Source organism: Polypterus senegalus, chromosome 10, assembly GCF_016835505.1.
Source record: "Polypterus senegalus isolate Bchr_013 chromosome 10, ASM1683550v1, whole genome shotgun sequence".
Lineage (NCBI taxonomy): Eukaryota > Metazoa > Chordata > Cladistia > Polypteriformes > Polypteridae > Polypterus > Polypterus senegalus.
Window position 1 is genome coordinate 13498965 of NC_053163.1, and position 72089 is coordinate 13571053.

General features: G+C 39.3%; 1 protein-coding gene across 1 annotated transcript; it reads right to left on the reverse strand.

Annotated features, from left to right (window-relative positions):
- Positions 1-8493: 8493 nt before the first annotated feature.
- LOC120536774 (natural cytotoxicity triggering receptor 3 ligand 1-like) lies at positions 8494-32607 on the reverse strand. The gene is made up of 6 exons (XM_039765252.1): positions 32521-32607; positions 30054-30395; positions 28391-28690; positions 25051-25152; positions 22862-22899; positions 8494-9098 (listed from the first exon to the last, which is right to left on the reverse strand). The coding sequence occupies exons 1-6, from the start codon at positions 32561-32563 to the stop codon at positions 8910-8912; spliced, it is 1014 nt and encodes a 337-aa protein (XP_039621186.1). The 5' UTR covers positions 32564-32607; the 3' UTR covers positions 8494-8909.
- Positions 32608-72089: the final 39482 nt, after the last annotated feature.

Below are 72089 nucleotides of genomic sequence, written 5' to 3' on the forward strand. Positions count from 1 at the left end.
TGTACGTATTACTGTTTTACTGATATTGATATACTGTGTGAACGCTGGCCCTGGCACAGACAGACGGACAGTATATTTTCACCCACACACCGTTTATTTACAATAATATTATTTACAAATTGCTCACGTGCACCCCCAGTGCCTTCTTGCACCGATTTCCCCAATGTCCAGGCCCACAGTCTCTTGTGCCTTCCTGGCCACCTCCCGTCCTCTCTCCAGCTCTGTTTGCTTCCTCCCGACATCCACCAATGACTGGAGGGAGGCGGCCCCTTTTATGGGAACCCGGATGGGCTCCAGCTGCTTTCCGGCACTTAACGGTGGCCACACCCCTGTGTGGCGGAAGTGCCGGCTGCGCACCCGGAAGCCATCCGTGTCTCCCGGTCGTCTTCCCCCCGGCACTTCCTGGTGTGGCGGAAATGCCGGGCTCCCGGGATAAACAGGCACTGGGGCGCCGCCTGGCGGTGGCCACGGTCCCTACAGGGCTGGGCTTCAAAGCCCCTACCGGAGGCCCCTGCATAACCGGGACGGATGCCCCCACTCGGTCTGGAGGAGGCACACGCCCTCCTCTGGTCCTCTAAGCGTCCGCCGGGCTCCAGCCCCGGCCGAGGACCACACGGGACAAACCGGCATCGGGGCGCCGCCTGGCGGTGACCACGGGCCCCTACAGGGTAGGCTTCCATGCCCTCGACCCGTGGTCCCCAACAGAACCAGGACAGACGCCCCCTCACGGTCTGGAGGAGGCACAAGCCCTCCTCACGTCCTCCTGGGAGCCCGGCCGGGACCACAACTGATATAAACAATTGACTACTATATGTGTGTGTAAGCAAGAATATTTAAAGTAGGGTGATAACAATTGCTAACAAAATGTGTTTTTATTATTTCCTACAAGCAACCTTTAGCAAAACAGACTGTTCTATGTCTATGTCTAAAATTTAAATATGCCAACATAGAACAAATCTTGCAAAAAAAGGAAGCACTGAAACAAGTGTAAAAATATTAGAGTAAAAGGGCACAGGGAGGTAAAAAAAAACTATATAAGCAGCCTGAAGAAGGAGAAGTGAGAGACTTTCTGACTTTCAAGCAGAAAGCTCCATGCTCATTATTCACCTGTTTATTAATTTTGTAAATAAACTAACATTGATTAATATACACTCCTGTCTTCCTCTGCATCTTTATTCCACATACCTCTTGTCATTATAAGTGGTGGTCCTCCTAGGCGAACGCGGCTGTAGGCATAACAGCTACACAAACGTGTTCAGCGCCACGATAAACTGGGGACCGATAGGCTGATGCTGGTACCTCACTTTTGTTTTCGATATCCATCTCCAGATCTCTTGCATCAAACTCGAGAGTCCAAAAAGTCAGAGTCTGATTCAGCGATAATGCGTAAAATGTCCATGGAGTATTTTGCTTTTCACATTTGCTTTAGTCTTGCCAGATGTTAGATTTTAGAGGCTGTTTTGCTCTTCACTACTCACGCACATGCTGGGAAATCAAGGTCAAATCAACAAAGCTACGTAACCTTCCTTCAAGCAAAGAGAGTCAAACTAAAACATAAGGGTGAGTTTTGTCGCAGTTTACAGCCGATTACCATCCTCTACCTCTGAATTTCAACTAAAGTCAACATCACCCCTGAAAGAGTTTTAATGAACAAATGGGAAGTCCATCACAGGGCACAAATCTAGCCCACACCAACACTGGTTCATCCTGGGAACATTTTAGAGTCCCCAGTCCGTAAACCCTATAGAAAAATCAAGACAGATTCAGAATAAAACGTTCAGGCAAAACATATACAGTACTGGGATTAGCAAACCATACATTAGCTCATAAATAGAAGATGGATAAGCTTCATGAATACAAATCAGATCAACAGTAACAACTGGGGTGCATTGAGTTTCATGGTCAACTGTGCCATTTTGCTGCAAAACCTAATACTGCATTGTTATCCTAAGTCCAAGGGGCATTGACCGATTGATTGATCATGACTTTAGCCAGTGTGTATTTGCCATATTTTTTCACAACAGTGGAGTTCAGATTTCCAAAAGTTTTTTTTTTTCTTTCAAAGCTCTTTTCTAGTCTTGGTACACCTCCTGATCGTGTATATCTTTTACCCTTATCAGTTTACTCCTTTCCCTTTGGTTAACCCAAGTCATGTTGTCCATTTCAAACTTATAATGAACGTGTAAATTTTGTTGTATATTCAGGGATTGTTTGCTCATTACACTCTGTGTTTACCTGAGTAAACCTTTTTGGGTTTCTTAGTGTGGAGTGTATGGGGACATGGCGGAGGATAGGACTAGGTATGGGCTGCTGGGCTGAATAATACAGAGTGCTGAATTCCACAAAGCAAATGCAATATATAGTGGTAGCCTTAGTGCAAAAGTGATATGGTTGCCTTCTGTATGTAAGAACATTAAAATATTCTGTCTAGGAAAGAGTGAGTTATCTACCTGGAGAGGCTGATTGTATTTCTAATGTTTCAGTAGATCTAGCTGATAGTGGCATTAGACGGTGTCCTTATCAGACATACAGATCCTTCAATTATTTCACTAAGTGTATGTTGATCGTTCATTTATGCATTCATCTTCTTTTGCTTTTGCAATTATTTCTGGTAATTAAACAAAGAGTAAATAATTAAAAGCTCATAAACTGTGAAGAAAAAAAGTGTGAAATATTTTAATAAATATTTAAATAAGCATGTGTACAAAGTTATATCAAAATACTCTTTGCTTTAGTTTACTGCATTCTACTGCTCTACCAAGAAAGAAAGAAAGAAAGAAAGAAAGAAAGAAAGAAAGAAAAGTGTAAAATAAACAAATAACTTTAATAGAAACCAAACTAGGAGGACAGAGCCAAAACAGTTTAAATGTGGTTTGTGTGGTTCATGCAAGCTGGAGGATGTTGTTAATTGACCCAAGAACAGAGACAGCTGGTTGGAAACTTTGGTTTCTTTGAGTTAATTTAGAGCTCTACTTACTATAGGCTATTTTTTTTAGTGTGGAATAAAGATACATCTTCAAATAAAGACAAATCTACACTAAAGCACACATTTCTAAATTCTGTACATTTCTTTATAAAATGTGGATATTTATAAAACGTTTTTGAAGTGTACTGTGTGAACATATTCTTATAAATTAATCTGTAGAGACACATTAAATATTGTGGTTAAAACATTTACTTTCAACAAATATTCTTCTTTAAAAAGTCTTGTTTCAATTTTCTGAGAGGGCACCAGTAAATTTCACGACCCTCTTACACATACATAAGCACTCACACTCATGCTGTAACCAATTTGGAATTTCCAGTTGATCTCACATATGTCAATTTTGATATCATTCATTGGATATCTCATGTATTTATAAGGTGATACTCCTTTATATAAGGCAACTCCTGAAAACTTATGAGTTCATTAAATAAAGCTGTATAGCAGTAAACCATAATACTATTTAATTTATATCAATTTGGCATACCTCATATACACTATGAAATAAAAAAAATCTAATACTTTAGCATAAAATAAGATTTTATTAACATAAAAGTATAATATGTTTGTATTGTGGAAATTTAACAACAAAGATGAATTAATTGAATTAATTCAATAGAAGGGTGGCACGGTGGCGCAGTGGTAGCGCTGCTGCCTCGCAGTAAGGAGACTCTGGTTCGCTTCCCGGGTCCTCCCTGCGTGGAGTTTGCATGTTCTCCCCGTGTCTGCGTGGGTTTCCTCTTGGCGCTCCGGTTTCCTCCCACAATCCATAGACATGCAGATTAGGTGGATTGGCGATTCTAAATTGGCCCTAGTGTGTGCTTGGTGTGTTTGTGTGTGTCCCGCGGTGGGTTGGCACCTGCCCAGGATTGGTTCCTGCCTTGTGCCCTGTGTTGGCTGGGATTGGCTCCAGCAGACCCCCGTGACCCTATTCGGATTCAGCGGGTTAGAAAATGGATGGATGGATAATTCAATAGAACCATCCATATGCAGGTTCCAGAAAGAACCAGACCTGTAACAGGCTGCATAAATAGATGGTAACAGATTTGTGAAACACCAGTTGGGTTCTTGATTTCAAAAACACTCTTGCTGTATATAATAACACTAATTTCAGGTTTTCTTAGTATGTTAGTGATCTGCCTACCATATGTTAAAGAGATTTCAAGGTTTTTTTTTCTGCATATTATGCTTTTCAAAGCACAAAGAGCCAACTTCACATGCAAATAACACTTATATATAGTATATAATTTCTAGATAGATAGATAGATACTTTATTAATCCCAAGGGGAAATTCATAGATAGATAGATAGATAGATAGATAGATAGATAGATAGATAGATAGATAGATAGATAGATAGATAGATACTTTATTAATCCCAAGGGGAAATTCATAGATAGATAGATAGATAGATAGATAGATAGATAGATAGATAGATAGATAGATAGATAGATAGATATTTTATTAATCCCAAGGGGAAATTCATAGATAGATAGATAGATAGATAGATAGATAGATAGATAGATAGATAGATAGATAGATAGATAGATACTTTATTAATCCCAAGGGAAATTCATAGATAGATAGATAGATAGATAGATAGATAGATAGATAGATAGATAGATAGATAGATAGATAGATAGATAGATAGATAGATAGATAGATCGTTTGCACGTCAATATGCTTGTGCTTACCCTGAGTAGGGTGTCTAGTCCACGGTGTGCTCCTGCCTTACGAGTGATGCTACGAATGGCCTACAGAGTACTCTGCTTTAAATCCATTATAAAAGACATATGTTAAACAGACAGATTCTATCTATCTATTTATGTGGGTATGTATTTATGTATTTTCTTTCTATGCGCTGCAGGTAAAAGCTGATGCCGAAGTAGGGCGGAACCATAGAAGTTAACGTGAAGGAAGAGGAATCAATGTGTAGTGCGGGGATTTCAGCACAAGCTAAAGTGTATATAATGTCATAGCTTAAAGCCGGCCTTTCCATTATATTTTTGACTGGTGAGTTAACTTAAACTGTTTAAAAAATGGTTCATCGGATTGACTTTTGATACCCGTCTGTCATTTGTTAATCCAAGCTTAATTTGTGCGAAGCTAAAATGTCGAAATGGCTGCGCTCTTAAAAATACTGTGATCATAATTTCTTTCTTTCTTTCTTTCTTTCTTTCTTTCTTTCTTTCTTTCTTTCTTTCTTTTGCCATTGAGCTGCGTAATTCTTTCTTTCTTTCTTTCTTTTGCCATTGAGCTGCGAAATTACTTTCTACCAAAATGAATATACAAGTAGGCTGTATAAAAATCGAGAATGTGTATGGTTTGTTAATAAATTCAAACCTTATTGTGCATTGCTATATTTAATTATCTTAATTCTAAACCTCGTAATGAATTTTGAAATAAATTTAAAATTTACTTTATCTGTAAAAAAAATCTCTTTATAATATTAACTTCTGAAATGCTTGTTACAACTCCTGTTGAACTCCATAGTCGTCCGAAAGTCTTTGGATTCAGGCATCGTAACACCATGGAACTGCTAGGGCACCTTAAATTAATTTTGTCGAGTTTAAAATGAAAGCGCCTTATAAGCAGTCATATTCGTGCTTATCATTAAAAAACATTTTAATTAAGATTTCATAGCTGTTTACTTCAGAGATAGAGAGAGAGGGAAGTTATATTTCGCCGATTTTGACAGTTCACTGACCGTATAAGCGACACTGATACTAGTGGTTGTTAATCAGAATTGGAAGAAAATCAGATTTGTCGTATATTCAGATAGTGTTAAATATTCTTATAAATGTAAATATATTTAATGTAATATAAACAATAAAATTATGTTACATTCTTTTGCTTGCTTAGCCTTACTGCATCACCTTTCGTGATTATAAACTAATAATAATAATGCATCTGTTATTAAGTCCCCATCGATGTACACATTATTGAATGGTTACTGAACAATTACTGAATACTTACACATGAAAAACAGAAAAAAAGATCAACTCAATTTTAAAGTTTACTAAGCTTATTTAAATTTATTTGATTATTATCGCAGCCGCACGTTAACCTTACAGCCCAGAAAGCTCTAGTTTTAGTTTTATCTTCTCCTCTGTTCTCCCGCATCCCCTCGCCCAGCTTATCACAATAGAAAGCATCACTGTTAAGTTAAATCTAACTGCGACCTCAAACCACAATTAAATTCAAATATTAAAGTTGCAAATGTGTGATTAATTAAATTAACAGTTATGCGTATATGGTGCTTTGACTGTCAGTGTATTGCAAGCCCTGGTATGACCGCCTAAATGAGTAAGTCCTCGTTCCTAAAATATCTCATGATAATGTAAAAAGAAAAGGACAGGACGCCTGCTTTACCTTTTAGCAGACGGAATATAAATATCCTATTTTAAGACAACGTTTTCCTACTTACTTTAAAATATATATTTTAAGTCGTTCTTTGTCTTTCTTTTACTTCTTTGGTGTATGTTCTTGTCTCTACTGAGAAATAGTTTTTCTTATTTCTTTTCTTTCTTTTTTCTTTAATACTCGCTTAGAACCTATTCTCACTACCGCTTTTATACTGTATGTTGCACAAATTGTGAGTGTTGTACTGGTTTTGTGTGTTTACTATGCCGGATGCATCGACATAACATCATGCTGATTTTACAAACGCACCCCGCCGTATAGCTTCCCATGTGACTCTACTGGACCGGTTGTTCCCTTACCTTATTGGGCTGGCGAATTTCCATTGGTCATCTGTTCCAGATTTTAGGTGCCTAACAGCAGAAGGCCGCCTCACCGCTTCTTTTAAGTTTAGCTCATGGAATTCTAAGCAGAGACTCATTTGAAGATCTAAGGTTACGATTTGAAGTGTAAGTTGACAGATCGTGATGTGATCGGATTCTGCAGCACCTGCATTCTGCACTCGTTACAATCGATTGATATCTTTTTTTGGTGGCCCTGAGAGGATTGCATTACAGTAATCAAATCGACTAAAAACAAAAGCGTGACCTAATTTTTCATCATCTTGCAAAGTTATAAGGGGTCTAACCTTTGCTATATTTCTTAAGTGAAAAAATGCTGTAATCTGATAGTTACTATCGGACTGGTGCACTAAAACCCTAAAAGCCCAAGAAGACACCTTGTGTTCATTGTGATCGTATGATAATTGTAATAACTCTCAAAAGTGACCCCGCAAAGCTCTTGACAAGTTTTATATTATTGAACTTTTATTTGGAATCAAACACTAACGTGAAAACCCCGAGCAAATACCTTCCGGGTTGTCCTTCTTTTTTCTCTCGCCCAGGCCCCCTCTCACTTCCCTCTTTGGCTGCCCCACACCATACACTATAAACGATACAACTTAAACCTTACAACATTAACCATATCATTAAGCCTTTGAGATGTAATTTGTTTCCATTATGAATATTGCACTTGTAGCTCCGCCGGGACACTACACTACATTATAAACCACCATGATTTATAATTATGTGAGGGGGATGCAATGCATAAAAACGGGACTTTCCTGGAAAAGGATGGACATCTGGTCGCCATATGTAGAAAAGGGATAACAAATATTCTGGAAGAATAGGTGTCTATAGTGATCAGTACTCGATACGAAATATAATTTAAGTTATTACATATAGCCCTCTGTTTTATAGTGAATTTAGCGCTGAATTAATTTTTGAAAATATATTTAAAAATAATTTAAAAGTACTAAAAAGAAAAGAGAAAATGCTACAAAACAAAACATGAAAACCATCTAATAGAGCGAACAGGTGAAATCAAGTGATTTAAAAGATAACTGTTCTCTCTGGGGAAAAATATAGCAGAATGTTACGTTAAATCGCCATATTTAAATCAATCCCTTGCAAAGTCTGAAGCGACACTCATAAGCTTTGCTGGTGATGATTAGGATGAGTTCCGTCACTCCAAATACAGTACATTAAAAAAAAGAAGTAAAAAACAAAATTGTGATAACAAACTTTTTGATGAAACAACTACAAAATCTGAGAATGTTCCAATTTTCAAGCCACCTAACCAAGTTTCTGAATGTGTGCACCTGAATGTTTGCCATGAATACTTTTTCTTATTTGTTATGTTTGATTTATTTATTTGTTTTCTTGTTCCTAGAATTTGCTCTGCAGCCCACCTTTAACTTTCCCCGATTTACAGTATTTTGTTCCGGACTTTGAAGTGATGGATGGCCTAGGATGGGATGGCCTAGGATGTCCCCTTTTTTCTCTTTTTGAGTGCACAATTTGGGTTGAAGTGATGTTAATGTATTATTACTGCTTTATCAAATTTTAATTTTTTATGTAAAAAATTGTACTAAAAAGAAACATTTGTAGGAGAATACTGTTCTAACGTTTGCTAAATTCTATGATGCTCTTATTGAAATTGTATTCAGTGTATTTTAAAAATAAAAGGAATAATATTTGTGTGTATTGTGTTGGAAGGGTTATTTTAATAAAACAAGCACCCTTTAATATTTTCATGCTTGTAAAATGAAATAAGTTAATTAAGATTTTATTTTCATGCCATATTTGTTTACATGTATATTATGTATTTATAACAAATTTCTGCCAGATATATCAGAACAATCTTTTTGAACATCATCTCAGAATGATGAAGATACAAGGATTTTTTTTTTTTTTTTGCTATTTATACTTTTTCTTAAGTGTAAATTTCAAGTGCCATGTCCATAATCTCATTTTGTGACAGAAGGATCAAAAAAAATCTGCAAGCTCTCCAAAGTTTTATTCCCCTATTTGATACACATAATGTTCGAATTAAACCTCTTCCTGCTCACATTTTCAGCCAGGTCTTTTACTGATTATTTTCTAACTGCTGTAGACCTTAAACTCTATGAAATTTCAGCTTTGCCTCAGAACAGTTTTTAAGAATACAGGTCAGCAGAGCTCAACTGAATTACGTCCCCAGGATGTGGCTGAAATTTAACGTGGCATAGTTCATCGTGTTCTCGTTCGCGTTTGACTCCTGCTGCTTCCTCTTGACAGACGGGGACTGCTGTGCCTTTTGCTTACAAAATCTTTGTTTCTTCTTATCTTGCTTTGTTTCTTTCGTGCGTCGAACTGAAGTGTACCAAACCTCATCATCCTTCAAAAAACAAACAAACAAGAAAATACTGTACATATAAGAAAGAAAACGATAAAACTGTGGTGTCCATTATAAGCAGCTATTAACATTCTGTATTATGTAAAAAAAAAACATTATAAACCTTTGTAATATGATATAAAATAATGAAATACAACAATAACATTACAAAATAATCGTATTATGAGGAACGTTCAAAAGGTTTCCTCACTTTTTAAACTCTATTAAGAATTTCCATCCATCCATTTTGTAACCCACTGAATCCGACAGGGGTCACGGGGTATGCTGGAGCCAAACCTAGCCAACACAGGAACCAACCCCGGGAAGGGTGCCAGCCCACCACATGGCACACACACACATACCAAGCACACACGGGACAATTTAGGCTCGCCAATCCACCTAACCTGCATGTCTTTGGATTGTGGGAGGAAACCCACGCAGACACGGGGAGAACATGCAAACTCCACGCAGGGAGTACCCGGGAAGCGAACCCGGGTCTACTTACTGAGAGGCAGCAGGGCTACCAGTGTTCCAGCGTGCCGCCCTATCTATTAAGAATATCAAAAACAAATTACATCACTTTTCTACACAGTCACCTTCCTTTACGATGCAATTTTCCCAGCGTCGTACAAACTTTTTAATGCCCAATTTCTACTCCTCCCGACTTTACCGTTTCCAACAAAAATGTAAAAGTGCGGAAACTTTTTGAACGTCCCTCACATTTTAAATGGAATTGAAATAACATCATTGATTGTATGTTAAAAGGTGATAAATTATGGATGTGGCAATAGGTATTTTATACACTATATATTGTTCAAAACCCTCTTTTTAAATCAGTCACATACTGTAACACCCATATAGACAGACTCAGAGTCAAGGGGACATTACAAATTTTGCCCTTAACAGATTTTTTTTTCTTTTTCTTTCTTTTTTTTGCCACATTATATGTCGTCAGCCGTTAAAAGCACATAACAGTCCTAAAATGGCACTTTACTGGATTGTGTAGTTCCTATTAGAAACATAGCGTGAGAAACAACCATTTCATTCTGGGAACTGAAGCATTAAATTGCTTCCATAGGCTTTGAGTAACAGATGGACAAAACCGACATCTTGAGTTTAGCCTGTGTTGTTGTATGCAGCAGGAGTCCCTCTTTTTATTTTTAGTTCAGCTTGCTCTTTATTTAGGTCATGTTTTGTATTTTTCGATTTAGCGTATAAGAGCTCTGCTTTATGATTGATCAGTTCTTACTGTTCTCCCTTCAAAACACCTTGTCATTCTGATCAAAGTCTTTATTGTTTCTTTTGTTTTGAAATGAGTAGAATATAAGTCAATTAAAGGTCAATGGAGAATAAAATAAATAAATTCAACTCTTGTCAACAGTAAAGTTTTACTATATGTATGTTATAAAATGATATCTAAACTAGGAATGCAAAAAGGTCAAAAATAGTTTTCAACTTCGCTGCTGAAACAGTATGTTGTGTTAAATAAAACCAAAAAATAAATAAATAATAATAATAATCAAACAATTGGCTAACTAAAGAAGCAAACAATTGAAGTAATAAGAAACTAACTAGGAAACAAAAGGAAGAAATACATTAAGAAATATGCTTTATTGATATAAAAATTAAAAGAAATTGAATAGGGCGGCACGGTGGCGCAGTGGTAGTGCTGCTGCCTCGCAGTTAGAAGACCCGGGTTAGTTTGCATGTTCTCCCCGTGTCTGCGTGGGTTTCCTCCGGGCACTCCGGTTTCGTCCCACAATCCAAAAACATGCAGGTTAGGTGGATTGGCGATTCTAAATTGGCCCTAGTGTGTGCTTGGTGTGTGGGTGTGTTTGTGTGTGTCCTGCGGTGGGTTGGCACCCTGCCCTGGATTGGTTCCTGCCTTGTGCCCTGTGTTGGCTGGGATTGGCTCCAGCGGACCCCCGTGACCCTGTATTCGGATTCAGCGGGTTAGAAAATGGATGGATGGATGGATGAAAACTGAATAATAAACTCATACAAAAAATAATAAAAAATCGGGAGTGGTCTCCCCTAAACCTTTTCATCAGATATGGGGATGGATATTTGAGGAGTAAACCACAACACAATGATTGCATTTTTATTTTATGTACATTAAGGAACCATCAACAACAAATCTAATCAAAGTAATAATATATTGAACATTTTTTATAAAAGTAAAGTTGAATAAAACGGACTCTGCAACTGCATGAATAAAAGGTAAAGTACCACTTCCGGTTAGCGGAAATAGCCCAAAGTTGATAGAAATCTACGTTTTGTGCCCAATACTTGGATGCAAAATTTGGTTGACCTAAGTGACAGTGTACTCAAGGTATCGTGTTTTTCACACACACACACGCACACGCACAATTCCAAATATGGTATTTTCGGATTTAGGAAGGTCTAAAACGTCGACATTCATCAAAATCTCGAAATGAAATTTTTGGACGATTGCAACACTTTCCCTGTACGTCGTATACGAGAAAGTAAAAAAGGAGGCTGAAGATAGGACATTAAAGAACGTTAACAAGTTAAGAAAATCAACCCCCCAAAATAATCAATAAATCCAAAAATGTCTAAAAACCCAATGTCTAAAGTCAAAATGACAGATTACTAAGATTCATAAGTACTAGGGTGTTGTACCGTGTTAGCCATTATGCATGTAGTGAAAAGCCAAGCAAAATGACACCTTTTATTGGCTAACTAAAAAGGTTACAATATGCAAGCTTTCGAAGGCAACTCAGGCCACTACTTCAGGCAGCTTGCACATTGTAATCTTTTAGGTTAGCCAATAAAAGGTGTCATTTTGCTTGGCTTTTCACTAAGATTCATAAGTAAGCAAAAAAGACCACAAGAGGGAGCCAAAGAATCAATCAGCTAATGCAAGCTAAAGTACATGACGTGACATATTGTAGTTCAGGGTAGGAGGACAGGGTGAAACTAGAAACGTACAATAAAAAGAAAATAAGAGAACAATAAGGGAGTAGGGAAAATGAAACAAAGAAGGAAAAATGTAACGAGGTGAGGCACTGTTGTGATCCCAACAATTTAAATTAGATTAGATTAGATAAACTGTATTAATCCCCAAGGGCAAATTCAGATGCATACAGCAGCAGAAACATAAAAAAAACAAGGAAACGGACTCAATCAGTCAATCAATCAATCAACCATGCATCAAGAAGAGACTGTGGACGACTTGGTAGAGGCTCTGGCCTCTTGGAAGCCATCGTCCCAGGATTCTGATTATGAGGGCATGGTCTGCATGGCTATCTCCTCAGCGCCCGTCAGGCTCCCCAGAGTATCATCAGCAGGGACAAAAAAGTCAGGTCCAGTACGGTTCTCCAGGAGACTGTCCAGCCAATACATATCATCAGGAGCGGGTAACTGAGGTTCGGGTCAATAGATCTGGTCATTCGAGGGCATCAGAAGATCCGGCCAAGATGGTGGGTCTGAAGGTGAGTTGTTAGGAGCAGAGTACCCGGAGTTAGGTACGATGTCGTCGGGCCAAAACAGGTCGTTGACTGCCGCTGTCTGTTCCGTAGACCAGCAGACCTGATCAGGTACGTAGCCGGCAGGGTGCTGGTTGTTACCCGCCCAAAACACATCGTTGTCTGTCAGCATCTGGTCTGCCGCAGAGTAGCCGGGCTGTAGGTTAGGGTCGACCACATCATCGGGAGTAGAGTAGGCAGTGTTGGTTTGAAGGTTAGCCGGCCAAAACAGGTAGTCAGCGGCGGACGTATGTTCCATACCCCCGGAGCTTGGTTCTTCGGAGCGCATCAAAATGTTGAGGACTTCTGCCACCTCAGAGGCCGAGAGAACAGGGAGACGACCGGCCCAGCTAGCACCAGCTTCGGAAGGGTAGTTAGTTGAAGACATCTCGATAGGGTTTTAGGTTAATGTAGACTATGGATAAGACCTCTGTATTTATCTCCACTCACTTAGGGGGCGGTTGACTCCCAGTTTTCTTCCTCCTCCTCCGAGCATGAATTATTCAACATGCTAAACTCCTCCTCCAATTTTCTTTTAATTCTTTTCATTTGGTCGGATAGTTTTCCTTGATAAATAGCTTCATCAATATTTGGCATAAGAGCTTTAAAAAAACTCCAGTCTTTTATAGAAAAATTAATTTCACTCACTCGATCCTTTATCACATTTTCTTTATCTTCCTCTTCGTGACCGGCCTCGCTATATTCGGGTAGGATAGGCTCCTTCTTGGAAACGGCGATCGTGAGCTGGCCCTCTGCATTTCTTTTTACCTCTACCCGGCACAAAGCACAGTTAGAATCGTACCAGACAGAGCTGAAGCGTGGTTCCCGTAACTCCCGTAAGGCCCTGTTGGCTTTCAGTTTCTTAGGAGCGTTCACAAGACCGTCCATTCTGTTTGCTTTTGTGTGTCGTAGCGTTTCACTAAGTGACTAGAATTTTATACAAGAACTCTTTCGTTTCCTCCCACAGTCGGGGTTGGGAAGGGGTGGGGCGAAAAGCCACTCCCTAACCCTATAGGCGGATAGAGAGATAAAGGCGTAACTCGGGGGCGTGAGTATTGTTAATGGGGAGTGATAAGTGTCCGGTTTATTTAAAGACCCACCCTAAAAGGCGGGGTTTAGAGATGATCAAGTATGACGGTGGTCCAACCCCCCAGGGGCGGGGTATAGTTCATATGTTTATATTTTCATATTTTCATAAATCGTATTTTCATATTTCATATTTCATATTTTTCATATTTCATATTTTCATATTTCATAAATCATATTTGGGGCGGGGCTTAATATCATCCATCTATTTGGGGGCGGGGCTTAAAGTCATCAATCAAATTCACACCTCTTTTGACACTTGCTATCTATATGTACTACTTATGTTTTAAAACAAGTCAGAAAACACACACATGGCATAACAGTTGGGGTGGCCTGGGATTTGGTTAACTGTTTTGGAAGACATTGTTTAGGTAATTTTCTTGAGAAACTGGCACTGATGTGTGTGTTCCCCATGTGATGGGCTGCCATCCTGTCCAGGTGTTGTTCCTATTGTGCTCAATGATTGCAGGGATGGACTCCAGCTGCCCCATAAACATGCTGTGAGTAAGTGGATGAAAACTTGGAGCAATTTTAATGTGTTATTTACTTAAGTAATATTTTGTCACAGTGATATATATGAAGTATGAAGAAGGTTTGCTCAGATCCCCGAGTTCCTTTTTGATAAAGCTGCACATTCACGCATAAGCCATGTGGTCCCGCTTGACTCTGCTGACGTTTTCATTGCTCACGTTGACTACAAAGGGTTTTGCCAACAGGAGCAGATATCTGACATGTAAAAGAGGAAAATACTGAATAGAAAATCTACAAAAGCTAAAGATGAAATCGTAAACTAATCTATAACTTCATGCAAAATGTTTCTCTGTTTGTGTTAAGAATAGGTGTCATGCAGGAGGAAGTTGCTTATCATAAGATGGATCTAATTATCGTATTAATTTATTATTAACAACAAAATTGAAGAGCTGAGTTGCAAAATCAGCTAAGTACAGGAGACAACTTTTTGTGAAAAGGAGAAAAATTATTTTTAAGTATTTGAAATTATATTTTTAAAATTCTTTTTGCAGAATGTTGGTTGTTACATTACTGAAGGTCAATTGCTGGACATCTCAGAAATCTGAATACTTTACATTTTTGTAAAAAACAGAAAAAAAACGTACTTAGATTTTGACGCTAAATCAATGCTATTCCATAAACCTATAAGTAGAAAATTTCTTCAAAAGTGCTCTGGATCTTGAAATAGTTTTATTATATGACAAAAGAAATACAGAACTTTTAGCCTCTAAACTATTTAGCATGAATTCCTGTTAAGCATTGTTTAAGTAGTAAATTAAACAAGTTATAAGCAATCTCTAGAATGTCAATATTCAACATCGTCTTCATCATATATTTTGGTATCACTGTCTGCCATTGGTTTAGTGTTTTTATTGGCTGTTTCAATGATTGGGAGGTAGAACTCTTTAACTTTTTCTGATTGCGGATTGTCCATATTGACTCCCATTTTGCTAAGCAACATTTCAACATCCTTTGCTTTTGCTGGGTTAACACAACAATTCAGTGGAAGTGGGTCAGCTGACAAGCTTTTTATTTTGCTGCCACGTTTCACAATAGTGTGACTGCAAAAGTTGGCCGAATACGTGGTCTTAATGTTTATGTTGCTTCTTGTTATATCCGCCACTCGAACTTTTGCCAAGTGAAATGGGAGCTTCTTTTGCAGACTTGTAGTTAAGCACCTGCCAGTCTTTTCCTAAAACTCTGAGTGTGGCATATTGAGATGATCGGCTGGTGTACTTAGCAGCTTTTGGAACTAAGCTGGTTATGTATTTAACAGGTTTTGGAACTCACATCAAAATTTATAGCACTATATTTTGGTACTTAGCAGGTTTTGAAGCCCACTTCAATACCAAGCACATCACCGGCCCTTTGATGAGTCACAAACATGCTTCACCTAAAGTTCGCCAAAAAATGTACTTAGCAGGTTTTGGAACTCACCTCTTCAGTTATTAACAATACATTAGCTTTTACCTTAAAAAATAGAAAAAAGTCTCTTTATTACTTTAATTTTAGTAATGTAGTGCATTCATAGCCAGCCTTTGAACTACGCCCAAGTTCAGCAAGGAAAATTTCAAGTATCACATGTCGGGAACAAGTGCCTTACACTCCTCTAAAGTAGTGGCATCATTAGAAGGGGCTCCCCTGATTTCAGGCCTTCAGCCCCCGATCATTGAGCGCTCCCCCACCCTATCCCATGATCTCAGGCATGAGTGCCCCTTCTCATGCTCTTTGTTCTGATATGCAAGAACAAGTCATGTGAAAACCCCATGGGGGACAACCCCAAACTTGCCTCTTTGACTGTGCGACAACCCCTTAACTTTTCTTAACAGAAAGAGGACTAAGCCCCTAATAACCACTAAAGGTGATGATGCCCCATGAAAATGAATTTAGATAGGGAGATTCTGCTTCACTTCAGTATACTGTATGAGGAAGAAACAAAAGCGATGGTCAGGGAGGTGCGTATGAAATTGTTCATATTCTGTTTTTGGAATCTGATAACATACCACATGAGAGGCAAGTGATTAAAACCAAAAGAAGTGGGAGGTAGATGTTAAAAGTGATAAACCAGTGTTGTATTACAACGCAATTACTCTGTAAATGTATTGTTTATTGCAAAAGTTATTCGTGATGCAATTTTCATAAAACCCAACGGGTTATCTGGAACATTCTCATGAAAGACTTTCCCCTGCAAAAGGACCAATGAATTTAATCCATGAAAAAATAAGATTCATTTTAATTGAATCTGAAGTGACATGCAAATTATGAAGCTTCTCTCTCTGAATTCTCCCTACTTCATGTGACAGTGAATATTGTTCGTAACAGGGTGTATGTTACACACCCATCTGTTCCTGTCGCAGTTTGCTTTCAGGGCTTGAATTGGGTCCGGATACACTGTTATGGTGTACCGGCTTCATTCCATTTTTCATACTAGCACCTTCCACTATGACCAGCATAATGTACGAATATCATCCCAACTGAAAGTTCTAAATAAAACACCCAATGGCTGCTCCACCTTCCCCACTTTCTGAAATAATGGTCATGCAGTGTTGTAACTCCAAGGGGGTAACCCCCCCACCACCCAGCCACCTCTCCAAATTGTAACTCTATATACGGTATATATAGTGGTGTGAAAACTATTTGCCCCTTCCTGATTTCTTATTCTTTTGCATGTTTGTCACACAAAATGTTTCTGATTATCAAACACATTTATCCATTAGTCAAATATAACACAAGTAAACACAAAATGCAGTTTTTAAATGATGGTTTTATTATAAACCTACATGGCCCTGTGTGAAAAAGTAATTGCCCCTTGTTAAAAATAACCTAACTGTGGTGTATCACACCTGAGTTCAATTTCCGTAACCACCCCCAGGCCTGATTACTGCCACACCTGTACGTAGACACAGAGACGTAGACCAAAAGCACCTCAGAAGCTAGACATCATGCCAAGATCCAAAGAAATTCAGGAACAAATGAGAACAGAAGTCATTGAGATCTATCAGTCTGGTAAAGGTTATAAAGCCATTTCTAAAGCTTTGGGACTCCAGCAAACCACAGTGAGAGCCATTATCCACAAATGGCAAAAACATGGAACAATGGTGAACCTTCCCAGGAGTGGCCGGCCGACCAAAATTACCCCAAGAGCGCAGAGACGACTCATCCGAGAGGTCACAAAAGACCCCAGGACAACGTCTAAAGAACTGCAGGCCTCACTTGCCTCAATTAAGGTCAGTGTTCACGACTCCACCATAAGAAAGAGACTGGGCAAAACGGCCTGCATGGCAGATTTCCAAGACGCAAACCACTGTTAAGCAAAAAGAACATTAGGGCTCGTCTCAATTTTGCTAAGAAACATCTCAATGATTGCCAAGACTTTTGGGAAAATACCTTGTGGACTGATGAGACAAAAGTTGAACTTTTGGAAGGCAAATGTCCGTTACATCTGGCGTAAAAGGAACACAGCATTTCAGAGAAAGAACATCATACAAACAGTAAAATATGGTGGTGGTAGTGTGATGGTCTGGGGTTGTTTTGCTGCTTCAGGACCTGGAAGGCTTGCTGTGATAGATGGAACCATGAATTCTACTGTCTACCAAAAATCCTGAAGGAGAATGTCCGCCATCTGTTCGTCAACTCAAGCTGAAGCGATCTTGGGTGCTGCAACAGGACAATGACCCAAAACACACCAGCAAATCCACCTCTGAATGGCTGAAGAAAAACAAAATGAAGACTTTGGAGTGGCCTAGTCAAAGTCCTGACCTGAATCCAATTGAGATGCTATGGCGTGACCTTAAAAAGGCGGTTCATGCTAGAAAACCCTCAAATAAAGCTGAATTACAACAATTCTGCAAAGATGAGTGGGCCAAAATTCCTCCAGAGTGCTGTAAAAGACTCATTGCAAGTTATCACAAACGCTTGATTGCAGTTATTGCTGCTAAGGGTGGCCCAACCAGTTACTGTATTAGGTTCAAGGGCAATTACTTTTCACACAGGACCAATGTAGGTTTGGATTTTTTTCTCCTAAATAATAAAACCATCATTTAAAAACTGCATTTTGTGTTTACTTGTGTTATATTTGACTAATGGTTAAATGTGTTTGATGATCAGAAACATTTTGTGTGACAAACATGCAAAAGAATAAGAAATCAGGAAGGGGCAAATAGTTTTCACACCACTGTATGTCAATTGTGTATCATTGCGCTAGAAACTCCAAAATGGACCTAAAAAAAACCTCACCTCTCGATTAAGAAATCACGTAAAATTTGCAACGCAACAAAGCAGACCAAGAAGCCGACCAAAGCAGAGATTACCAGCATTTATTTTTTTCTCTTTCAGGCACTGGCTGCTTTCTCATCAGTCTAAGAACCCAAACCATCCCCTCGCCTCAAAATGCAAAAAGCAAGTTACCAGAAGATCGACAAAGGAACAAACACTTAGACTGCAAAATGTTTGAGTATTCTATTGTGATGTGTAAAAAATTGAGGAAATATTTCAAAGAGAAATCAAATTTTGAAATGTGTTTCATGGAGTTTCTGAAATATGCACTCCCTTTACAAATTCATTAGTGAATGTTTATGCTCTGATCTTTTTAATTATTATTAGTATGGCAAACAGGAAACCGTTATGTTTGCAGGTGATGCTAGGGTGTGATTTGATAATGTGCTAAACTGCGGTCTCTTGACCCAGATATGCACTCCCTCACGAAAAGGAGCATTTACTTCTAGACAAGGAGTGTTTATGTTACCATTCAATTTGGACAAGATGCTCCAAAAATGATTTCACTGGGATCTGATATTGTGATGTATTTGCTTTTAGGCCTATTTGAGCATTAGCCATTGCTGAAACATGCAATTTTACTCATTTAATGTAATTGTTCTTGATACTAATAATGAGATTAAAGACTCTTTTTAAAATATTACAAACACCAAATAAAGCAGAAAGAGGAATAAGGTAAAATAAATGTTCTTTATGTTAAATATAAGAGGCTACTATCAAACAAACTTTTAATGTGACATATAATTTAACAATATTAGGTGGAAAAAGCTGCATTTTCTAATCACTGGGAAGGACTGTAGCAATAATTAGAAGCAATGATGAAGTAATTAAACAATTTTCAAACATCCACAGTAAACTCAAACAAAAATTAAACTATTAAACTACTAACAGGCCTGAATCTAATTATGCAGCAGAAAAATTGCCTGGTATTACCATTTAAATGGAAGTTTGGTGATGGGGGTCAAAAATTTAGTATTGAGTTAAGTTCTGATTCTGATTCTACGATGTTCAAAACGTGCATAAAAGTTAATTTTAGCATGGCGTCTCTGTTACTGGTGTGTGTGTATCTGTGGAAAATAAAAATTGTTTTTCATGTCTTAAAATTACAATTTCTGTTTGGGAAGTTATACGTTTTTGTATGGTGTAGATCTCTGGGATAACTAGACCCTAGCAAAGATACACAAGTTTAGAACAAAAAGTTTCCGAGATATCCGTTCTGAACACTGAGACCTATGTACAGTACAACAATCACCTCCAAAAAGAGTGACATATTTTCTTCTAACAAATTCAATCATATTTGTCTTGTTACAGTCTGCTCTGTTAGGTCAGGATTGATTTTCAAAATTTTGCACAAATAGTTTTTGAGATAAAGTGTAATTTACATGGGATTACTGTATGGACCATTCCATACTAAATTTTAAGTGTCTCTTTATCTGGAGTCACTAGAATGTCAAGCGTCCTTTGTATATAAAATATTCATACAAGAAACACATGACATTGTAGTTGATACAAAATGGTGAGTGTAAAATGTGAACACTGAAGGACAAAATATACAGAAGTAGTCAACGCGTTAATAAAAGTTAAAATATACAGTGAAAGAAAATGTACATATTATAAGATACTGACTAAACAAGAAGAGTTCCAAAAGTTCGTTCACATAGCTGGAAACTCATCTTGATGACCAACATCAACTCAGAGAAATGTCCCCAAGTGGTTTGCTCGGTTTCAGACATCTACACAAAGAAGTGTTTGGCTGAAGTATTCCAAAATCTCAAGGCCGATTGGTTCCTTACCACAACAATGCTCCTGTGCATCGATCCACCAAGAGCACCCACTTCATTGATGTCTCTGGGATTAACTTTTTGGATGCCCCACCTTACCATCTGACCTGGGGCCTCATGTATAAACGGTGCGTACGCACAGAAATATTGCACAAGAACGTTTCCACATTCAAATTGCGACGTATAAAACCTAAACTTGGCATAAAGCCATGCACATTTCCATGGTACCTCATACCGTGTCATACGCAAGTTCTCCGCTTGGTTTCGCAGACTGGTGTCACCCAGCATCAAAGCATTGCTACTGTACCTGAGTGGTTTATCTTTCTTTTTCAGATCCACATCCCTGACACGGCTTTATAAATAGACTGAAATTAACCGCATATTGCTTATTAGTTTAATGCATCTAGTGGCGTAGCTGGGGGTGGGGGGGGGACCATTCCATACTGAAATAAAAACTCTAGCTACGCCTCTGAATGCATCTGATTGTAATTAACCTGTAACAATATAATGGTCCATGGAATGGCCAAACTATTCCAAATACCATAGCTGATGTTATTCTCATTGCTCTTTTACTTCTTTCAGCTGATCCCGTTAGGGGTTGCCACAGAGGAACATCTTTTTCCATATTACTCTCACTGCACCACTCGGAGAAGCTGATCAGAAAGAAAATTATTGGTATACAGCATCAAGCACACACTGCCTCAGCCATGCTTCCTATTTGAACAGCTTCTCACATGGCAAACACTTCAAACCTTTCCTGTACAAACCTCGCAGTTCAGAAAGAGTTTCATCCCAAGAGCTCTAAACGCACTCAATCAGTCCATCAAGTGCTCCTTGTAGAACTGTTTGGACTTATTAGTACAATCACCTCACTGTAAACTTGCACTACAGTTATAATATTGCAGTACCAGAGCCACTTTATAAAGCGCGTATTTACATATGATGATGATATCATTTTAAAGATGAAATGCAGCAAATATGTTTATTATATTATACAGATAAAACTTTAACTTCATTTAAATAATCTATATTGTTAATAATTAAAGGACACGGTGTCGCTACGCTAGCAAGAATCTGGCGCTCCATTCACGGATTGTTCCTGCCTCACACTGTATGCTTCACTGGGACTAGCATGAAGGATAGAATAATTAAACACGTACTACAAAGATATTTCAATTTTCCTTAAAAGTTTTGAAGAATCAGCGTTATAAGCTTACAGATGGCTTAACGTCTATTACAGAACTGATTGTGTGGCGATTGGGTATTTGGAAAAAGAAAAGGAAGGACAGGAATTGGGGGTTAGTACGTTTGAAAGAGACAGTACTGCTGCAATAAATTCATCGAAGGTCACACACAATCACTACACCACTGTGTTCCCATGTTTGATGACATGCTTTAACTCCTATCATCATTAAAATTATATCAAGTATACATCTCAGTATTTTAATTATTCAGAGAGCTGTAATATTATGAATGTAATGGATTCGGTGTCCTGTTGGAGGAAGACAAAACTCGGAAGCACGTAGTGATTCACACACATAGAGCACATAGAAGATCAAATACAAAACAAAGCATTTAACGTGCTACTTCAGTAACAAAATGATTTGAGAAACTAGTAAATTAAACGATTTTAAGATGAAGTTTATGATGTTCTACTTTAATGATAAAATAAACTACATGATTAAAGTGGAAATGTCGAGATTAAAGTTGACATTTCGTGCTTTTTCCCCACTGAGTGCATATTTTTTTTCTCTGTACCCTAATGAGCTTTCATATGAAACTCAGATGGTGGGCTACGACTCTGCTTTTCACGGTGACTTTAATATGTGACCACTTCTTTTTTATTTCGGGCACTATGCGACTTTGTGAACTTGAGCTTTTGAGTTTCTCCAACACGTTATGTCACTCGATCAACTTCCTTTTGTTGATTATACCACTGTTTAAACCAACAAATAGTACGTTTTTCCTTGCCTTCACTTGGTATTCACTGAAATTCTATTTTACCCCGTGCCATTGTCTTTTCACAGAACGCTGAGCTTAAGGGCTATTTATATTGATTTGCATATCCAAAGAGGCATAATTCTGGGAGGAGTTTGGGTGGGACAGAAGGCGCGTGCACGAGCGTTACTTTTTCGCGCTGACTGGGATTTATGTAGTGGAAGAACATGGAAGTTGGCGAACACACTGATTTATGCATCTGGATTTTTCTGAGCGTAAGCACATTTCGGCTTTTGTGCTTACGTCATGTTATAGTGCGACTTTTGTGCACGGCGTTATGCATGAGGCCCCTGGTCTGTTGCGATTTCTGGCTCTTCCCCAAACTCAAGGGAAAATTGTGTGAGAAATTCTATGGGGAACGATGAAGACCTGATCAATAAAGTGAACAAAGAGCTATCAAAGCTGAAAAAAGATTATTTTCGTGGGTGTTTTGAAAAATGGATCCACAGATTGAAAAGTGCAGTGAGGTTGGCAGCAATTATGTGGAGAAATGAAGAATGAGCAAGGTTTCTGGGGAAAAAAAGAAGTTTTAGGGTTATCTTTAAAATTATTATTAAGGTAAATGGACTTTTGGAACTCTCCTTGTATATACAATATATCATATATGTTTGTGATTAACATTACCCACCTCTCCAAATTTCACATCAGCACAATGTATGGGCACATCTGCAAGCAAAAAAAAAAATGTGATGGTTGATTATCAAGATTTCAACACTTATATTCAGAAACATGGAGAAAAGTTAATTTTAGCATGGCATCTCTGATTGTGGTGTGTGTGTGCGTGTGTGTGTATCTGTGGAAAATCAAAATTGTTTTCCATGTCTTAAAATTACAATTTCTGTTGGGAAATTATACTTTTTCGTGTGGTGTAAACCTCTGGGATAACTAGACCCTAGCAAAGATACAAAAGTTCTGAACAAAACGTTTTCGAGATATCAGCTTTGAACACAGAGACCGATGTACAACAATAACCTTCAAAAGCAGTGACATATCTTGTTCTAACAAATTCAATCATATTTGTCTTGTTACAGTCTGTTCTGTTAAATGTGAAGCAAAAAATAATGTAATGGTTCATTATCAAGATTTCAACTCTTATATTCAGAAACTTCAGTGACTCAAATTTGAAACAAGTAGATGTTAAAAAAGAAATACAGAATTAAAGCAATCTGCATCACTCTGTTGTATTGTTTATTGGAAAATGATGTACTTTTTTCCTAAAATCCAATGGGTTATTTGGAAAGTTATGAAATACTTTTCATTCACTAAAGAATTGAAGAATCAAATCCATTAAACTGAGGAATAAGCGGACTTTCATCAATGCCATATGAAATTTGTTTAGATATGTTTCTATTCTTTTATTTTATTTAACTTCTTCTAAGTATTCTGAGCTACAGAAGTCAAATCAATTAATTAACCAGGGTCAGTGAAATTTACAGAAATCATGTTACTGCATGTGTCTGACTGCCATTACTGTGATCTTTGCATGATGCTTATGTTAGGAATCTGTATTTCAGACATTTACTGTCTCTTTATTTTGAACAATTTTTTTTTCTAGCCCGGGAATCTGATTCTGCAATCAGAAAGTGATGTTTACTGTCATTTTTGTAATTTTATTGGGATAATTTCTGCCACTGTTTTGGGTGCCACAATTTGGTCTCCAGTGTTAAGACAGCTGCCCTTGTGGTTACTCAGAGGATAATACATAATTGATGACAACAAAAGATTGTGGAAAGAAGTATTTCCTGTCCAAATTTCAACCCAAAAAATGTCCTTTTTGACTCAAAACTGTTTTTCAGTAGTTTTTCTGGCTTTGACTGATGCCTAGTTTTGAATTTAATTCTCGTCTTTTATTTTTGGGTTTGGTTGAATATGAATTGATTTCCCTCTTTTTCATTTCTGACAAGGTCTTTTTCCTGGGCACCACCAATAAATATTTCTTTCTGGTGTGCCTGGCATAAAAAATGTGTTGGCCTTAACAGGACTTTGACATTATAGAGGGTGAAACTGCCACTTTTGCCAATTACGTTGTTGGTGTATGTTTTTATTTTTTGGTTAGTGATACAAATTATATAAACTTGTCCAAGCAAGAGCTTCACAATGTATTTCTAAATCACCAGCAGTCAATTTAATTGACTTTCACACTTGCTGGCAACCTGAATAAAAGAAGCAAAATCCGGAAACTGGTATGCTTGAAGTAGGTTTCTGTTTTAATAAGTGGTACATTGGCCATTGACCTAAATCAAAGTTGCTGTGGTGTAGGTTTTCAGAAATGCTCACATACTGTGGTTACATTTTCCCTTCTTTCAAATATCATCAAATGGGTATAATTGAAGCAAAGACAAGATGTTTCAAATTTTTTCTCAACCCACTTTATTTAATACGTAATCACCTTAAGCACTGAGGATCTTAGCCCAGTGGTGAGTTGCAGAGAGTTGTCTCTTATCCCAGCTTAATGATATCCTTAATGTCAATTAATTATTTAATCATTTAGTTAGAATGAAATATATGAAAATGTATGTTCAATAGGCTTTTGAAAATATAACCGCTTAACTATGTTAGGTGAAGCCATAAATAATGGAAAAGACACACAGTATATACTGCAGACAATTGCAAGGAATCCTTAATTAATTTCTAATTTTTATTTAGCAGCTTTTGACACATACTAAATGTTCGATATTTTGCAACAAGAAAACCACAATAATTGATACCTTAATAATTAATAGACCCATGTCAAATATATACATGTGGGTTTCTTTCCAAAGTGTGCTTTACTGCCTTGTGCTTACAGGGCGAGTGCTATGTAGGCGGGTGACTCACCTCTTTCTCGATGAGGCCTGTACATTTTCAACAACAGAAACACACAAGTCAGAAAGGGAATAGCGAGGAGAAGGAGCAGGTACCAGTGCCAGTCTCTTGTCCCTGAAACAATAATTAAAAAAAAACAATATTTTCTAAATGCTATGTGGAACAAGCCCCGGACACAGACAGATGGACAATGTTTTAGCACCCAACACACACATTTTATTTACAATAATATTTACAAGTCCGTTCACAACCCAATGCCTCTGCACCAATCCCCCAAAGTCCAGGCCTCTCTCTCCAGTGCCTCTCTTCTTCAGGCCGCCTCCACTCCTCTCCAGCAAGACTCTTGTCCACTTCCACCCAACTCCAGTCATTGTCTGAAGGGAGGCGGCTCCTTTTATGCATGCCCAGGTGGGCTCCAGGTGCTTCCCGACACTCCCCCGCCAACACTCCCCTGTGCCGGCTGCGCACCCGGAAGCACTCCAGGTGTCCCCAATCTTCTTCCCTCCAGCACTTCCGGGTGTGGCGGAAGTGCTGAGGTTCCGGGCACTTCAGGCACCGGGGCGCTCCCTGGTGGTGACCATGGGCCCCTACAGGGTTGGGCTTCCAAACCCTCCACCTGTGGTCCTCAACGCAACCAGGGCGGTCACCCCCTTGTGATCTGGAGGAGGCGCAATCCTCCGATCCTCTCGGTTGTCCCAGCTGGATACCACCTCCAGCGGCATGTCACAGCTATTTTAGCATGTTATGACAGTTTCACTGCTATGTGTTTATGAACAAAAGTACAAAGAGCTTCATGCTGGCAAACTGAATGCCAGTTATAAACAAACCGTGGGAGACACTGTCCTATAGGAAGCAACCTCTAAAAAGGATTTAGGGGTTTTAAGGAATCTTTTAAGGAATGTGCAGAAGCAATTAAAAAGACAAATGTTCGGTTAAATTGTAAAAACTGCTGAATATAAATTAAGGGAGATTATGCTCAGACTATATAAAGCACTAATGAGGCCACATCTGGAGTATTGTGTGCAGTTTTGGTCACCACGCTGCAAGAAATGCATAGCATAACTTGAAGGTGTGCAGAGGAGAGCAACCAAGGGCACCCCAGGACTTAAGGCCATGCCGTACTTTGAAGTATTTAGAGAATTAAACCTCCTTAGTCACGAGCAGAGGAGACTCTGTGGAGGCCTAATCCAAGCTGTCAAAATTATCAAAGGTATGGATGATTTTTCTGTTTTTGACATTGCCAATAAAAATAACTTTAGTGTCAGTTTAATGAAACGAAAAGCCTAATAAGAAGGTGTTTTTGGAGAGATTTAAAGGATTTTGAGGGAAAGAAAGCAAAGAATATTTCACTCTAAAGACTCATTCACATTTCTTTTTTTCGGCTTTTGCGTAATGCAGGGAATCATCTGCATACCCATTGTAGATGCCACATGGGTATCCATGCCAGAAGATGGGATCAAACCTGGAAGGAAAGAAGATGTCACTGGGGCATTTTCTTCCCCAGCATGCTAGATGGCAGCAGCCTTGGATATCGGTCCACAGTGGGAAGCCAAAAGGGCATGCTGGGAGATGTAGTCCGGCAGAGCAGCGCTGCTGGGGTCACTGAGTGCAGTGAGTGGGTGCTACAGGGAAACAAGCCCCCTGTTATAATGGATTTCTGTGTGACCCAGAAGTATTTCAATCGGGCAATCGCCCTGACACCAGAAGTACTCCCGGGACAACACTGCCTTATCTGGGTGAGTCACAGCTTTGAAGGAAAGAAGGCAACATTCAACTGGAGTAGGGCAGTACGGTGGTAAGAGTATAGTGGACAGAGGAGCTGTGATTTGTAGAGAGACACAACCCATAATTGTGATTTTGCAACTTTGTGGAGGAATTTTTTTGTAATAAACACACCATTAGTGAACCCTGGACTGTGCTTGTGTGTTCGTGTTGGAGTTTGGGGTTTGCTGACACCCGGTTTCCATCCATCCATATTATCCAACCCGCTTCATCCTAACTACAGGGTCACAGGGATCTGCTGGAGCCAATCCCAGTCAACACAGGGCGCAAGGCAGGAAACAAACCCCGGGAAGAGCGCCAACCCACTGCAGGACACACACACACACACCAAGCACACACTAGGGAAATGTAGGATCACCAATCCACCTTACCTGCATGTCTTTGGACTGTGGGAGGAACCCAGTTTCCATCACACTATAAAATCAAATCAGTTTATGTTGTATATTTTCCACATGAAGACATTCCAAAGCACGCCATCATAACATAACTGGGTTTCCTCCACATATACAGTAAGCCTCCATCATGCACCCATCATTTACCTTACAACCTCCCTATCATGTTTTATTGTTTTCTGCAGATGAGAGCTCACACACCGCCAAGCTCTGAGTGTCATTTCTGTCTACAAAGCATCTTTAGGAATACGAGAGCCAAAATTAAAATAATATTTGGCAACATGGATGTCCTCTTACCAGACACATCACAACACATGTCTAACGGCTCAACAAAATGTCTACACAAGATGATTTTATTCTTCTAGAGATCCATTTATCCATTATCCAACTCGCTATATCCTAATACAGGGACACGGGGGATTTGTCAAAATACTAACCAATGGGCAAATGCATGGAGAAAGAATTTTTTCAAGAAAGCTTCTAGACAGGAAATAAATGCCTTTGTTCTGGCGTCAATGGCACAAGTTTTTTGTTGTTCGAATTTGTGGGTGGTAGGAAACAGTGGGTTTCACTGGAAATTCAGTTTCACAGGAGTCATTTTGCTCATCACTGTCCATGACATTATAATAGTCTTGTTTAAAAAAGACGGTGATATGTCTGTCATAGAATCCAAACTTTAAATTATTACAAGAGCCTAGTGCTTGAGCGAGCAAGAAGGAAATGATTGTGGTTTTCACCTTTTAGTTTCAACTTCTTCAAGATCTGATAATCATTCAAAGCTACTGTGCTGCTTTAACCTTCTTTAATGACTTCAGTGATTCTTCTGGACCACTTTAGGCCCTTTTCACCCTACGACTGATTTTGTCCAACCGGATATGCTTCCTTTTATATTCAAACACCAGAAAAGGCAAGAAACATTCTGCACATATCCTGCATCTTATGTTTCCATAGGAGTCTTTGAAAAGGGATTTTCATTTATAAAGCCGTTTGCTTTTCTATACAATGAAGTGTTAAATAAGAAAGTGTCCCATTATATTCATTATTCTTACTAACGTATTGTTGTAATTGCATAATTTTATTCTACTGATATATTAGTCTGTTAACAAATATTGCAAATATTGTTATTACATATTAATTTACATATACATTTTAAATTATTTTTAATGCCATTCACTGACCTTCTCGCATGATGTTCTTCCTCAGTGGCCGTGTCAGAGAGCTGTGGTTCACAACACACCCAATTTCATCTCCGGGACTCCACAGAGAGGCCTTGACTAGCAAAGTGGAGCTGATGTTGTAGGTGCCGTCCTGAAGGAGTGTGGGATCACCTCGCAGGATGGAGTGGTTAACTTCATGGAAGGTGTGGTCCCAGGACAGGGTGATGCTGGGAGGATAGAAACCCACAGCACTGCAGGTTAGGTGGAGGTTGCTGGGGTCGTCACTTGAAGTCTGGTAATGGAGAGTCAGCTTGGGGACGGCTGTGACATGGAAGTAAATGGAAAAATGAACGGCTAGTTTCTTACTGAACAAGAATATTTACAATTGTTTTATATTTAACATCAGAAATCACTAAATCAAGCAATTTTGAACATTTTAGAGGGGAAAATACAGTTAGACTAAAGTGAAGAGGATGCATTGTTGCAGCCCAAACATTAGTTCCCTGCTCCACCACCAACCCAAATTGAAGTTAGTTAATGAATTAATTTGTTGGAAGATAGGTTTGCCTCAAAACGTTGTGATAGAACTCTAGGTGCACTCTTCAATATAAAGGTGCCAGAGTGGTTCTTCAAAGCAATGCCATCAGGGAACCATTTTCAGGTCCCAAAATACCCATCCACATGAAGGTTCTAGAAAGAACCTTCAGTTATTTAGTTCCATAACATGCTCCATAACCATGAATAGATGGTAACAGATTTGTGAAAAACCAACAAGTTCTGCTAGTGTCCTGCTAAGTAGCCTACCATATACGAGGGACATTCAAAAAGTTTCACTTTTATATTTTCGTTGAAAACGGTGAAGGCGGGAGTAGTAATTGGGCATTAAAAAGTTCATACGACGCTGGGAAAAATTGCAAACAAAGGTGACTATGTATAAAAATGATGGAATTTGTTTTTGAAATTCTTAATTAACAGAGTTTAAAAGAAAGTGTGGAAACTTTTTGAACATCTCCTGTATTAAAGATTTCAGGTCTTATTCCACATATTAGTAAGTTTTTTAAAGCATGAAGATCCAACTTCATGAGCAAAGAACCCTCCCTAGAATGAAAAGGAATGGAGCTACGAGGAACCACAAAACATAATAAAGAACCATATAGTGCCGTTAAAGAACCAGCATTTTTAAGAGTGTATTTATGAACATCAACGCTGTTGTGGTTACAGCTGGTGGCTCAAACCCCCAGCCTAGTCACTGCACATGTGGAGTCTTCATGTTCTCAGTGTGTGTGTTTGTCCCACAATGGACTGGCACATCAAATTCTGACAGGTTATTCCACCCCTCAGCCCTGGATCAGATAAGTGATTACAGATAATGGATTGATGGACTATATATGTCAGATATATTTGTGTGGTGCCAGCTACACTAAATCATTGAATGGTCGTCATGGTACCCCATGCAGTTATTTATTAGAAATGGATGAAGTCAGTTCAAAGATGCATGGATACAAGGAATTTTCATTGAAGGGCATATTTTCTTTTATATAATAGAATGCGCAATTCGTACACTGCAAAACACAAACAAAAAATAGTTGCTTGGACTTGTGCAGTTCACAAAAATACATATGTACATATTACTCAAACATATAGGACGCAGAAGATATCTTAAATATTTTCAGTTGTTCCTTACCTTGCACTTCCAGTTGTGAACCCTCACATAGAGACTCCTTTTTAATGTGTACACATATCAGAGAACAATTGAAGTAACCAGAATCTGTAATCTTCACATCGGTGATGACCAGAGAGCTGACCTGCCCCTCATTATTGATTGAAAACCGTCCTCCATTCTCGATGTCCTTTCCCACAGTTTCACTGTCATTTTCAAAAATGGGTATGTGGCGCCAAAAAAACAAGATAGTTTTGCAGTCTTTCTCTTTCTTCAAGCGACACTGGAATTCAACTCTCTGTCCAATCAGTCGAACGGTTGATTTGGGGGTGAGGATGACATCATTTGCCAGACTCAGGAAAAAACCTGCAAGAAATGAATTGACAGAGAGAAATTAAACACAAGAAGCGAGTGTGCATACTGTTTGAGAAATGTTAATGCAGGTGTATAGGAGAACAACATCTTTAATTAAGAAAAATAAAATTAAACTTTAATAAAAAGTTTGACAGTCTGCATAATTCGGGAGGCATGCCACCTGCACTTCAGAGCAGGTCATCCATCTGAAGCGACGCATGTTTGGGCCTGGCAAGGACTTGGATGGGAGTACACTTGGGTTGCTCCTGGGCCTGGAAGAGGTGTTGGTGAGGCCATCATGACGCGCTTACCTTCTGGTCTGTGAGTGTTGACCACAGTACTGTGCTGAGGACTTGAACTGGCGAGAAAAGAGCTACATAAAATGAAAATGATTATTAAGTTCTGATGTAACTGTTAATGATTCAATCCTGCTTTGTGGACAAACATTTTAGGATTTACACACGGCCACTGTACTCCTGAACATGAGTGGGGCGAATGGTAATGAAAGAAAAATTCATAATGTTTAATTGTAAGGTAACAAAACATTTTCAAACTTGTCTAATACAATGCAGAGACATGGGAAGTCAGAGTATTTCCTCACATTATAGACAGAGATCAGGCATCCAAGGATTTCTTAAAATTCAAAAATGAAAAAAAAAAAAACATAAAATCAAATTCACTTCACAATGAACAGTCCAAAACTTCTTTAGTAGCAGTCAGACATTTACTAATATTGTTATTAATTAGCTGAGTATGCTGAACTATTGCTAAATATTTGGTCACATACAATATCATTGGGTGGCAACTTAAATTAAGTATCCTTTCTTTCTACATCTCTTTCCATTTCTGATTAGAAGAGGAGATATCATCATCCCTTATAATAAGGTCAAAATCCTTTAGGTCTTGTGTTCTGCCAATGGTAACGTTTCGTACAACAAGAGGTAAGCTCTTTGATTATACCTGTCTTAGACTATAATATATATAAACTATTGAATTCCGTGACTGTATTGTACACTCATCATCAATGATATCATGATATCACAATTTCAAATTCAATTTCTGTTCGCTATATATATATATATATATATATATATATATATATATATATATATATATATATATATACACATATATATATATATCTATATATATATATATATATATATATATATACACATATACACACACACACATGCATAGTTTTCTTATTCAGTAAGTGAGTATGTAAATGAGTAACTGAGGTTGTGTTTGTGTGTATTAATGTGTCCGAGGATGGACTGGTACCTAATTTGTTGTGGTACTCGGATTTCTCGGTTCTCAAAGTCATTTCATCTCATTTTTGGAAGCCACTTTTACTGAGGGTCGCAAAAGCAGAAGGCCAAGCAGGGCTTCCATTCCAGCTCTTATTGGGGAATCACGTTCCCAAGCTGGCCTAGTGATTTCTTCTTCTTCTTCTTCATATCATTATTATTGTTAACACCGTAATCACAAACTCCATATAAAAAAAAAATGTAAAAACAGGCTTTGTCTCTTCTCCCATTAGCAAATCATTGTATTCAAATATTTATTTCTTCACGTTAAGGTCTAATTAACTGCTTCATTGTCTGTGTCATTTCATAAGATGTGTGAAAATGTATTTACTTATTTATCTGAATTGTGAATTGAAGATAAAAATATATATTTTTCACTAAAGTAAAATTAAAATTGTTTAAGTTTTGCATATTTGTTCACTCAAAATTCAGCGGGTATAGATTCGTGCCTGCAATTTCGAAGCCCCATCTCCCCCAAAACATACGCTTGAAGTATTCTGAACAGGTTAAAATGTCTAACAATAAGTTCAAAGATAAATTTCACACAGTTAAATAAAACTTGAATATTTTTGGATTGCTTTGAATCATTTAAATTTATTTCAGTACGAGGTTTATAATGAGTAAAATAATATAAAAATAATTGAAACAATGATTTCAATGAACTAGAAATATAAATAAATAATTATTGTCACGGTTTGTTTTAAAAAGAATCATTTCTGCTGGAGAACTTCTCGCGGAACGTCACGCTGGTAATTTTATTTTTCTTTTTTTTTTTTTTTGCACGATTTTGTCGATAAACATTCTCCAAACGATTTAAAGTTACTCACCAGTCAGAGAAATGGCGTACAGTCCTGCTGTTAGCCACGACATTCTTTACAGTTCAGCTCGTCTCGAAATCCCCCCGCAGTTCTCTGATGTTTTCACTTCCTTTTATCTTCGATAAATCCGCCCCACTTCAGCATCAGCTGGCACCTTCAGAGCACAAAAAGTAGCTGAGCAAATGACAAACGAAATATAATTAAACAGTAAAAGTGGTCTGTTTATGGAAAATAAAGAATTAAATAAATAAATAAATAAATAAATAAATAAATAAATAAATAAATAAATAGGCTTTAGAATAACGGTGAGCTGGTGAAGCAAACCTCCATAGCAAAATTTGATTTCTACTGTGATATTGACGTGTAAAATCGCGCTCTTCAATATTATGAATTCTTTCTAATTACAATTTGCTTTTTCAGTACAGACCAACTTGTTAGAAATTACCGCGTCTCAGAAAAAGGAGTAGTAAGTTACAATGCATAATGGCAATGTTTCAATTAGCACCCTTAGAATTTCTTTCTTTATTCAGTTATAGACTTTTTAAAATAATGTATATTGTTTATTTGTGTATTCCTTTCTTCTCAGTTTGTTGCTCTAGCTTTATTCTGTATTTATTATTAATCATTACAAGGGTAAATTCATACTAAAAAGCAGAAAGTAAGTTTTCAAAATACATTAATTTTTCCATACATATTGATACTTATTGATAAAAAAATATGTTATTCAATTTACACTACCTTTCTGTGTTAGTCCAGAATGTGGATTATTGTTAACTTGCATTATTATAATGGAATATTTCACTGTTAAACATAATACTATGTAGTCACTGAAAAATAAATAATAATAATAACAATGATAGATAGATAGATAGATAGATAGATAGATAGATAGATAGATAGATAGATAGATAGATTATTATTAATGTTACTGTAGTAGGCAGGATACGATAGATAGATAGATAGATCATTATTAATGTTACTGTAGTAGGCACGATACGATAGATAGATAGATAGATAGATAGATAGATAGATAGATCTATTCTTCAAATTAAATTGTAAATGAAACTATTTGGAAGTCACTTACATTGTATCACATTGAATTAGTATAGCTGATGTATTATGCTTGGTAAAATAACATTTTTTATAATTCTTAATTTTTATTGCAATCTTTATGTTGAACAGACTCCAACAGCTCCATACATTTCAAAAAGTTACATAAAGATTAATTTTTATAAATACGAGTACAATAATATATGCCTATATACACCTTTTCTCCTCCAATGTGACAAAACGTATCAAAAAGCATTCAGTTTAAGTTAACTGGCAATTCAGAAATGGCCTCCACATGAGTGTGGGTATTGTTGTGCATGTTAGTGGGCATTATAAAGAACTGGTGCCCTGTCTGGGGTGCCAAGTATCACCAGAATAGATAATGAATTAAAGTAAGTAGGCTTTGGAATTGTATCATACATACATACATACATACATACATACATACATACATACATACATACATACATACACACTTTACACACTTTTCTGTTTTTTCCTACTAGCTGGCTGAAGCAAACTTTAAAACAAGAATATCTGAGGAAGCTACATGACCTCTCCAGAATATTTAACGTGTTCATGCATCATTTATTGGTAAATGTTTATCTAATACAAAAAAAAAAAAATCATATTTTTTATTTTATTAAAAACATTACAAAAGTGTGGTTTAATGTTGGTTTGCTTTTATTTACAAAAATAATTTAAATTTGGTCTAATAGAAATATGATATGTAGATCTACAATATCAAGAAGTGACCACAATCTTCAACCAAGACTGCCTGTGATGGTTGCTTGATCAAAAACATCTACACTTGCATCAACCACATCAACCTCTGTCTAGCTGTTTTAGCTCCATCTTTTTAAACTGATTTAAACTCCATCCATCCATCAATTATTCAACCCGCTATATCCTAACATAGGGTCGTGGGGGTCTGCTGGAGTCAATCCCTGCCAACAGAGGGTGCAAGGCAGAAACAAATCCCTGGGCAGTGTGCCAGCCCACCGCAGGGCACACACACACACAAACCAGGGACAATTTAGGACCTAACCTGCATGTCTTTGACTGTGGGAGGAAACCGGAGCACGCGGAGGAAACCCACGCAGACATAGGGAGAACATGAAAGCTCCACGCAGGGAGGACCCGGGAAATGAACCCAGGTCTCCTAACTGTGAGGCAACAGCGCTACCCACTGCACCACCGTGCTGCCCTACTGATTTAAACTGATGTCAAAAATTACCAGCGGGTGAATATCTCATTCTTCAGGGTGGAGCTCACCTTGCTGGCACGGGCATCTGTCAGTGCAAATAGCTTAACCCACTTAGAGAAATAATCCACTACCACCATCAGGACAGTCTTTCATGAGCTGGTCATCGGGAATGGCCCCATCAAATCGACCCTCAAAGTCTCTCCTGATCCAAATGTGATTGTCGATTTTAACATCACTGATGGTTTTCCAGGTGGGTTCTTCAGCTGTTGACATATGTGTCAGTTCTTCACATGGCGGCAAACATCTGTCTGGACCGATGGCCACCATGCCACCTCCAGAATCTTCAGGAGGGTTTTCGTCCAGCCAAGATGACTACCTAAAGGGCTGTTGTGGAAAAACTTCAAAAACTCGGGGATGAGCTTCTCCGGGACCACAAGATGTTGCTGTATAGTACAGATCTATAAAGAACTCCCTGGAGGTCCACAAAATGTACCCGGTCGGTGCGCTGGTTATCCAGCTTCTTCCGAATATTTTGGCAGAACGGGCTGGATGCTTGTGCTTGGGCCAGATCATAGAACGTACTAGGTAGTGATGGAAATACCTTCTTTGCTTCTGCCAAGCACAACATCCCCAAGTACTCTGATGCCGTAGACAGAGCGTCGGGCACGATGTTGCTATAGCCCTTCTGGTACATCACCTTGAAGGTGAAATTCTGGAGGCGCAGCCCCCACCTGGTCAGTCGGGAAGATGTCTTCGGGTGATTAAACACCCAGGTCAGAGCATGATGGTCTGTGTACACTTCAAAATCAACCCCTTCACGAAAGTGCTTCCATTTTTCCATGGCCCACACTACCACCAGGCACTCCTTTTCTGCTGTTCTGCAGTAATTTAGCTCAACGCCATGCAGCGCTCGCAAAGCATATGCGATGACGCTCTCTTCCTTGTCCTTCTTTTGGATGGGCACGGCCCGAGCCCCAGGTTGCTGGCGTCAGTGTGTACTTGAAAAGTGAGCCATGGATCGGGTTGAGCCAGGACGGGTGGCTTCTGTAGATGTTCTTTCAGTTGCTTGATGGTGCCCTGGCATTCTTTAGTCCATTTCCATGAGACATCCTTCTTTCTTAGCTGGTTTAAGTGAGCCACTATGTCAGCCAGCCGAGGAATGTATTTATGGTACCACCCCACTAACCCCAAGAAACGCTGCAAAGATTTTAAGTCTGTGGGTGTGGGGTAGTCTTGGATGGCCGAAATCTTTTCTGAGTCTACAGTGACCCCCTCTGCCGACATGATACGCCCAAGGAAATGGATTTGGGGTTGAATGAAGGCACACTTTTTTGTGTTCAGGGTGAGGTGTGCTCGCTGGAGACTATGAATGATGGTATTCAGGTCCTGGAGATGCTGTTCTATTGAAGGGGAGTAAATATATAGTAATACATCATCAATGTACACAAAGCAGATCTTTCCTACTAACCCCCTCAGCACTTGTTTCACAAGCCATTGGAAAGTGGCACCAGCATTCTTTAGGCCAAATGGTATGGTTTTAAATTGGAACAAGCCCTCCGGGGTGATTACGGCCGTCTTCTTTTTACTCCCTCATCCATTGGCACCTGCCAATAGCCACTGCGGAGGTGCAGTGTACTAAAACAGCCACTCGAGTGACTAGTGACTCGAGTATTTCATGAACCAGGGCATGGGATATGCGTCCAGGTTTGTCTTCTCGTTCACATTCCTATAGTCCACGCAGAAACGAAAGGTGTCATCTGTTTTCTTCACTAGGACTACAAGGGATGCCCAGGAGGAGAAAGATGGTTCAATTATTCCCTCGGCAAGCATTTTGTCTAGATGTTGTTTAATAATATCCCTCTTCAGTGGAGAAACTTGATACACCCGGTGTCTAACAGGGATTTCGTCGGAGGTATGAATCACGTGGTAACCCCTGTGTGACTCCCAATTTATCTGTCCATACCCCGACCACTTCTTCAGGACCGCCTGATATCTTTGGGTTGTTCCTCCACTGGGGCAGCCGCTGAGGTTTGATTTTCACTCCTCACTGCTGCATTAAAATTGATGTGCTTTAGACTTAAGTCTTCTCTAGGATTATGGATAAACTCGCATACCCCTTCCCCTGGCAACGTATACCCCCCTGGGACAGAGATGAACAGTCATCTTCATAGCTATTAAGGAATCCAACCCAAGGAGTAACGGGATGGACAGGTGCCGGTCATCCAGGACATAGGTCTCCATTTCCCAGGTGGTGGACAGCACACTGTACCTCAGGGGAACTCTACCCAAAGCCTTGTGTTCACTCCCATCTGCCAACAAGAATCGGACAGATGGGGCAGGTGATATTTTGTCTGACGGTCGGCAAATCTTCCTCCAAACGTTATGTCGTATGAGGGTACGATGGTTTACTGTGTCAACCACCGCATCCACAAGCCACCCACGCAGCGACACTGGGATGACAAGGAGGGATGACCTGCATAATTGTGAGATCGGCCTCCGACCGGCCAGGTTTGGCTCGCTGGAGTCTTAGGGACTGGGTTTCTCTCGTACTGGATTGTATTTTACTCCAGTATGCCTTGGAGTTACCCCAGTCCCATTCCACTTGTGAGACGACCTTAATCAGATCTTCAACCGACCCCACAACCCCTCTGAGACACCCAGCTAGCCGTAGGTTGCAGGCATTAAAGATACGGCGGACCACCTCTTCTTCGGACATGGCTGGCTGCCACTTTAAACACAAAGCCCTATATTCATAGGCAAAGTCCCGGATGGATTGTGCTGGAAGTTGCACCATGGATCGCAGCTTGTCTTCAAGTTTGATCTCATAATCCTCAGGAAGGAAAGCTGTGAGAAAAGCTTGTCAAAAGGATCCCTAGTCCGTGATGTTTATCTTTGAGGTCAGCCACCAGCTGCACACTGGCCCAGAAAGGGAGGCTCCTATCACTCCTATCACAAAAGTTCTTCAGCTGTCAAAGGAGTGACAGCCAAAAATGCCTCCCCTTCCATAAAATTGAGGACATCGTCTGTAGTATATTGAGCCCCCAACTTGGGAAAGGCCAGGCATACCCCAGGGGTGACGGGACGGGTAACATATATAGTGCCTTGAGACCCCCGAGGCATCGAGTGGATAGGTGACTGATGGTATGTCTGGAGACTCCTTCTGACTTCCCCCTGAAGGGATTCTTGCCAGCGTCGATCCCGCCTCTGAAGGCACAGTGCGATCTCTTGCCCCAGGAGTTTAAGTTGTTCATTTATATATTCTTTCATTTCCTCCTGGGAGCTGCTGATGCGGGCCCGTAAGGCATCCTCGCGTTCTAATGCGCTTTCAGCTACCTCACTGACCTTCTTATTCACACGAACGAGTTGCTGTGCCAGATCTTTCCACGGAGGCGAAACATCTTCCTGGCCATCCTCTTCAGGTCCATGGTGGTTTTCAAGGTACAGCGACTGTAAAGAATCCACCACCTCCTGCACCGCTGAACATGCTCTGACCATGAAGTGCCGAGCCCTAGCTACTCCTTCCTCATACTGGGGTGAAGCAATGGTGTCGTCCTGCTCAGTATGCATAAAAGACATGGTGGAAAACGGGAAAAATTTTAAAGGCAGACTGCGATGGTGTTTTAAAAGATTCCTCAGAGAGGCCAACCCCTTACCCAGCCGGCAGCTACACTTCCAAGACCTATGGCCTGGATAAATTACTGAGATTCCATCCATCCATCCATCCATTATCCAACCCGCTATATCCTAACTACAGGGTCATGGGGGTCTGCTGTATTCGTGCAAGGCAGGAAGCAAACCCCAGGCAGGCTGCCAGCCCACCACAGAAATTACTGAGATTGAATCTTATATATCAAGCCGTACCAAAAACAAATTAAATTTTCCCCTCAATCGACGGTTTACACAAGCAGGCAAAAACAGATATGTAAAAATAGGTGGTTAATTATATTAAATGGCAAACAAAATACTACTGCACATTTTACACGTAGGAAAAAAATAAATATATATATATATCCCACCACCAAAGCAACAACGTGACACCACCATATATACACAACAAACCCTCCCTTGCCCCTGTAACATATAACACACAACAACGAATAACGACAATGAATGAAATACGGAATGAATGATCGTGAACTTGAGTCCGAGTATATTACTGTCCTGAATGTGGATGATTGGTCAACAGATATGTGATACATTTGTATTTCCCGGATCAAATGGAACAACCTCACCATGAATCCTCGGCTTGTGGTGGATGATGTAGTCCGACTCTGGGGTCTCTGGCGATGAGGGAATTGAAGCAAGACCGGAGGAATGAAAAACAAACCGGTTACCAAAATCGTGATGTGAAAAACAGCAGGTAAAGATGGTTCGTGGTTGTAAAAATGAAAATCTCTGTTTTTCTCCTCTCCTCTCTCCTCTTCTTTGTTCCCTCCTGATTGTTTAAATAGTTAAGAGCCGGATGTAACTGATTGTGATTGAAAACAGGTGCTTTCCGTCTTGGGGCTGTGGTCTCTTTCCATCACCCGTCCACCCTGTGTTTACTGGGACGACATTCATTGACGCACACATAATCAGCAAACGGGACGATGGAAATAAAACGCACTTAGTACTAACATTAACAACACTATTACTATGTAGCCCCGCTACATTGTCTTCATTGGCACCGGAACTGGAAGTGACGTCATCATTGCTGCCTTAAACGTGCGAGATTTCCTATGAATCGTCTGCAGATGAACTACCATTATTCAGGCCCTTTAGCTGCCTCCCAATCACATGTGTGTGACAGGTTGTATCAGGCAACCTGGCATGAAGAAAAATATACTTAAATGTCTTTTGCATTTTCATGCCTATAAGTTGTGATGCTACAACGAATGAAGCATAACTTAGCCTTGTATGAGTGTGTGTGCACTGTAATTGGCTGGCGTCCTGTCCTGTTTTCCTCCCTAGGCTGCCATTATAGGCTCCAGCCTCATATGTTGGAACACCATCAAGTCACATCTAACCAACTAAGCAAATTACATCTAAACTGTATCTTCCATGACCCCTAGTGGCAAGGAAATGATTTCTAATGTGCCCTGGACGTGAGTACTTATTGTCTGCTCAAATGCACACTTCAACAACTGACAAGAAGATGGAACTGGCAGAAGACCACTGTGTAGAGAATGTAAAGACTCAAACCCATGACATCAGGATTACAATAAGACACTGGTGCTCTTCGAAAAGGTAATCATCTCCATCCTACTGTCTAGCACACAGACCTACTCAAGTTTACATTGAGTACCAGTCCACCTGACAGTGTTTCTTGAATTTAGACTGTGAGTAGAAATCAATCCAGGTTACCAAAGGAAACCCACCCACTTATGCACTGCAAGAACATACAATATTCATTTAGAAGACCCTCATTTGAGAAATAAACCCAGGGTCCTATTAGTGGTTTACTTTGACTATGGACTGTAGAAATAGGATGGCCACCCACACCCAGGCTATCTTCGGCCTATTGTATTTTGTGTTGTTATATTTTATATAATCTATGGAGTGAGACTGGTACCACAAGATAGTGGCAGGGTGATGTCTGTTGGAGAAGCCAAAAAATTAAACTTTGCTCATATGACAATACATATGAACAGCACAGATTACACCACCTTACATCTATACTAATAAAAGGCAAAGCCCTCACCCACTCACTCACTCACTCACTCACTCACTCACTCACTTACTCACTCACTCATCACTAATTCTCCAACTTCCCGTGTAGGTAGAAGGCTGAAATTTGGCAGGCTCATTCCTTACAGCTTACTTACAAATGTTAAGGAGGTTTCATTTCGAAATTCTACATGTAACGGTCGACAACGTCCGCCATGTTGAACTTTTTTATTTATGGTCCCATCTTCACGAAATTTGGTAGGCGGCTTCTCTGAGCTAACCGAAACCGATGTAAATACTTATTTCAGTGGTATGACGCCACTGTTGGCCGCCATATTGAACTTTCCAACGTCACTAATTCTCCAACTTCCTGTGTAGGTAGAAGGCTGAAATTTGGAAGGCTCATTCCTTACAGCTTACTTACAAAAGTTAAACAGGTTTCATTTCGAAATTTTATGCGTAACGGTCATAACTGTCGACAACATCCGCCATGTTGAACTTTCTTATTTATGGCCCCATCTTCACGAAATCTGGTAGGGGGCTTCCCTGCGCTAGCCGAAACCGATGTACGTACTTATTTCGGTGGTATGGCGCCACTGTCGGCCGCCATATTGAACTTTCCAACGTCACTAATTCTCCAACTTCCCGTGTAGGTAGAAGGCTGAAATTTGGCAGGCTCATTCCTTACAGCTTACTTACAAAAGTTCAGCAGGTTTCATTTTGAAATTCTACACGTAACTGTCAACACGGTCGACAATGTCCGTCCTGTTGAACTTTCTTATTTATGGCCCCATCTTCACAAAATTTGGTAGCTGGCTTCTCTGCGCTAAGCGAAACCACCGTACGTACTTATTTAAGTGGTATGACGCCACTGTCAGCCACCATATTGAACTTTCCAACAGTCTTTGTTACTTATGGGCCCATCTTCAAGAAATTTGGTACACGGGTTCCCAACGCTAACTGAATCCTACTTATGTACATATATACGTCCATAGCCTGCAGCTCGGTCACTGTGTGAGGCGGCGTTGGGGCCCCCATCCCAACGCTTCCCACGTTGTTGGCTGCCTGTCTATATAAGGCTGTCCATCGCTCCGGTCTCTACATTCCCTTCCTTGCTTCGCCACGGGATTTACGTCTCCCTGCTGATATCTACAGCCTTTTTATTTAGTCCATGGTTTCTCCGCTGTTTTATTGTTTGTTTATTACAATTATAGTTATTGTGTAGGTATTTTAGACTTACTTTACATTGATCAGATACCCATTTCCTTTATTGTTCCAATCGTACCCCCATTAACATGTCTATCGAGGTGGTCACCATTGATCAAAGAACTGTCACTTAACGAGTGGTTTCCATGCCCGGAGATGGCACCTGCCTTTTCCATTCTCTTTGTTACATATTGCACGGCCATATCAGGCTCACTCTTGATATCCGAAGGAACATTGTGTCTTATGTATTGAATGACTGGGACAGGTTCAAGGTGTGGACTGATGACGGTACAGGAAATAATTATACTACACAGTAACACTAGAAGAGTGAAATGCTTAAGCCCTTCACCTATGGTTCTGCATGTGAGTTGATGGCTGCCGCTGAATTGTTCTGTTGTCACTTTCAAGTGTACCAAAATGGCCAAATATTTTACACCTTTCAACAACCGCCAAGGCCTCTTAAACATCTTAGATTCACAGGTGACGATTTGAGTAGTGGACACTTTGATGTTTATGAATGTTTAAACTCTCAAAAGCTGGATATGAAGTTATCGATGAAACTGTTGTGTGCTTACAACGCTTGACAGATGCCGAATGTCACTTCAACACAAGTCCTACAAATACTGTCGTCATTGAAACAAACCATGAAACTCAAACCGATTATGACAGCAGCAATCCAAGCTGTGAGATTTGAGACAAGATTACTGTTCACATGGCCAACTGTACGTTGCATGCTCAAGAGTAAGCTCAGCACACAGCTTGGTCATGTTACAACCGGAGGGCCGAACTCACAATGTGGTATACAAAGAGATCCTTAACAAATAGTTATTTTGTATATTTTCCCTCATTTTAAAAAGGTTTAATGTTCCTATTAATAAAAATTTTAAGGCAGTACTTCACCGCTTCGAAGCGCAGGTATTTTGCTAGTTTTCTAATAAATGGAAAACCTTACATTTTTGAAAGATCCAGTACCATTGGCCATCTGTAAATGGTTACTAATTTCACAATCCCAAGTAACACTCCGTGTTACACGCTTCCTGTGGTATGGAGTGTGAATGCACAGGAAAAAAAATGCTTAGGACATTAAAACAAAGTAATGGTAGATTATAGGATACTAGCTACACAACCTGTCGAAATCAGGTAATCGAATGAATTTAAAAATATTTGATATCTCTCGTCCTACAAGTAACGTCAACATCTTTCCTCAGTATCGTGCTGTGTCCGAACCTTTCTTGACCAGTGCTCCCTTTATTGTGTGGATTTTCATAAACCCACTTCTCATATTCTGTCATTTTGAGGCATCAACTGTTCACTTTAATACTTCTCGTCTTTAAAGGCGATCTTCAGCATGCCTCCTATGCCTTTACTCCTCCTCGTGTGTCTCTTTTAATCACGTCGATAAAGCCAAACTGACCAGTCACACCAAAGTCAAACTAACCAATTAGATTGCTCTGAGGGAGTTTAGCATTTTATTATATAGTAGATAACTAAACTGCTCTTGTCGGGAAAATGGAGGAGAGAAAGAGAACAATTGGAGACAACATTTTTCAGTGAGTAAAGTAATGAATAACTTTCAAGTATTTTTTGTCAGCAGACAATTTTTCAAGTCTGTAATATGATGAAGTGATTCTGCTTTAAGTCCGCCACCAATGAGTTGTGATTCCTAGTACTTTTAACTCAACTTTGAATGATTTCTAATTATCTTTATAACATTACCAAATAGCAAATACAAGTTTCTGGTCCTGTTAACTGCCGGAAGGAGTATCCCACCTCTCTATCGTGTCACTCAATTGCAGGGTGAACACACACTCATACACATTAGGGGACAGTTTAGCATCACCAATCCACCTAACCTGCATGTCTTTGGACTGTGGGAGGAAACCGGAGCACCAACAGGAAGTTCATTCAGAGACGGGGAGACACCATGGTTGGGGGCATAGTGTGAACCCTGATCGACTTTTCTGAAATGGAAAGATTTCCATTATCCATCCCGCTATTTCCTAACTACAGGGTCACAGGGGTCTGCTGGAGCCAATCCCAGCCAACACAGGGCGCAAGGCAGGAAACAAACCCTGGGCAGGGTGCCAGCACACGGCGCACACACACACACCATACATTAGGGACAATTTAGAATCACCAATGCACCTAACCTGCATGTCTTTGGACTGTGGGAGGAAACCCACGCAGACACGGGAGAACATGCAAACTCCACGCAGGAAGAACCCGGGAAGCAAACCTGGGTCTCATAACTGTGAGGCAGCAGCGCTACCACTGCGCCACCGTGCCGCCCCCATGGAAAGTTTTATTTTTTTTAATTAAGGAAGTTAGTAATGAATGACTTGAATTTGACCTTGTCACAGGTTTAACCATGCAATGATTATTTGATTGTAAAAATCAGAATCTTCATCTTATTTTTACTATGTTTGCCCATCAAGTGTCACTGTTGTGAAATTTTTTTCTGCTTAACACTTACAAGCAAATAATTTTGGGTTTGTGTTGATTAATAATTTTTATTGGAGCATACTACGAGGAATGTTCAAAAAGTTTTTGCGCTTTTATATTTTTGCTGGAAACGGTGAAGTTGAAAACATTTTTTGCTGTTGGCATTAAAAAGTTGGTACAATGTTGAGAAGATTGCATCACAAAGGAAGGTGACAATGCAGAAAAGTGATGGAATTTGTTTTTGAAATTTTTAATAGAGTTAAAAAAAAGTGCGTAAACTTTCCCTCGTATTATACTGTTTCTGCTGTGTATCTCTTGAATACAATGAACTTACTATATTTTTTTCTTTGAATGTAATAAAATTATTTTAAAAACACAAGTAAACACAATCCATGACACACATTTTGAAAAAATATTATTTTTATTTCTATTATTTATTTTACAAATAAAATTTAAAAGAATGTTATTCAGCATTTACAAAACAATCACACTGCATAGAAGTGATTAAAGGGATCCTAAGATACTAAGAATATTCCCCCTTTTTAACTAGAATTATTTTTCCAAATCTGACTTAATGGTGCCACTTAGACTCTAACATTGTAGAATAATTAGAATACGATTTGTTCTGAAATTGCAGAATCTCATTAATAAGATTTTGCTTTGCATTCAATAACACAAATCTTTAAATGATTACATAGTAATCAAAAACTTAGATGTACTTTGTCATGGAGTTTTGCTTTTAAAACTAAGCTAATATTTTACTTCAGAATATTCTGAAATTCCTTCATTTTGTAAAGAATATTAAAGTGTTAGAGCAGGTAAATTGATTAAGCTACAAACAACAAATTCATGGAGGAGAATCGCTCAGTGACAAATGCACACGGCTGGTAAACTCTCCTTGTTAATAATTTCTCAATTTACTTTCAGGACAACCCAAACACTTTCCTATAAATCATGTTCTGACTAAAAGTGCTTTCTGAGTTTTCTGCTAATTTCCTTTGCAAACGGGCCTCAATGAATTAGAATGTAGAAAATGAAATGGAATTGAAAATAATTTACTCAGTCATTCACAATGAGGTACTTATGTCAGGCTGCGAAATACTAAAAAGGTGTAATTTTGGAAAAAAAGTTATCACTTTTCCAGAATTTACTGCAGTAGAGCAATTAGTGCTGATTAATGACTGAATGTTGTGAGCTCTGCTCATTTCTGGCAGCTGCCAAGTTAATTTAATGCAAATACTTTTTTTCCGACTGATGTTTGCTTTAGTCCGTGTATGTGTATATTGCATTTGGTCATGCAGAGCTCACTGTACATGAACACATATGTTGAAATATAATACAAGATGTGACATGAGTGATACACACCAAACAGCAGTAAGCTAGCATGCAGAATGTGTGTAGTATCTGATAGATATGGAGGTATCAGACGTACTTACTTACCTACCCACTAAAAACTCTTGAGTACACAAATGGATAAGCATCCTGTCAGGGAAAATATGTTAGAGCACAGATGACCAAGAGTCATCTCATCGCGATCCTCATTCCTGCCAGCATATCCTTAGCGCTCCTGACTCCTGCCTCCATGACAGCTCTGCTGTTCTTAGCATCTCCTAACTCCCTTCAGGTGCTTAGCTGTTTCGATATCTTGTACTACTATGAATCTGTAAACTTTAGCCAGTCCTAGGCCTGCCTGCAGTAATGCGAGGGTCTCAGAAGGAATCTGGCCCCCTTCACACTATTCTTGCCACATCATAATCTGAAGATCTTTTAAATCAGCACTGAGTCTGAGGAATGTGAGCCTGTAGAGCTGTTAGACTCCAATCTGTCACTCATATGTGGAACTTCCTTCTTTGTTTCATTGTGACTGCAACCTAAAGACAAAACATTGTGAGTTGGACTACAATCAAAGATAAGATTTTAGCTTTCAGTGTTCTTTACATACTTGTACTTTAACATTATAATTAAAATAGTAACAGTTTATAAAAATTGGTAGTGAAAATGTTTACTTTTTGTTTTTTTAATTTTTAGTGACAGAGAAGTATGTAAGAGTTGTACAGGATATATACGAGGGAAGTGTGACCGTGGTGAGGTCTGCGGTAGGAGTGATGGATGCATTCAATGTGGAGGTGGGATTACATCAGGCATCAGCTCTGAGCCCTTTCTTATTTGCAATGGTGACAGACAGGTTGACAGACGAGATTAGACAAGAGTCCTCCGTGGATGTTTGCTGATGACATTGTGATCTGTAGCGATAGTAAGGAGCAGGTTGAGGAGACCCTAGAAAGATGAAGATATGCTCTAGAGAGGACAGGAATGAAGGTCAGTAGGAACACAAAGACAGAATACATGTGTGTGAATGAGAGGAAGGTCAGTGGAATGGTGAGGATGCAGGGAGTAGAGCTGGCGAAGGTGGATGAGTACTTGGGATCAACAGTATAGAGTAATGGGGATTGTGGAAGAGTGGTGAAAAAGAGAGTGCAGGCAGGGTGGAATGGATGGAAAAGAGTGTCAGGAGTGATTTGTGACAGACTGATATCAGCAAGAGTGAAAGGGAAGGTCTACAGGACGGTAGTGAGAACAGCTATGTTATATGGGCTGGAGATGGTGGCACTGACCAGAAAGCTGGAGACAGAGCTGGAGGTGGCAGAGTTAAAGATGCTAAGATTTGCATTGGGTGTGACGAGGATGGATAGGATTAGAAATGAGGACATTAGAGGGTCAGCTCAAGTTGGACGGTTGGGAGACAAAGTCAGAGAGGCGAGATTGTGTTGGTTTGGACATGTGCAGAAGAGAGATGCTGGGTATATTGGGAGAAGGGTACTAAGGATAGAGTTGCCAGGGAAGAGGAAAAGATGGAGGCCTAAGTGAAGGTTTATGGATTTGGTGAGAGAGGACATGCAGGTGATGGGTGTAACAGAACAAGATACAGAGGACAGAAAGATATGGAAGAAGATGATCCGCTGTGGCAGTCCCTAACAGTTCCTGAAAGAAGAAGGCAGTGGAAATTTTTACATGTGGACTTACCTAACATGTTTTTCCAAACAATGACTGCTGCAATTACAATTGACAGGAAGCCTAGTACTATGACAACAATTATTAAGGCAAGACCTAAAATAAAAGAGAAAACCTGCATTAATGCATTGGTCTACAAAGGACAATAGACATGCTAGTGTGTTATGAGTTAATTAAACATGCTTTGTTTCAACATAATAATTTTCTGATGGTGTCAATACTTCAAAAGGTGTAAAGAAACTTCAAGATGAAAATTCCGTGTACAGCTCTTCAGGATTCTTATTAGCATGGACAATAATTCACCTGTAAAATCCTCGAGCTTCCCAAAAGTTCTTCTACTTGGTGGTCCCATTTATTCTGCAAACCCACTTTTCCCCGAAAATATTTAAATGGTTGGAGAAGATTCAAAACATAAAGCTTTCGGGAGAGTGGAGATGATATTTTATGCTAAGATGAAATGAAGGCAGTCAGTCTCTTACATGACAAGGCTGATAAATTTATGGTCTGCAAATTGATATTCAGGGTGTCTCCTACCTCCTTGAAAGCATTTTCCACATTCATGTGGGGTCTAAATATTCAACCAGCCTCCTCCACTCTCATCTGTTGTTCACTTCCTCCTCTGATATCCCTTTCTTCCTTAGATTCCCCTTCACACAACCCATTTACTTGCTCTCTGGGCTTTCTCTTCTTCTCCATCCATCTCCACGTCCATGATTCTTTTCCCCACATTGTTTATTTCTCTTCTTATTTCATGCCTGCACCACTTTAACTTTGTTTCTTGTATTTTCTTTGAAATTTCCCCAACTTTACATTTATCGCCAATTCTCAGATTACTCCACATGTCTATCTCAACATACTCATTTCCACAGCATCCAGTTTTATACACTTCACCCTTTACATCTGCACTAATTCTTCAGTCACATAAAACTCCGGATACCTTTTTACAGTTTTTTCAACCTGATTGCATTCTTTGGTTTATTTCAAAATCTAGATCTCGATCATCTATTTTTGTTGATCCAAGATAATTGAAATTTTGCATGCTTGTAAGACTTTCTCCCTGGAAGTTAACTTCTCCATCTTCTTGTTGAACCTTAAATCTTACATATTATGTATTTTTTCGAAAAAATCTTTAGGCCTTTATCTTCCATAGTTCTGCTCCATTGCTTAGAGGTACCACATTACACAATGTCATCTGAAAATAACCTGATCTTCTATTAACCTAGGAATAACATCCATAAGTAGAGTAAAACAATATGGGCTTAATGACGATTCTTGATGTAATCCATCCTTAACAGCAAATCCATGTGCTATTCCTACGCTATTTCTCGCTTGTGTTTGGGCACCCTCATATGTATCCTTAACCATTCTTACATACTTCTCTAGTACTCCCTTATTTTTCACACATCTTCACAATTCTTGATTAAGAACTCTATCACATACCTTCTCTGAATCTATAAATACCAGTATGTGCAGTAAATAATAATAGCCAAAACAGACTAGTCATCCCCCTGTAGTGTGTGTGGAGTACAACCAAACTCCTGCCTTATAGATTGACTTTATAGTTAAGGGCTAGGCCTATCAAAAAAAAAAAAAAACAAACTGAGATTGGTGTCAGGAAGGGGATTTTGCCAAAACGAAAAACCACAAGTCACCTTGTCACCTACTAAAAGAGAAAAGTAATAAAACAGCATTGCCTTTGCAAAGACTACCCCTTAGCATGCACCCTTGTGCAGAGTGTGTCTTTGCTGAGTTTCTGTTTGACCAGTTTTTTAAAAAATGGACTAAAAACAAAATCAGTAAACAGTTTATAAATAAATGTTGAATGCATTTAATGGATGTACTGTTTTTCAAGGCTTACCATGCTGTCTAGGCATATCCTTTAGTATGATGTCATACTTGTTGTTTGTATCTACAAAAAAAAAAAAGAAATTAATTAAAGTACATTTTCTTGTCCCCTTAAAACAGCAGTATAGCCTGAACCCCTTCACCTCTTATATACACACAGCCTTTTTTAATTTTTCCATAATAAAATCCCCTTCCATTAATGTGTAGCTGGTAGGTCTTTCCTATAAGCAGATCATCTACTGCAGTCTTCTGAAAGGCCACCCAAACAACCACAGTCAGAGTGTGCGCCTACTTTATAAGAGAGTTTTCCCCGACTGTGGATCAAATCGTTACAAATGAAAAGATCTTATTTTTTTTTAGCAATCCCTGCAAGTTATTACTTGGTTCACTATAAATACTGTAGACAAAAACTTTAGTACTAAAATAAATTCTTTTAGGAAAATTAATTTTGACACCTAATTATGTTTTTTTCTTTTTGTTTGTTTTCACCCCAATGTGTCAGGATAGACTATGGCCCCCCCAAGACTCTGAACTGAATTAAGTGGACTTGATGAAGCAAAAGATGGTTAACACTCTTCTCCATAAGAAGTTCTTTATTTTTATATAAACTAGAGGACTCTGCCCCCTGCTTGCATCGCTGATGGTGGTCACTGGGCACCCAATATCTCGTGGCTGAGCTGCTCAAAGGGAGTTGGGGCGCTCCACTGTTAGAGAAAGTGATTGTGTTTAAAGAACTGGTACAGAGAAATGTATGCAGGGCACAGGAGGAAGATGGTCTGGTCCTTAGTTGATAGATAGATAGATAGATAGATAGATAGATAGATAGATAGATAGATAGATAGATAGATAGATAGATAGATAGATAGATAGATAGATACTTTATTAATCCCAAGGGGAAATTCACATATAATATATATAACATATATTATATTACAGATAGAAAATCAGTTTACTTGAGTATTTCACTGCAACTGTCTACTTTAAACACCAATGAATAATAGAATGTAGTAAAAAGTAGAAGTAAAAAAAGTCAAATGTAATAAAACATAATAAAAAGTAAATAAAATTTTTTATTACATTAACGCCTTAAACAATATCTTGAATTAATTTATCCTCTAACTTACATTCTATAAGCGTTGCTTTTTCGCATTCCTGTTTTAATATTGTTCAGGATATTTTTCTCTTTTTCATTTAATGGATGATTCTCTTTGTTTTTGATTTTTACTGTATACAACTCTTTTTTGTTCATTTTCTTCTTTTGACGTTCATTATCAGCTCTTCCTTTTTCTTATATGTTCTAAAATTTGACGTTCTTGAAAAGATCATTTACTTTTCTGCCTTGCTGTTATAACTGACTGCGGTGAAGGGTGAGTTAGCTGCACTGAGAGTGTCGCGGGGTGGGATGTACAGATGATGTGCGCAGTAGGAGTAATGATTGGGCAGTGGTCAAGGTTGAATAACGCGGGCATGACAATAAGCTTTTCTAATATAATAGAGAGATAGAAAATGCACTTTTCATGGCATACACCATACATATGAAGAGCTCAAAGATATTTAAAAGAGTAAAAACCTATTCCTCTGCTTTCTTCTTTTTAAAGCTATTAACTATTCACTGATCTTTTATACTGTATGTACACACCCAACCCAATTCATTATCTCCGAGTCTGGAGTCTATCCCAGCAGCACTGAGTTCAAAGGCAGGAGCCCACCATGAAGGACTCACAGCCAATGCTGTGGTTTAATGTGTATACCCATATCTACTCATCCTATGCCACATAATCAAAAGCTTATGTCAGAATTGGATTAGCATGATGAAAGCCTAAATGAGCTTTAGCAGAATGAGTAAACAGCACCCAGACTGGACCTGAGATTTTCAGGTAATCTCCTGTAACTATAAGCAGCAGCACTAACTCCTGTGCCGCCATACTGTATTGATATTGCTATCGTCATTACCATCATGTGCAGTAAATAAACAAATGGAACAAAGGTCTTTACAGAAATGCCCAAAAGGAAAACTCTTATTACTACTTACCAGATTCTTCAACATTCTTGCCATATTTTTCATCTTTGTCTAGAAGAAAGAAAAACAATGTAAATGGGTGCTTTTCTTGATAAACAAGTTATGAAAAAGAATTACAGTTCCACACAGGACTTGAAGTGATTCTTGAATGTTAAATGATGTGTCCTTAAGACCCGGAACACTGGAAATTTTGAGTTGGAAGGATAGGCATGGGCAAGAGTTCAAATGAGGGGATGTCAGAGATGAGCTAAGAAAGATGTGCTGGAGATGTTTGTAGCTGTTTGGTTTGGTGGAAGTGTGCTGGATCAGCCTATCCCACAATTTAGACAGAGGATGAGCCAATGAAGGTAGGCCCAGATGGGTAGATGCTTTATTATTCTGCCTTTGTTTCATTGACCCTTCTTTGAGTATCCCTCCCTTCTATAAACTTTGTATGAATAAACCTTTGTTTTATACATTTGGTCTCATTTTAGGTTTGGGTTGCTGTAAAAGCTCTCCTGTTGTCTACAATGACATTTTGATAAAAGGAAAAGGCAAGCAAAATGACACCTTTTATTGGCTAAAATTACAATATGCAAGCTTTCGAGGCAACTCAGGCCCCTTCTTCAGGCAAAGATGTAATCAAGAAGGGGCCCCGAGTTGCCTCGAAAGCTTGCATATTGTAATCTTTTTAGTTAGCCAATAAAAGGTGTCATTTTGCTTGACTTCTCAATACATCCATAATGGCTTCCATGGTGCAACAACCTAGTACTACAGATAAAAGGAAAAGATAGACAGTTGGAACTTTCCCTCGGATACGAGTTTAGCCAAAATACAATAAATTGTTGTAACAGCTTGTGTCACATGTGTGCACTTAAGGGGAAGCTTAATGGCTCGAATGATGGTAACTACCAAATGAACCTGGGGTTGGCCCTGTTTTATAGTGCCTTTTCTCTTTCTCCCTCTACAGGATGGAAGAGTGACGGCCTTCTCAATTCTGACATCACTTCCAATGTCTGCTCTCCTGAACCCACCCTTCCTGCTGACAGCACTTATAAATCAGGAACCAGATATTGCAAATCAGTTCTGTGTTGGACTCCCGTCTGATAAGACATCTTACCTATCTTTAATAAAACACTATAGGGTGGTCCAGATCTAATTATGCAGTTTTCATTACTCTATAACTTATTAAGTTTATTACATAGAGAATTCACAAAAAAATCTTTTCCTTGCCAATAGATGGCAGCACCTGCCCTGCATTCCAAAATGGTGGGGAGACGGTTGTCAGTCGAACAGCGGGTGCGATATGTTCGCCTTTCCATAATTGCATAATTAGATCTGGACCACCCTGTACATACACATTTTATAAGACCGGATACACCACCATCTTGAGCCAGTCTATTTCCAGACTATCACCTGTAAAGACCTTCTTGCATTTTCTTCAGTTTTTTTATTCATTCAATTATACGGAGTTCACCGTGGTGCCCCAGATTTAACTCAAACTTCTTTGTGTTTTCTTTCACTTGTAATGCAAAGTTTAGTTGTAAACTCTACAAAAAGAAGTTTAAGATGTGTATGGACACACTTTGTATGTTGCCTCATCACTGGGAGCAAAAAGTCCATCTACCTCTTTTACTTTCCTTCTGGTAAGTGCTTATTTTCTTACAGATTTGAATAATATTAGCAGATTAAACAAATGACACAAACTCAAGGTTGTGAGAAAGCAATAAAGAATCTAACCTGCCAGTAATGAACTAGAAAAAGAGGAGAACACACGGGGATGATCATCCTGTGCTAATCACCCAAAGGAACCTGAATTGAATGAAGAATATGGAGTTAAAGCTTTGTCACAATTGACATGGAATTTTCTTTTTTGGGGTTTATCATTCAGAAATACTAGAACTATGTTTCTTTAAAGCAGCCAGTTTACCTCTCACTTGAAGATTTATTTTCATCTCTCGATAGGCTTCACCGATGATAACTGTGCACTCATAGGTTCCTGCATCTGACCTTTGAAGGTTTTTGATGTTTAGAGAAACATTTCTGTTGTCCATATTCTGGTAATTGAATTTAAATCGGTCGGTCACTGTTGAATTACTCTGATGTTCAAGCGGAGGTTGAGACTCAAGGAAGATGTCATCTTTGGTCCACATGATTTTTCGATCTGCACTGTTTCTTTGACTCTGCCAAGAGCATGTAATTGAAACATTGCTGCCGACGTCCGTTTGAAGGAATACTGGCTGACATGTCATCTCAAATGCCACTGATAGGTGCAAATAAATAAATAAATAAGGAGTAATGAACAAAGATAAGCAAACATGCCACATAGGAAAGACGTAATATTGAATATGGCAGTAGGAATGCCCTAGGAATACTTACATAGTGGAGAAAAAGTTGTTAAAATGACTTGCAGTATCAAAGGGGACGTCCTGGAAAACAAAAAGAAGCAAACTGAGGTTAGAGCCCAGTGTAGTGAGTTCCCAATCAGGTAATCTTCACTTTCTTTCTGTGGAACATTTCAGTTAATGCGGTGATTGATTTCAATTGTTAATTGTTGCTATTGTAACTTTACCATGGGGAGAACTTACAAATTACACCTACACATCCTAGTATCTTAGCGTCCATAATTATGTTGTGCTACCAAAAATAGCTTCCAGTTATGTCAGACAATAATGCTGGCACGTGTGCTACTCGGGTATTGAAGAGTTAAAGATGGCTCTGTTTTCCAAATCTTTAAAGATGTTAACATTCCCTGTGGGGGCAGATAAACGGCCCAGGCTCTGCTAATAGAGCTAATACTCACAGGCAGCCATCAGTTCTGCACAGCAACTTCTCTTCAAGGCTGATCTGAGCATGGCCTACCAAGAAACACCAGGCAGAACAGTCTTTGGTCCAGCTGCAACCCCAACATGTGCAATGTTGGCTTTCACAAAATTTTTGAATCTCTATAATACCTATCTTTGTATCTCTTGCTCAAAGAGCAGCTCTGTGTGGTTTCTGCAATCATCAATAGGGCAGAAGTTTTCTGTTCATCTAAGCAGAGTTTTTGAAACTATGGCTACAATGTTTTAAGTCTCTTCTATGTTGATGACTTCCATGTTTGTAATTTGATCATGGCAGTGATGTCTATTGATCTCAGGGCATGAATATGGAATCATTCCTACAGTCTGAGTTGCCGTTAGTAGACAGTCCATGTTTAACAACTGCAATACTTGCACAGCCCTGCAGTTTAGAGAAAATGGAATCAGAAGATACATGGAGGTATCAAATTTCAAGTAAAATTCTTCAATGGGAATAGAAAATTTTGGTAAACCACAATGAAAGTCAAACAAACATAAGAAACAATTCCAACTCCATAAAGATACACATAACCTGAGCAAAAACACAAGATGTAAATTGCAGTGTAAGGGAAGAAGAAAAAAAGTCATAACTAAAACGTTCAGAACTTAAGAAGTAACAGTAAGTCTTTTTATTCTGTATCCAATCTTTGACAACCATTAGGTGTGTGGTGCTGACATGTAAATCATCGCTGTAATGAAGTCAAGCATCATATACCTCAGGTCAACAACCTAGCAATGGCATAGCAACTGTCAACAAACACTAACTCCAAACAGAAGCAACCAACTGCTAAACAAGATGGCAATGCTATAGAAGGTACTGTGTACATAATAAAGTCGAAAATGCCTAGAAAGAAAAATGAATACAACTACTCGATTCCTTGTTCCTGAGAAACCCCAAAAGCAATGCTCATATGATTTTTAGAGGCCAAGAAACACCTGACAAAAGTTTAAATCACAAGTTAGATCATGACAACAATCATACGGGACATCTTTGTACAGTATGAGCATTTAAGGTTGTGCGAGATCAACAGTTGGCCAAGGCTCCTGCTGGCCTTGTAAATCTTAGCATGGATTTCCCACTTTAAGGAGCCAGCAGTAGGTGTGATGGCGCAAGGTGTTTGAAATCATCCACTATTTTCAGCCGTGTTTCTTCAATGGTGATGGAGTGGGAAGATGTGCAGATTCAGGAACAGGTTGATTTTGGACTTATGTTTCTCAAGCTGGTGGTAAGAACAAAGACATGACAGATTTCTGCATAACTGCCAACCATGTGTTTTACAGCAACAGGCCATCAAGGCACAGTCATCGGCATAGACTCCTTCAAGGGTGAGGTCCAAGGATGAGTTGCTCATGTAAATTTGATGTGTCATTCAGACAGCCTAGATCAAAGAGTAACCCATAATGACTACAGTTCAGGTATATGCCATGTTCAGAACAGCACGTGAAAAAGAGGTAAAGAGCATTGGAGTCAACATGCTCCTTTGTTTTATACCATTTGAAATACTTACATTTTCTGAAGTTTGTCCATTTGAGTGAACAAGTCCACTAATGTTGTTATGAAAGTTGTGAAAAAGTGTAAGAATTATGCATGGGTATTCAGACTTTAAAAAGATCATCCAGAGCACTTCTCTGTTGATGTTTTGTTAAGATCTATAATGTGAAGATGACAGATAGGACTGAGTCCTGCTTGATTCAATTTTCTTGGAACTCTGAAGATCCGGTGAGTGGTCCCACAGACCAGGTAGAAATGAGTTAGCTCTTTAAGGACGTTCTCCTGACAAGGCAGTTGAGAATAAGAAGAGTCAGCAATGGAAATGGATGGGAAGAAAATATCCCTTTAGTTACCACAGTGTGGGTGTATTTTGTTTTTAGTGAACAGGAGTCTACTGTGTTATCCAGGACATCCCTGGGTATGTCTTCTTCTTCTTGTTCTTCTACTTCTCCTCTTCTTCTTGTTATTTTCCTTCTTTGTCTTCTTCTTGTTCTTCTACTTCTCCTCTTCTTCATCTTCTTGTTCTCCAATGGTTTGGAAAATATTGTGGAAAGCTTTGAAGTTCAGCTGGAACTGCTGACTTGAAGATCTCAACAAGATTTCCTGCAATCCTAGGTTGTTTTCCAGTGACTCTCTAAGTAATAACTTTTTACATAACCTTTAATCTATTTTGGCATGTGTTTAAAATTATAAACAGTGGGGAATTTTCTTAATTTCACCCTGGTCTACAGCAGACTCCAAGCAAGGTTGTCTCAAAGAGTTATGTACTTGGATTGTGATGGCCTAGTTAGCATTGAAGACATTTTAAAGTTCCTGATGTCAGCATAGTACTGTACGTCTTCTGATTTTCTCTCTACTGTCTGTGCCTGAATCTGGAGGTTCTTAAATCAGCTGTGTTTAAAGATAGACTTGCTGATATAAGGTAAAGAGCATTCCTCTTGACCATGTGAAGAATAACTTCTGCTTCTTCTCCAAAAATTTAGAAAATCTGTTTCATTTTCAGCATACTAGTCTTGGTCACCTATGTTTTGCTCTGCGGAGTGAATTTACTTCTTCCAATGACTGTCTTGTACTATCAGACAGATTCTTGCTATGACTTGCTCATGATTGTTCAACTCTTCTGTGTCAAGAGACTGCCTTATGACTGCTCAGTGTGCAGTGTGAGGATGAATGTGACTGGTTGCTGATAAGTGACAAACACTCTTTTCCAAAACATAATCCTAGTAATCTTGAAAACATAATGTTTCTTTATCTGATGATAAAGTCATGCGACCACATGTTGATGCATCTGATGGTTTATCTCACATTGCACTTGGTCAAACTACTTTATCAAAGTTTCAATGGGCTGTTATAAGATCATAACCATTGGAAGTAAACTATAAAGTCTTGTGCTGATAAAAATGCAAAGGGAGCGTATACAGTACATTAATGAACAAAGAATTAAAGGGTTAAGAAAGCTAAGCAGAGCACATGCAAAGATACAGCATCAAACAATGTGTTATTAGGCAGGCAGTGTGGTGCAGTGGTTACGTTTTTGGACTTCAAATCCTAAGATTGTGTGTGTGAACCCTCATTCTGTGTGACCGTGAGCAACTCACTTCACCTGCCAGGACTCCAATTGGGAAAAAAAAAGGAATATTTGACCACTTGAATCTCAAATGTTGTAAATTACCTTAAATAAAGACGTGAGCCAAACACGTACATTTGAACCAGTGCAAGTGCACCAAAGGGGGCAATTTAACTTTAAACCAATTGGTAAATGAATTTAAAAAGTAATTTTTAATATTAAGAAAATTTCAACACACAGTACCTTCATAAACGTCTGAATATAGCTTTTAACAATGGAAGAAAAAAATATATTCTTGTATGCTCTAATAAATTAAGAGTTCGTTAAGTGAGTCACGATCGGAAAATGTTAGGGAATCCACATAAACGACGAATTTAGATTTTTGCATGTGGGTGTGTGTGTCTAGAATAGTTTTTTTAATATATAAACGATGTGCAGATACGCTTCATATCCAGTAGGTGGCAGCAAACCCCTCCTGTAAAAAATTAAGCTAGCAAGAAACTCACATTTGCAGGATGAAACTGTCAATTCTCGTATCTGGGTAAGAATCCCACTCTTCATGCATTATTCAAGTTTATACGCAAATCTGGTCACAATATAAAATTTCCATCAGCTACTCGCTGCGTATACGGTTGACTGTGTGACGAAGTGACTTACTTGCGCAGAATATGTAACGCTGCTACCCCTCACCAAGAAGACCAGAGCTTTCTACGTGGAGCTTGCATGTGCTCCCCGTGTACATGTGAGCTTGCTATCCTTTTCTCTCTCAGTCCAAACATACACAAGCTGGGCGGATTGGCAATGTTAAAATAACCCTGATATGTGTGTGTGTGTGTGTGTTCACTCTGCGATGAACCGGCATCCTGTCCCAGAATTGTTCTGTCTTTGCGCCGATGCTTGCCAGGACAGACTCGCGTGACTCTGCGCTGAACCCTGGGCAGGGTCGGTAGCACCTCCAGCATTGAAAACGGATTACTGCGTCCAGACCATGTCAGGATATACCATCAGGGCGTCGTTGGTGCGCGCGTAGGGGCTCATGATGGCAAGGGATCTTTTTACCACCATGCCTTGTACGGCGAAATTATCAAAGGGGACACACAACCGCCTCCCATTCCTAATCCACATTCGATCAAACAATCAGTTGCCGCGCGCTGAAATCATCCAAGTTGGGACCCCCAAACTACGGCAACCTCAACTTCCGTCATCCTTCGAGTCCCCGTGCGCATCAAACGGACTTCAGCGCGCTGCATTGTTTAAAGTATGACCAGCTCTCTTCATTAAGTCACTCTGAAAGGAGCGTCAACCTGTCCCCAATACACATGCACACACAATTGACACGACTTAAAGGGTTAAAAGTATGAAGGAAATCAGTATAATCAGTATGCCCAGAGGGGACTGGGCGGTCTCTTGGTCTGGAACCCCTACAGATTTTATTTTTTTCTCCAGCCTTTGGAGTTTTTTTTTTTTTTGTTTTTGTTTTTTCTGTCCACCCTGGCCATCGGACCTTACTCTTATTCTATGTTAATTAATGTTGACTTATGTTTATTTTTTATTGTGTCTTCTATTTTTCTATTCATTTTGTAAAGCACTTTGAGCTACATTTTTTCGTAGGAATATGTGCTATATAAATAAATGTTGATTGATTGATTGATTGAGTATAATGAATTTAGTTGTTAAATCCTTTAACAGGAAAACTTAAGTCACATTAGTTTAATCCATTTTCTAAACCAGAACCCCGACCTTATTTTTGAAAAGCAACAGCTCTACCGCCTTGCCACCACGCCAACGTAATTCTTCATCCAGACAACCGTATGTACTGCGAGGAGCGGAAGGTATTATGTTGGATTTTTCATATCGTGTCAAGATTTGCGACTAACCCTTGATTATTAAATAAAGTGCAGGATTCGTACCCGGATCTAAGAATCGTCAGCGGTTCGTCCTGTTTTATATGCAAAGAGACGTCAGTTCTAGTGGCCAAATGTGCCATAAATCATTTCTGAGCGTAATTTTTTGGTAGCCTCTCATATTAGTTTCCTGCTTGCTGTTAGCTTGCTACTCAATCGCTGGATACAATCATACACAACGAACCACGCTTCTACTAAAGTAAATCAGCTCGTATAAGGGATGTGACAGTCAGAAGATGTTTTGACAGGACGATTGCCGCGCATACTGCTGCCTGTCTTAATACACTGCATACAATTTGAATTTCCCGACTACTTCACCAGCTTCTAACCACGTTTTTGTTTATGGATCTTATTAAGTCTGCTAACCTAAAAAGCATTCAAATGTTAGAATGATTCCCTAAATGATCAGTGCCACAATTCTAAAAATTGATAACGAGAGGCTCCGATATTTTGATGGTTAAACGGCAGCAAATTAAGTAAAAAAATGAATGCGTGCACGTATATTTAACAAATGCTGCATTCGCATTTTAAAATGTTACTTACTTATTTATTCGAAACAACTAGGGGAAAAAAAAGGTCCTTACATGTCCAATGGTTTCCTCGTTCACTGCGGTGTTGTTTGTAACCTCTGTGACTGTGGAAAGAAACGTAACTAAGGGGCTATTTATATACTTCAAGCACACAATGCGTACGCGCCCACGCCCACATCATGGTTGGTTCCCAGCGTTCATTTCACGCGTCCTCTGAGCAGGTCCTCAGAAATTAAAGCGACGCGTGCGCGAGTTGCAGTACCAGCAAAAAGTCGGGGGGCGCAGTGTGCTAAAAGTCGGAACGTGACGTCAGTGTCTCTGTTTACTATCTACATGTGACAGAAAGCCTCTATGCAGATCCTACGGGGTGGATGCTTCGATGTGGTGAAGCAAAATGCCGACATACAGATGCATTCGTGGTGCTTTTACGTTCAAGCGGCGCATATTCCCGAACGTAATGACACGATACATTTTAAAAGTCTCACATACCATCTTTTGTGCCGTCTTTTTTATTTTTTTATTTTTGCAACTTAACAACAGCAACATAATGTATAGCGTTATATTTGAGCCACTGAGAAAAAATAAAGGACACGGTGAAAACGTGTATTTTGTGATTAAAGTAGAAATTTCGGCTTTAATCTCGAAATGTCCACTTTAACCTCGTAGTTTACTTTATCATTAATGCAGACCATCGTAAACGTCATCCCAGTTTTTAATCGCTATGAGCTTCTTGGACCTGACAGCAGCGGCAAGCAGCAATAGATCGCCACATAGAACAAATGAAATGTGTGATATTCCAAGTCTTCCAACACATTTAGAATCTTTATTTATACTTGATATCACTTTCATGATGAAATCTATTAAAGTGTGTATGTTACATTTTACATATAATTTCCTTTAAATAATGAATACTGTTAATAATTACACACATGGGGGTGTCACGGTGGTGGAGCGATAGCACTGCTGTCTCGCAGGGAGTTATGTTGCTGGTATTTCCTGCTTGTATTCCACTCTGTGCTCCGGTTTACTTCCAAAGATATGCAGATTTGGGGATTTGGTGCCGCTAAAATGACTCTAGTGTATGCGAGTGCTTGTATTCACCTTGCGATGAGCTGAAGCCTCATCAGGGGGCTGTTTCTCACTCGTGTTCAATGCTTGCTGGAATGGGCACATCCCTGGATTGATGGATTTAATCAATAAACACCCTTTTCAGAGATATTGCGGTAAGGTGTCATCGGAATTTAATAGGTTATTCTAGGCAATTCACAACACAGAGAAGCCGAACCTGCTCTCACCGTGATAATATCTCGCACTGCCACCTGGTGGATTCCTCCAGATTTACGTAAAGTACGCGCGCAAGTATGAAACACGACAACGCTTGCGTAACAGGAGCGTCCGCTGCAGCATGTGTCGCGTCGCATGAAGTATAACTCCGGCCTAGACTGCGGTTGTTTTTTTTTTATTCTCAAGTAGGCGGGACAGGAAGAGGAACTTGCACTGCAGCTCGGCAGTTACGAGACAAACAATCATTTCTTTCCATGAAACTGGTTATTTGGGGTTTCCTCCGGCAGTCCAAAGACATGCAGGTTAGGTGCATTGGCGATCCTAAATTGTCCCTAGAGCGTGGGTGTGTGTGCCCTGCAGAGCGCTGGCACCCTGCTCGGGGTTTGTTTCCTGCCTTGCGCCCTGTGTTGGCTGGGATTGGCTCCAGCAGACCCCCGTGACCCTGTGTTAGGAAACAGCGGGTTGGAAAATGACTAACTGACTGAACTCAGTCTTAGCCTTAGTGAGAGTCCTTGAAAAATCAGAGCCAATTGGTATTTTACAGATGTTACCATCTAGTGATGGTTGTTTACTGTATGGAGCCTGTTACAGGTCTGCAGGTTCTTTCTGGAATCTCCATGTGGATGGGTCTGTTGAGAACCACAAAATGTTCCCCTATGGCATTGCTCTGAAGCATTACTTGGGCACCTTGATTTTTATGAGTGTAGATACAAACTCCACATGGAGAGTTGTATGCGATTCAAACCCAGAAAGGGATTCTTTTTTTATTTATTATTATTTTTAAGCAAGACTTTTTGGAAACCTGATAAATTCTGGAGTCAGTACTGAACTTAATATTCTGTTAATTTTATACTAGCAACATTCAAAAAGTCTCCGCACTTTTATATTTTTGTTGGAAACGGTGAAGGCGTGAGGAGTAGTAATTGGTCATGTCTGAGAGTGTCATGTGAATGGGAAAATTGCATCGCAAAGGAAGGTGACTATCGAGAAAAGTGATGTAATGATGTGATGAGTTTTTGAAATTCTTTATAAATAGAGTTAAAAAAAAGTGTGGAAAGTTTTTGAACGTCCCTCATATTAATAATACTATGTCATGTAACCGATTGGAGGGCATCAAGACTTGCCCTCCAGGCCCACGTTCTTGCCGAGAGACTTATAAATGATTCTAATTTGGACTTCAGTCTGATAGATAGATAGATAGATAGATAGATAGATAGATAGATAGATAGACTAGCAGACCACATGCGCTTTGCTGCAGTCGCTGTAGTTGGAATAATTATGTATCTACATGCGACTTATAGAGCTTCTTTATATACAACATTTATGGTTTGTCCTCCTGGAGCCAAAATTTATACATTTTCTCAATGACTAATTCGTGAACATGCATGCTACATAAAAAATAGAAACGGGAAAAACGGCAACACCACCGGGAACAACAGTAAATGAGATAAAGTAAAAGTCTAACAAACACAATGAGATAAAGTAAAAAAGGGCAACAGCGCCGGGAACAACAGTAAAAAACAACAGTAAATGAGATAAAGTAAAAGTCTACTAAACACTAAAGTACAAAAATGAAGTAGAAAGTAACAGTCACACCGCGTCTACTAAACACTAAGAAACACTAAGTAGAAATACTAAAGGAAAAAATACTATTTAGTAAGTACTGCGTCTAGTAAACAGTAAATCAGTAAAAAAGAGACGACTAAACACTAAGGAAAAGAACGGCAAGACCGCGTCAGCTCGGAGCGAAATGAAGTTAATGAAATGACATGAATGGGAGGGGAGATGATCACGTGACTCCCCCACCCGCCTTAACTCGCCATCCCTCCACAAACACACAAACAGTCTCTCGGATCCCAACTCTCCTTTATATGTATTAGATAGATAGATAGATAGATAGATAGATAGATAGATAGATAGATAGATAGATAGATAGATAGATAGATAGATAGATAAAAATGCAGGTATAACAGACAATAACTTTGTATAATGTTAACGTTTAACCCACACTCCTTGGTTTTGCTGGTGTTCAGTTGTAAATAGGTAGGGTGGCCGACTGACGTTTTAACAGACAGGAATCAAAGAGTGAAAGTCAGTGCTTGTCTTCATCCGCAGGGTCCCCTCAGGGGTCTGTTGTTTCATCTGTTTTTTTACAAACCCCTGGGGACAAATAAAGTTCTAACTAATCCTAAAACAGATGATGACTTAGTTATGACTCAGTGATTGCAAGCCTACCGACTGAGGATGAAACCAGTCATGGCTCAGTGGTAGATGACTTTGTTAACATGTGTGATCAGCCTTTTCTACATCTTCTGAATGTTACAAAAACTAAGGAGCTTATAATTGATTTCAGATGAAGCCTCATTCATCCACAAGAAAAAGGAATCCAAGACCAAGCAGTGGAAAATGTTGACAGTTATAATTATCCTGGGACTCCTAACCCTTTTTGTTTTTCTCTTTCTGGTTTGACTATGAAGTCATTCGTTGTATAAGTTTGGGTTGGTTGTATGAAATGGTATTTTCTTAAAAAGAAATGAATACAAATTTTTCTATTATAAATTAAAATCTTGAGGCGAGACTATTGCCAAGAGATTTTTTTAAGTCCCACTCTCCTCTCAACAATTTCCAGTTAACGGCCCATTCCTACGGTCCTCTGTCCTCTCATCCGTGTGAATGCTTTTGTCAGACACAGTTCCTGCGCTCTCAGCTCTTATCAGTTTTTACGTTTTCCTCACTTTAAGTTCCTAATAATAGAAGATGTATTATGTCCAAATCTTATTGCAGAATTTCATCACAAAGGGTTACCAACAGAAGAAATGAGTACACGGGCAATCCTAGCACCAAGAAACGATGAAGTCCAATGAATTAACACTGTTGTTCCTGCCTTGTGCCCTGTGTTGGCTGGGATTGGCTTCAGCAGACCCCCATGACCCTGTGTTAGGATGTAGCGGGTTGGACAATGACTGTCTGAGTGACTGACTGTATTGTTTATCTTTTATAATTACTTTGCAACCAATTACCTTTGTTAGCTATCTTACCTCTTTTGACCTTGATTCTCACACCATTTAGCCATGTTAATGTGGGAAGTCAATTGTTATGTTCCAGATCCACATTTAATTTTCTTAATAAACAAATTCATAGGAATGAAAAATCAAAATAGAGATATCCTCAACATCTTCTTGGTTTCCCCTACACAGCAATGAAACCAGAAAGAAATAAAATGGACGTGTTTTGTCTTGTGATTCTTAGCTGGTTTTTTTGAGTCAAAATACTACAAGAGTCTCCTCTTGAGTTTCAGCAGAGATCTCAGCAAAGTCACATTGTAGCCATAAAACACACTTCTGAATAATAATATTAATTGTTCTAATTTACACTGAGGCGGCACGGTGGCGCAGTGGGTATCGCTGCTGCCTCGCAGGTAGGAGACCCAGGTTCGCTTCCTGGGTCCTCCCTGTGTGGAGTTTGCATGTTCTCCTCGTGTCTGCGTGGGTTTCCTCCGGGCGCTCTGGTTTCCTCCCACAGTCCAAAGACATGCAGGTTAGGTGCATTGGCGATTCTAAATTGTCCCTAGTGTGTGGGTGTGTTTGTGCCCTGCAGTGGGCTGGTGCCCTGCCCAGGGTTTGTTGCCTGCCTTGCACCCTGTGTTGGCTGGGATTGGCTCCAGCAGACCCCCATGACCCTGTAGTTAGGATATAGCAGGTTGGATAATGGATGGATGGATAATTTACACTGCTGTGATCCAATTCTTTCAAGAAGAAAACACAGGCAGTGTGTTATAGTAGTTAAGACTTTGGACTTCAAAACTCTGGGGTTGTGGGTTCAAATCTCACTACTGACACCAAAACAAGTCACTTCATCTGCCTGTGATCCAACTGGAAGAGCAAAAGAAATGGAACCAATTTTATCTCAAATGTTGTAAGTTTTCTCAGATAAATCCAATAATAAGTAAAAGTATGAAGTCTTGAAAGGGATTAAAATAAGACTAGAAAGAGATATCATAAAATATCCCATGCTTTTCAAACTAAATTCTCAATTTTCACACCTTTTACCTCAATTGTATCTCATGTCTCCGTTTTTCCTCTGAAGGTGGTTTATAGGAAAAACCATTGGTGGCAAAGTTGATTTTTAAATAAAACAGAAATAAGAATTTCTTTTAAGCCTCATCAGCCATTAAAGATCGGCCTTTGAATAACATTTCCTGTGGGAAGTGCCACTTCCTCCAAGTAATTACAGTAAGGTACCCGCCTTTGATCAGTTGCTCTCATTTACTGCATATGTAATGCCATTCATTTGCACTATTTCATGGAAATGGATGTTGATTCATAAAAGTTAATTCCCGTCTTTCAGAAAAAAAAAATACACAAATACCTGATGTAATTTTATATGCATATATAGGAGAAAGGGATTCCTTTGCCAGTTCTGATTTAGTGTTGACAGGATGGTGTACAAAATAAACTGGCCATTCTGAAAGACTTCTCATGTCTCCTTGTCTCTGACTGGGCATCTGCAGTGGGTTCTGCCGAGCATGACTTTAAAGCTGCCCACTCAGCAATACCTTCTTCATTATTATTATTATTATTATTATTATTATTATTATTATTATTATTATTATTATTATTATTATTACTTGGTGGAGTTAACATTTGTTTAATTTTAAAGAATGAATGAAATTTAGAGCCCTGAACACACTGGAATCTGTTATGGTAAAAAGGATGGTGAAAGAAATAACCCCAACCCTAATCTAATCTAATCTAATCTAGATAATATGTACATCACAAGCTTTGTATGCTTTAATTATTTACCCTTTAACTATCTATATAGAGGACTCTCCCACAGATCGGTCCATTCGTGAGTTGAATTGCTGCTGGGTTTATGAATAAAGACAAGAAGCCCAAAAACAGAAATAACTCCTGACTGCCCAAAACAAAAAAATACAAAACATAATGTGAAAATGATTTGTCTCCATTCTGACAGATTACTTTACATTTCATATAAGTCTCTGGCCAAAAATGCAATAACAGTGGCCTCTTCCTGTTTTATTTTTAAGGAACAGAAAGAATTTGATTTAGAAATGCTGAATCAGCACAGGTATTTCCTTCTGGGGAAATCATTGTTTTGTTTTTGGTTTTTTTCAAGTTCTATTTGAAGTTCAAGTTCTCTGTCTCCTGTAAGGATGTAAAGTGAAATTATAGGGCCAGGGAAGTACAGGGTTATTTTAAAAGAAGTTCAACAAGAACACAGAGATGCAGTGGGAAATTTGTTAAGGGTAAATTTAGCACAACTGTTAGGATGTTTTGCTTCACACTGAGAAATATAGTCACATGGAAGAAGTTACCAAACTGTGTGGTACACAGTAGGACACTCAGGACATTCAGAACTCTATGATGTTATTTTGTAGGAAATAGATGGTGTCATGGGTGGTACGCCTGGGAAGGATAATATCATGGAACAATCGGGAGGACTCCATACCCTATATGGTAGCATCGCTGGGCCACAGTACCCCAAGCAGACACTCGCAGGGCATGTTGGGAATTGTAGTGCCGTAGAGTAACTCTGTTGGGTTCCCTGGGTGCCACGAGGGAGTGTGGCAGGTATTTATGCCCCCTACTGTCAGGGAGTTCCGCTTGACACAGAAGTACTCCTGGGTCTTGGATTAAAGGAGTCACTCTGCCTCACTCAGGCAAGCTGGAATGGAGTTGAGTGGAAGAAGGACAAAGCTCACCTGGGAGGTGTGGATGAGAAGAATGGGAGAAAGAAGAAGAGAAGAAGGATTGTGATTGTGCTTGTCTGAAGGTTATTAGACTAAAAAATAAAGAATTTGTTAAGGTAGTTTATTAGAATAAACCTTTGATGTTAACCCAAGACTTGTGTCTGTGCAGTAAAACTGGGGTTTGGGATGCTGTAACACCCCCCTAGTGGTCACAATGGATAAGGTTGGTGAGTTTTCTTGGGTCAAACAACCTGTCAATATTGTTCTAAAGATCTAAAAAATGTTTGCCCTTCTGAATCAGATACTGCTAAGTGGCCCACAGTTTTGAATTACTTCCATAGTCTCAGCTAATTTTCCAGTTGAGTTATCTTGTTGATCTTGCTGATCTGTATCAGCAAACCATGGGATGCTTAACTGAGGGTGAAATTCTTCAGTCGTCAGGAGAAGTTGTACTCAGTGATTTTTTTTTGGAAAATATGTATGTTGGTCTGTGTATCTGTGAGATCATTTTGAGATTTTCAGTTGTGGAAACATTGTGAACATTTTTTGCAGCCACTGTAGGCAGCTCTTCCTCATACTTCCCACTTGATTTATTTACAGATCTTCTAGCATGATTAACAATTATGCAAGTTTTCCATTTCTTTAATGTCTCAGGCTTGACTCAAGAACTTGAAACGTTTTGTTTTTTTTATGATGTCCTTGTCGTTAGAGGATCAATCTGACCTCTACGGAGAGAAAGATTGTGGTAATAATTTCAAAAGTTATTTACTTCTCTTCTTTTCAGAATGATTGGCATAACTGAATAATAATTCACCATTACGGTTTGTAACATGAGAGCAACGTGTAGGTGTCTCTAAAATCAAAAATAATTAACAAAGGAAACTGATGGCATCAAAAATATGTTTGACTATGGGCAAATACTCAAGGAGGTCATGATTCTGAGGAGTATATAAAAAAATCAAGCTGTCGTTGTCCTACTTGGCAAACTGACGCAGTGAAAGAGAACCAGAAATGGGGCAGAGGATGAAACGAGAAGCATATCTGTCAGAAACATAACATGGAGTCAAACCTGAAGATCAAAAATAACCAAAGCACCAAGGCCAATAAGCAAACCAAACCCGCAACACAAAAGCAGTTCTGACATCATGAATATATTTTTGCGATAGCTAACATCAAGGGTTTCTATAAGAACTCCAAATCATGGATGCCAGAGGCAGCGTGGCGCCATCTTAAATACCCACAGATGGATGACATCATCCCACCCCATCTTTCGGGATGGCAGCAGAGCCATTTAGCCAACAACAAGATGGCAGCCTACATGAAAAACAAGGCAACAGATTGGATAAACAAAATGGCGGAATCTGTCATTAGAAACAAATGGTCGTCACAAAATAAAACAACAGTAAAATATTTTGACACTAAAAAATGAAAAAAATATTTGCTAAGAAGGTACAAAAGTAAAATCTAGTTTAGGGATGTCAAACTCAGATCTGTGACTGCAGGGTTTCGTGCCAGCCATTTTCTCAAATAGTGACCAACTAATCACGCTAACAGAGCAAATTTCTTTTATCTTAACTTCAACAGACTTAACTTTTTATAGATTTAGAACCCTTGGTTGTTTCTTTTTATCTTTAACCAGCTGCCAAACAATATTGGGATGAAAAGTAAACCAACAGATGACCAGCAAATTTCATCCCATCTGTAGCTTTATCTAATCATAATGAAATATTTAAATAGAAAATAGTCTGAGAAATATTGATTGGTTGTGGTCTACAAAATATTTTGATGGTGGTCTCTGAAAAAAGAAAAGCAGCAGTTTTAGAAATTTCTGGTGTGACAGAATGAGAGTAAGAATACACCATTGAATTAACATCAGCGGCAGAAGAATGAAGAAATTAGCTGAAGTGAAAACTGAGCTGAACTTGAGACCCCAGAGTTAGGTGAGTAGGAAGAAAAATCTAAGTCTTATAAAGCAAGTCAATTAAAATTAAAGCTAAAGAAATATGTTCCATTAGCAGCAGTAACTGGTTCCTAACTGAGAAAGCGTCTGGAATGAAAACCTGCACCTTCTGTAACCATCTCGAAGTTTGATGGCCCTGATCTAAATGATCCAAAACCAAGAAAACATCACACCTGGCTTGGTTTTTGCAGTTATTCCCCAATTCCTCAAGTCTGGTTTCTGGGGCTTCCACTCTCACCAACCTGATAAGCAGAACAAATCACTCTCATTGACGTCTCCTTCACCAGTCCCAGGGTTCAGAATTTATTAAAGCTCAGTTTCATCTCAATTACAGACTGTCATGCATGCGTGTCAGAGGGTCACCTTTCAGGCTCGTCAAAGGTAAGCACTAACCCACCTAAGACAGTAAGGGACACGATTCCTAACCACCTGCCTCCTTTTCCACTTGTGGCTCGGAGAAGTCACCCAAAGAGGGCTACTAATCCCACCCCTTCCAGTCCAGGAGCTATTAAAACAGGGAATTCCCGGGAGGTGGCGTCACATTTGGAAGACGGAAGTCTGATGAAAAGCCTGAACTTTTTATTACCCAATGGCTAAATGTATTGCTGTTATATTCTGCACCATAAGGTACTTGTTATTTTGTTCCAAACTTTCCCAAAGTAAATGTAGTGGCCTGGTTAGCACCCCAACATTTCATCAGAGTTCCTGCACCTACTAACTGTTGACCACATGACCTACAATTCAATTCAAATCCTATAACATTTCATTCTTGAAAAATCTGAATGTATCTTCATCAAATTACATGTCTTGTGTTGCAAGGGTATGCAAGTCGTTGAGTTCTTTCAGGACGTTTCATCATTTGAACTTGGGGATTTACCTCACATGAGGAAAACAATCTCTTTCTGCTACTCTTAATATCCTGTGGGCTCTCCTGTGAGAAACAGTGCTTTGAAACTATCAGAAAGATTTATGGTAATGTGGTTGACTTCTTTTAAAGTAAAAACTGAGTAACCACATAGGCAGATGAATTGACTTGCCCGTAGCAGTGGAATCTATCATTTTACTTTGTGATGTCTAATCTAAAACGTTTGATGCTCAGACTACCCCTCAGGGTTAAAACAGACAAGAGAACGCTAGCTGGGAGATGATTTCTTTTCATGACTCCTAAAGTCACTTACTTTGTATGTTTTCTGATTCATGATTAACAGTTTCTATTGTGAACAGTATTAATATACTCCTCATAATACCCTTATTGTGAACAGGTGTTCGGGACCAACCTGCACCACTACTGGGGTGAATCCCACTTTCTTGCCTGGACAGGAGTCCATAGGAAGGAAAGGGTCAGCAGGGGACCAGCGATATTCCCCTCCTATGCCAGGACATTAGTACTGATAGATGCTGTGGCAGCAGCTACACCAGGGCTGGGGTCCCATCTATCACAGAGTGATACACTGGTTGGGCTTGGGCACCTGGAAGGACACGCGAGTGGGTGAGTGGCTATTATGGGTAGAGCGCAACCCCCCCTATGCACTGGGTGGCAACATGCTGTCAGGTAAGCCACAATGTGGATACCTGCAAGGCAGCATGGGAGTTGTAGTCCAGTAAGCTTGCCCTGTCAGGTTCTGTGGAGGTCTTTAGGGAGAGAGCTATCAGATATTGATGGCGCAATGATCTGGTGATGGGGATGGATATTTGAGGAGTAAACCACAAGACAAGATTATATTTTATAGTATGCGTGTTAAAGAGCCATCAACAACAAATCAAATCAAATTATATATATTATATATCATATATTGACCAGTTATTATAAAAGTAAAGATGAATAAATTGGATTCTGGAGCTGCATGAATAAAAGGTTAAGTACCACTTCCAGTTAATGGAAATAGCCCAAAAGTTGATAGAAATCTATGTTTTTGTACCTAATACTTGTATGTAAAATTTGGTTGACCTAAATGAAAGCATACTCAGGTTATCGTGTTTACATACACACACACCCACACGCACGCACACACACACACGTACACACACAGACATAATTCCAGAAATGGTATTTTCAGCCTCAGGGAGGTCTAAAACATCGAGATTCATCAAAATCTCGAAATGGAATTTTAGGAGGATTCCAATACTTTCCCTATACTTCGTATATACGAGAAAGTCAGGGAGGTGTATAACGTCAAGATTCATCAAAATCTAGACATCGACAATACTTTCCTAATATTTCATATACGAGAAAGAAAAAGGTAGAAATAAGAAGGAATTGTGCTTGTGCAGTATTTGTACATCACCTATACAGATATTTCTTAAAATAAATCATTATTTGAACTCATACTTGTATTGGTGTTGATTGGGTTTGTGGGCTATGTGGTGCCCCCTATGGGTGACAATAGAAAATGCCTTGGTTATATCCCTTGGGTCTTGTGTGTGGTGTCCCAAGAGTCAGGCCCACATGCCAATCACTGCCAGGAACTGCCCTGCACCCTGTATAATGGAGGCCCTTCCACAGTTCTTGGCAGTTCATATCAAATACGCTAGGGAGAGGAGTGTTTACTTGTGGTTTGCTGTGCCTTTTTGCTTATTGAGTCTTCTTTGATTTTTGAGCCTGTGCTCCATTTTTAACTTCACCTTGGGATTCTGTATTGGGACCATGTTTGCTGTGACTTTTCTTGCCTTCTCAGGCAATTCGTCTTGTGCTCAGGAGTCTAAATCTACTACAGAGCCTTTTGGTTAAGTAAGCCTTTTATTTTATTAAGATTCTTCTAAACCCCTTAGCATCTGGTAGGGACTTGGATGGTAATCCTGCTTTCTTTAACCTGTTTTTTTCCCAGAATTAGTATGATAATATTGGTGAACAACAGTATAAATTAAAGCAACTAGTAGTATTATTCAGAAGCTTTATAATCATAAAGAGGTGTTTTTATTACTACCGTCCATACGTTTCATCATACTGTATACTACTGAGCACACAATGTAACTGCAAAAAAATAAGAATCTCAAGACACTACTTAGAAGATCTGCACCCACTGTATGACTTTGCTGAGTTCTCTGTTTAAACTCAAGAGTGGCGCTTTTCAACTGCATAGTACGGCACAGCACGGTTCAGTACAGCTCACCTTGGTTCGGCTCAGTTCGGCTTGGTTTGCGTTTCGACTGCAGTTTAGTACTGCTTTAGAGTGGCCGGGATTATTCACGTGTCGTTATAGTTGCGCCCACCACCTGAAAAACATTTTCATTCCGTGTCGCCCCATCCAGCTCTCGCTGGATCCGCTCCTCGGCTACCAATGAGAGGAACGTCTGTACTTCCTCAATAGACCACGAAACAGCCATTTTTGGTTAAAACAAAATGGTGCGTCCGAACCTTCGCTGGCTGTGCTAAAAATCTGGCGGGTCTGTTGTGTCTGGTGTGCAAGTTCAGTGACGCAGTAATGACGATTTTCTCCAGCCAATCAGTGACCAGCAGAGTTTACACGTTACGTTTTGGTAACGGTTCGGCGCGCTTGGAACCTCGGCTGAGGTGGTACTAAAAAAAGGACCAGGTACCAGGTACTGTTCCCAGTGGAAAACCCCCCAAAAGTGAGCTGAACTGAACTGTGTCGTGCCGTACTATGCAGTGGAAAAGCGCCTGAGGAGACCCTTTTGGGAATACCAGGGTATTTTTCTTCAGGGGAAAACTCTGAGAAGCAGGAGAAAAAAGAAAACATCTTCATTTAATTTCTTTCTGATCTCATTGTTGGTCCAGGAGAAGCCAAAAAGATATTAAGGAGATGTCTTCTTTGATTTTTCATTCCGATAGGAAGCACTAAGGCCCACACATCCCTTTCCCCAGCCACACTTGCCAGCTCATACTGTGGGATCCCAAAGTATTCTCAGACCATCTGGGAGAAATA

Bases quoted from the DNA above. Each gene is read 5' to 3' on its own strand.
- LOC120536774 (XM_039765252.1), bottom strand. From the start codon at position 32,563: ATGTCGTGGCTAACAGCAGGACTGTACGCCATTTCTCTGACTG. The intron at 22,900-25,050 runs GTGAGTCACCCG...TTTTGCTTGCAG, and splicing joins CAGGCCTCATCGAGAAAGAG to ATGTGCCCATACATTGTGCT. The intron at 9,099-22,861 runs GTGGGTAATGTT...TGTTTTTTGAAG, and splicing joins CTGATGTGAAATTTGGAGAG to GATGATGAGGTTTGGTACAC.